Here is a 72,089-nt window from a genome sequence, read left to right on the forward strand (position 1 = left end):
GGAGGAAGGATGAGAAGGCAGGTGTGTTTCAGGAATGGGATCCTTCCTTACACAGTAAGGAAATAAACTCTTAATTATATATAGCCCCATCCATTATGAAGATGAATTTGACACATTTAGGGCTGATAAGACAGACTTTAACTGTAATGTAAGTGTTGTGGACCCAGAGATGAACAGGGGCCATAAGCTGTAAATTAATTTTGCATGCAGAATAGGGGTAAGAAAAATTGCACGAATTCTTGAAAATTTCATGAAAGTGCACAACTTTACTTGAAATTAACTTGGTGCCTCCTCACATGAAAAATGGGCACGACATCATATCTCACATTGAAAAGACATATGAGATCTCATCAAAGAAACAGGTTCAAGGGGAAAAGGTCTCCTGCAAGATATGTTCTGCTCCCGCAAGATATGTTTTACTCAAACCAGTCAATTCCAGGAAAATTGTGTGAAATTTAATACATGAGAAATTTAGCACATTTTGAAAAATTTCTGTAACTCGAATTTCACAAAAAATGTGCTCTCCATATTGCAGGTTTTTTCCCCCTTTTTCCTAAGCAGCAGAATACTTTTTATTATTAATTTATTTTTTCTTCTTAGCTTTTGCCTTAACAAAATACATTTTACAATATTGAAAAATAATTAAAAATACCAATTTACGGAAGGAAATGGCTGCGGCGTAGAGGAACTCCGGGGAAGCGTTAGCCTTCCAAGCCGATCCGTTTATTAATCCGCCTGAATATTGTGCCTGAAAGACTCTTGCTGGTGCAGGGATACGGGCGACGGCCACGGGAGGACTCCAGACTCGCACAAACATCGCGAATTGCAGACAGTGGAGGCCCGAGCTGCGGCGGCCTGCGGACCTTGTGGGAGCCGGGGACTTAATTGCCAAGGTACGCCCGCAGGAGTGGACCGAGGCGGAGGGGGCGCGGGGCCTGGTGGTGTGTGGCCCGGAGACAGACGGCAGTAGTGAGGCTTCCCGTGATTGCACCGGTAGCGGTGACGGACGCTGCCTCGGTGCCCCCCTCTAACGCCCCCTGCTGGGCCTTTTATCCTCCCCCCTCAAAGGGCTGAATATTAGCGCAATTGGAAGCAGCGCGCATGTTTGGTGCCAGGAGGACATGATTTCGACGGTACTGGCGGCAGGTGATGGGAATGACTCGGCTACACCCACATGAGTTCCACAGCGCATTTGCCCAAGTTTGAGGCCCAAACAACAAGGAGTATAAGATAGAGGGACAATGCTCTGCGGGGGTGCAGCAGGATCCTGATTGTTACTGTAGGCCAGAACGTGAGACGGTGGAGGGCTTTCCACAGACTTAGCCCATCAACCGGAGGGAGAACTCGTAGAGCAGGCGATTGCCCAGAAGAGCCCCCCCCTATATCGCCACTTGCACGATTGGCAGTGAAACGACGTTGATTGCTTGGCTGAATGTGACCTGCCGGTGTGCAGCTTCACCTCTTGCCTCAGATGCAGTAATACTTAGTTTCTCCAAGCTGATTTCCCAAAAATGACGGCTAGAGTTACGGAAGTAGAGCAGACCACCAAAACTCTTGTCAAGGACACATCAGCTTTGCAAAAAACAGTGTCCCAGCAGGAGGCAGAGAACAAAATAATGGCGGCAAAACTGGACGATCAGGAAGGGCGTTCCCACCGGAATGACGTCCGTATTATTGGTATTCCGGAAAGTGAAGGGAACCCGGCGATGGATCTGTATCTCGAGGATCTCATTAAAACAAGGCTCCAGCACAGGGTCCTGTCCACCTTTTTTTCAGTCGAAAGGGCACACAGAGTTCCTGGGGGAAAGCCTAAACCTGGGACCCCCCCAGACCTGTGCAGTCCCGCATCTTTAACTTTCGCGATAGGGACACCATATTACAAACCGCCAGAGTGGTTCTGCCTCTCCGAATCCAGAACTCGACAGTATCCTTCTTCCCGGACTACACAATGGCGTTCTCTAGACGCCAAAGGAGCTTTATGGAGGTTAAAAAGGAATTGAGAGCCAGGGAATTACCATACGAGCAGTAGCAGACGGAAAAACATGGTTCTTCGACACGCCGGAGGAGGCACGCGACTGGCTCGAGGGCTGGAGTCAGGTGAACAGGAACAAACGTAGGGAGAGGAACCAGCGGCGACGTGACACAGCGGGTGAGACAGAGGGCCAGGAACAACTGCAGGATGAGGGTGATCAATCGCAACAGGATGCAGTTGAAGAATGAAACTCAACAACGCCTGTGTTCCTACGTGCTGAACACTAACTGTGGGCATAGACCGGACATGGCCTACAGCGGACCTTGACATGAACACCAAGCAGTAGAAGTCTTTGGGGGAAGGGAAGGGCTGCGCCTGTCCTTTGGACTTCTTCCCCCGACACGCAAGTACTTTTTGGGGTTGGGATTGAGCACGCTGCTAAGTTGGGGAGGCGGGTAGTTCTGAGACCATCGGGTAGGGAGGCAGGGAGGCGGGGGGGGGGGAATGGGTTGGTATCTTCCTATTCTTTTGTCCTATGTTTCCTCTTCTATAGTGCAGTGGATGCTGGTTTGGGATGAAAGGGAAGTTTAATTTCCTTCACATTGTTTGCTATTTGTACTATTGTTTTGCAAAGTTTTTAGGTATAAGGTCTTGTTTTACCTTTTTCAGCACCTGAGGTACACAATGCACTCTGTATTCTGTCACACATATTCCGTCCACCATGCAACACAGGTTTCAGCCACCCCTGATCCTATAGGGCACCCCACAACTCAAGTGACTCCTCTATCAATGCTTACGTGCAATGTCCATGGTCTGGGGGACAAAATTAAGAGGGGCCTAGTCCTATAATGCCTGAAACGATATTCCTCAATGGTGGCCCTACTGCAGGAAACACACCTTACTGGCGCTGCGTGCAAAGCCAGGGACAGATGGGGGTTTAGAATGGTGGTTCACTCTGAGTTTTCGACTGGCTCCAGGGGGGTGGGTATTCTGATCAAAAAGCAATCCCCATTCATAGTGCTAAACACAAAATCGGACAAAAGCGGACACTTTGCGGCTGTTATGGGTCAGTGGGAAGGGCGATCCCTTAACATAGTCTCTGTATATGCTCCTCCTGCCCTACACGCAGTCACGTTCCCAGCACTCGGTAGGTTCCTACTTGACCTTCCAGACGGGGAACTAATGATTGGGGGGGACCTTAATGCGCTAGTAGATAACACCCTTGACCGCCACCCAGCGCTGGCGCATGTCCGGGGCGGGTCTCGTCTTGGGTGCTTTATGGAGGCAATGAGGCTCACAGATGTATGGAGATGGCACCACCCCGCAGCGCGGCAATTCACCTTTTACTCAGGGGCCCATAACAGCCTGTACCGCATTGACTATTTTTTAGCAACAGCGGGCTGCCTGCAGACGTTGACAGCATAGAAATAAAGCCCAGAGGTATCTCTGACCACTCCCCAGTAATGTTGACATACACCCATAGTCGCAGGATTCCGCGCCGCATTTATCCCATCTATCCGGGCTACTTGCAGGTCCCTAAAATTAAAAAAGAGATTCTTGCAGCAACAAAGCATTACTTTCAGGAGAATGAGGCGTCAGTTGATTCCCAGACTATTCTGTGGGAAGCATACCAAACGGTCCTTAGAGGACAATCCATTGTCTCGGTCACGGGGCACAGATAAAGAAGCAGCATGACCTTCATGAACTAGAGCTGGCGCTGATGGAGGCGGAGGCTCGTCACGCCAGTGATCCTACGGTAGCAACAGCACAGCTATTGAGGCTAGCGCAACACCAGCATAGGAAACACTTAGAAGTTCTGACGAGGTCACGTCTGACGGCCACACAGCATAAGATTTATGAGCTTGGTGATAAAGCCGGGAAGCTTCTGGCGTGGCTAGATAAACGGGAACAAAGTACCAGGTGGATAGCGTGGATTAGGGCTGAAGGGGAACTTACAACGGACCCGCAGATCATAGTGAAGGGACTTGCACATCATTTCAAACAGGTGTATACCTCCACCTCTGAGATGTCAGTAGAGGAAGCACTAACCTACATTCAAGATATTGACATGCCTGGGCTCCCTCCCGAGGCGGCTCTGGCGCTTGAGGCGGATATTACGGTGGAGGAAATACAGGGGGCAATAGGCGCAAGGCAGTCCGGCAAAGCAGCAGGTCCTAATGGTATCCCCATCGAGCTCTACAAAAAAACGTCGGGAATAGTTGCCCCCCACCTATTACATATATATAATGACTGTTATCAAAAGGGAGAGCTGCCATTGGATCAAAGAACAGCCACAATAGTGGCTATACTCAAACCGGGCAAACCTGCAGATGAATGTGCCTCATATCGCCCAATCTCCCCGATTAATGCGGAGGCCAAAATCCTAGCAAAACTATTGGCGATTAGACTCATGCCATACCTAACAACGCTGGTACACCCAGATCAATCCGGCTTCATGCCGGGCAGGAGCACAGCTTTAAACCTGCGAAGTTTGCATGGTGTGATGGCCCGAATATCGTATATTCAGGAGCCGGCGGTCATCCTCTCCCTTGACGCAAGAATGGCGTTTGACTTAGTGGAATGGCCATTTCTGTTTGCGGTCCTTCGCCATTTGGGCTTTGGTCCTAAATTCTGCACGTGGGTCCGTCTGCTATATACGAAGCATATAGCCCATGTGACAGTAAACGGGCATATTTCAGACGACTTCCCTTTGACTCGAGGCACCCGCCAGGGCTGTCCCCTGTCGCCGCTGCTTTTCCCCCTAGTCATCGAGCCCCTGGCAGCGTGGATCCGTTGGGATCCAATGATAAAGGGACTCAAGTGGACGGCAGAGTGGGAAGATCGCATTTCCTTATACGCAGACGACGTTTTATTGTATTTGACTGTTCCTAGGCGTTCTTTACTGGTCCTCCTGAATATCTGTGAACTCTTTGGGCGGGCATCGGGGTACACCATCAACTGGTCCAAATCTGTGCTGTACGTGCTGCACGGCCCGCCGCCGCAGCTCTCCCAGAACTGCCCACTTATGATCGTATATGATGGGTTCAAATATTTGGGGATCAATGTTACGGCCAACTCCGCAGACTTCTATAAGCATAGCCTGCAGCCCCCTCTGGAGCGCCTTAGACGAGACACTGCACACTGGGAGGCGTTACCGATCACGCTATTAGGGAAGGCGGCGCTCTTCAAAATGATGGCGCTTCCTTGTTTCTTATATGTGCTGGAAAATACACCATTCCCGGTGCCCCATAGCTACTTTAAGGCCATAGAAGCCCTGGTTTCCAGTTTACTCTGGGGACACAAACCGGCGCGCATTGCACAGACTAAGCTGGTACGTAGTTGGTATGATGGGGGGTGGCACTTCCGATCATACAGTTGTATTACTGGGCGGCACAATTGAAGATCATCAATCAATGGATTCATGCCCCCCAAGAAGACCCGGCGTTTACAGCAGACAGAGTGGCTCTGGGTGTGGGCGGGATACTGTTCCCCCTTTACGACAAAAAGCGTACCAAATCCCTCATTGGACCCACACAGCAGACAGTCACCTTATGGCATGAGGCGCAGAGGAAGCTATGTTGGCAGGGGACTATGACCCAACTCACCCCTCTCTGGGATGGGCCACAGCTGGGTCTGCTCAGGAATAGCAAGGGTTTTGCCCACTGGGATGCCATAGGAATCTCCACGGTGGGAGATGTTTGGCGCAAGGGGAAGGTTGTGTCATTTGAGCACCTGCAGCAACAATACTAGTTGGCGCCCACTGAACTCTTCCGCTACACACAAATAAAACACGCTCTGTTGACGGCCCTGCCTCCGGGCATTGAGGTCCAGGAAGCCTCGTCTTTGTAGTACAGACTCTTAACAGATTATATGCAGAAGCGGGCTACTTCATTTACATACCGAAAGCTAGTCAATAATCTCCCAGATCCCACAGTAGGACTCAGAGGGAAGTGGTGCTGTGATGTTGGAGACTTTGATGACTCTGATTAGAAGGAGGCACTTGCATCCCCGAAGGAGGTGGGCATACCCTCGCGCCTTAGACTGGTGCAACTTAAGATACTGCACCGAGTTTATTTCACTAGACTCACCCTACATAAAATTGGTAGAACATCACATCAATTTTGTTTACGGGGATGTGGGGAGGAGGGAACTTTCTACCATACCATATGGCAATGCCCGAAGATAATGGACTACTGGGTTTGAATAATGAGAACAATATCACAAGTGGGGAAGGTGTCACTTCTACCGGAACCCAAAAGATGTTTGTTGAATGTCTGGGAGCCGAATGATCTTAGTCACCTTATGCAGGATTGGGCCATTCTTGGGTTAATGGTAGCAAAGTGTAACATTGCGCAGAAGTGGGAGGCGGCGGAGGTGCCAAAATTGACTGCATGGTCCATAGACATGGATTTGGCCATGTTTGCAGAACAGACGGTATTTGTTAACCGTGGCTGCCCCGGAAAATGGAATAAGATCTGGGGGGTTTGGAATGAGTTCAGGGGAAATATATGTGAAGCGCCCAGAGTCCGGGGGGATGAGAGCTCAGAAGATGATTTTTAGGAGTGGGGAGGCGTGGGATGTTCGATGGGCTGGAAATTACTGTGGTGGAATGTACACTGTTTTAATAATGTATTGGGATTGTGGAGTGCTGATATTTTTGATGATATGTGATTATCTGGAAGTACTGTACCTTATTACTGCTGCCTATAATAAGAAAGAGTTTAAAAAATAAATAAATACCAATTGACCTAAATACCACCTGAATTACCACAATAATTACAACTCATCCTTAAAAATAAGGATTAAATATAAAAACAAACCATAGTGTCCTGCCACTTTCAGCTAACATACAATTTATTAATTTCCAAACCATAAAACTGCTAAATAATAGCTGCTACAATGGTACAAATTAAATCAGTTGGGGTACCCCTTCCTCTTCAACTTCCCACTCATAATCCCAGCACTCCAGAGGTACCTAGCAACTGCACAATTAATCACTGATCCGCCCTATAACAAAGGGTAAGCCATTTCCTACGAATGCCCAATACATTAGGGTAGAATAGCATAAAATAATATTTCCTTTGTTTCCACTAGAACACTCACACAACTCATCATTACGAACGGTGCTCCTCCAACTGACAACATATGCATTGAAAAGAAGAGTCCCCAGGCGGAATTTAACATATAGTAAACGTTGTACCTCAGGGAAAATATCATCTAGGGAGGACTCAAAACCAGCATGGGTTTTTGTAAAAATCCTTGTACTAAAGGCCGCCCATTCTTACTAGAATTATATACATTTCAATTTTTATACTGCCAATGTTATGTTATGTTGATTTGTGTAGCACACTGATCACCCAAGCGTGTATCCAGGTGCTTAGACGAGGTATCTAGGTGTATGGTCCCAAGGTGCTTATATGAAGAACCAGGTCTTTAGCTTCTTTTGGAACTCAATAAGTGAGGAGGAGACTCTAATGTTTTGCGGCAGGTTGTTCCATGTCATGGGTGTGATGCAGGAGAATAAGCAACCTCCAGTTTTGTTTTTGCGGATACAGGTCTTGTGTCTGAGTGAGAGTGAGGCAAAGCATAAGTGTCTGGTGGGTTGGTAAAAGTGTATGTTGCTGATCAAGTATTCCAGTCCTGTGTTATGTAGGGCTTTGAATGCACAAATGAGAAGTTTGAATTTGCTCCGCTTGTGAATGGGGAGCGAGTGAAGCTTCATGAGATGCAGTATGACGTGGTTGTGGCATGGTAGGTTTAGTGTGAGTCGCCCAGCTGTATTCTGGATGGTCAGGAGTCTGTGTCGGAGTTGTTTGGAGATTCAGACATAGAAAGTATTACCATAGTCCACCCTGCTGGTGAGGAGTGATCTTGTGATGGTCCATCTGGGGGCACCCATTTGCAGATCTTTTAGCAGCATGCATAGGATGGTGAAGAAGGAGGTGCGCACTGCGGTTACTTGTTCTGTCATTTTGAGCTTTTCTTTTAGGATGAGCCCTAGGTTTCTTGTGTGGTCTGTGGGTGTGGGATCTGCTCCTAGCTCCTCCGGCTACCAGGTGAAGTCCCATGTGGATGTCATGTTGCTGAAGATCAATACTTCAGTCTTGTCAGGGATAAGCTTAAGGCTACTGCCATGATCATGCAGTTGGTGAGGTTCGTTCTTGTGTTGTTTTCTTGTCCGTTAGAGAGAGGATGAGATTGGTGTAGGAGATGACTGTGATGACTTGTGATCAGATGATGTTGGTGAGTGGTGCCATGTATCTGTTGAAAAGAACGGGGCTGTGGTACGATCCCTATAGGACACTGCAAATCAGTTTGTTGGTGTCTGATGTGAAGGATGGCAGTTTGACCCTTTGGCGTGAGTAAAGGAACAGGTCCATTGAAGAGCAGATCCTAGTAATCCAATCTGGTGGAGTCTTCTGTTGAGGGTGTTGTGAAAGACAGTGTTGGAGGCCACAGACATGTGAAGCAGGGTGAGGGCCACTGCTTCCCCTCGGTCCAGAATGTTTTGAATGCTGTCGGTGGCTTTGATGGGTGCTGTTTTGGTTCTGTGGTTCTTTCTGAATCCTGATTCTGTGCTCTATTGGAAATGGTGAAGTTCGGGGTGGGTTGTGAGTTGTTTGTTAATGGACTTCTCAATCTGTTTGAGTCGTTAGGGGAGCAGGGAGATGGGAGATGGGTCGACAGTTGCTCAGTTGATTCGGGTTGGCTGTGGATTTCTTGCAGAGGGCGTAGATTGCTGCAAGATTTCATTTATCCAGGAACATTGCAGATGTGATGGAGGTGTTGATGGTGTGGGTTAGGGTGGTGCTGATTGGTGATGTTCCCAGCATGGATTCATTGTGGAACTTGGGTCAATGGTCCGCATGATTGCCGCTGTGTTATTACTAGTTTGGGCTGTCCTTGCTGGTCGAGAAGATATCCTTGCAGCTGTTGGAGCCTTTTCAATGAGGTCTGCTAGTGATTTTTTCTTGGTGTCTCTAATATGCTGGTGATAACGTCTGAGTGCAGCCTTGTAGGTATTTCTGTTCAAGGTGTCATGTCTGGCTCTCCATTTCCTTTCTAGCTGATTGCAGTGTCATTTGCTGTATCTGAGGTCTTCTGTGTACCAGCTGGCCTGCTTGTTCGAACTACTATGCTTGTTGGGTTTTATGGGTGAGAGGAAGTCTGTGCAGTTCTTTATCCAATTGTTGAAGTTGTTGTTGTCCATGTCGAGATTGTCTGTGGGGCTACGCTGGTCGGTGCTGAGAGAGCTGAGCCCGTCCGCTTCTGTGATTTTGCTCCAGCTGTGGTTTGGAGCGTTGAACCTGGTAGGGGTGTTGACTTGAGGTTTCTTCATTTGGAAATGGATGATGGAGTGTTCGGTCCTGTGTGACAGAGTTGCATTTAATGATGTAACTGGTTGTGAAGATGGGATCCAGTGTGTGTTCTGTGGTTTGTGCTGGTTGTGTGACAAGCTGTGTTTTTTCAATGTTGCTCAAACTTTCAAGGAGTGGTGTGGAGCAGGGGTCATTTTGGTGTTCAAGTGAAAGTTGAGGTCACAGAGACGAATATAGGCTCTTGCATCGATGCTGAGCAGAGCCACAAAGTCAGGCGGAACATCCTTTTCAACGCGGATGTTACCCCGCCGTGCTTTTACGACGCGTCCTTTACAACGCAAGTCGTAACCACGACTTGCGCTGGAGGGCGCTAAAGGATAAAGAATAGTATATTTACTATTCCAACACCTTCCCTACTATCCACGGGGACTGGTGTTAGAATAGTAAATTATACTATTCACTATCCAAGCCCTACAACGTAAGTCGTTGTAACGACTTGCGTTGTTAAAGACGCATTGTAAAGGCATGCGTTGAAACGGTACGCATTGTACCGTCATACATCCCAAAGTCAGTGATGATGCTGGTAGTGGTGGCTCGAGGTCTGAGTGGTCGGTAGGTGAGGGTTCCTTTTAGAGTGAATTTTTCAGAGATTTGCAGCTTGAAGTGCAGGTGCTCCATGAATAGGGTGGTGTTCTCTGTCGATGTTGTGCATTTGATAGATTCCATCTAGATGATAGCGAGTCCTTCTCCTGGTTTGTAAAGGTGGTCTTGTCTAGCTATCTTGTAGCCCACAGGGTTTGCTGTAGCAATGTCAAGAGCTGATGTGGGGTTAAGCCAGGTCTCTGTGATGAAGAGGATGTCGGGTGCGTTGAAGGGAAATTCAGTGATGTCTCTTCCAGTGCAGGTGGATGATGGGAGATCCAGTGATGTCACTTCCTGTGCTGATGGATGATGGAATATGAAGTCCTCTTGCTTGGTGTTTTCTTGGCAGGAAAACCAATAAAGTCACTTCTTGTCCAGATGGATGATGGGAAATTCAATGATATCACTTCCTGTGCAAGTGGATCATGGGAAATCCAGTGATGTCACAACATAAGCTTCCTTGATCTAAGTTGATATCTCCGTGTTAATTTCAGAAGGACCCTCATAAATGATATCAAGTGTTTGAAATGACCCTCTCTGAAGGGTCACCCTAAGCTGTTTGACTTCCTTCTCCTCTTTATTCTGAAATCTTTTTGTTGGCCTTAGGACTCTGAGCACTTTACCACTGCTGACCAGTTCTAAAGAGCCTGTGCTTCCCCTTAAAACATGGTAACATTGGTGTATACAAAAGTGGCATACAATATACACAGGGCCTGTAAATCAAATGCTACTTGTTGACCTGCAGCTCTGATTGTGCTACCCATACCAGTAGCCCCTTAAACATTTCTTGGGCCTGGTACTGCAGAGCCTGTATGTGCAGTTTACTGCCACTTTGACTGGCATTTAAGTGGCAAAAACACCACTTGCGATACCTTGTAAGAATGTACATGGATCTCAACTCCCTAGCAAACTACACTGGGAGCGGAAGGAGTTCTGCAAGGAGAACGGGCTGAAGGTAGGTAGGAAAGCTTCCAAAATAGACCTACAGATAGTCCTCCAAGCCTATAACAAAGTCAGGAGGCGGTAAGCATCAACAGAGGAGGAAACACCTGAGCTGAGTAGAGGATGCTCCAGATGTCCCCAGAAAGGGTATCAAGGCACCCAGAATGGGGCAGGCTGCAGTGCATCTACCAGGGGCCTGCCACATATGGAGTTGGACATCAACTACATTGAGAGCTACGGCATTATTGAGTTCAGGAAGTTCTGTAGAGAGAGAGGACTGAAAATCCCTAAGGGCAAACCAAAGTTTGAGTACTAGTTAACCCTTCGTGCCTGGGAGGAGTTCCGCTGAATGCAAACTGCACAACAGGTAGAGTCTGAAGAGAACTACTCCAGCAATCTTGAGACAACAGAAACATGTTTGTACCTGACCTCAGAATCAGGGCCCCAAGAATGCAGCCACCCAGAGAAGGGGGAGAGGAACACAGAAATGGCTGGGTAAGAAGAGAGTGTAGAATCCCCAGATGGAGAGGCCCCCACTGGATCCTATGCAGGAAGCAGTGTCTCCTCCCAAACCCTGTCCTCTGAGAAGCTCAAGTACATACAGGCTGAGAGGTACATGAAGCTGCAGATGTCCCACCTGGCTGTGGAGGAGAGAAAGGCGGAGGCTTAGAGGGCCTTGCGAAAAAAGGTCTTCCTGGCTCATGAACTGATCCTCGAGTAGCTGGAGTTGAAGGCCAAACAGCTGTTAGAGTCTAAGAAAAAGTGTTGCAGCAAAACTACTCTGACTAGTGCAGAACAAAACAGAGTCCAAATACCTAGAGACTCCAAGGAGCGCGATGACATAGACAAGTGGTTTCAGACATATTAAGTAGCTTTAGAAGAATACAGGATCCCTGAGGAGGATTTGGGAGCTGGCCTTTGGAATCATATGTCTGGTCATGGGAGGGACGCTCTCCTGGTCCTAGGGGAGGGGGACAGATTGAAATATCCCACCATGAAGGAGGCCCTTGTCAGGAAGTATGATTGCACTCCAGAAGAGGGCAGGTTGAAATTCCGGGTCAATCAGAAACTGTCTCACAGTCCTGGGAGGATTTTGTGGGCTATATTTGCAAGGCACTGTATAGTTGGGTGAAGGGTACTGAAGTAAGCAGTTATGAGTGGCAGTACAATTTGATGGCTTGAGAGTACATGTTCAGTCACTATTTTCCAGAGCTACGCCAACACCTGGTTGATTGAAAGTTCAAACCCCACGGAACATGCAAATGAGGCAGACCTCTGAGTGAGAACCAGAGTTTCTGAGGAGGCATTTGGGATTAACCCTAAGGGGGTTGCACAGGTTCACTTCAACAGAGTGAGGTAGAGGTTTACAGTAACCCAGATTGGTTCCAGTATATTGGGGAGGAAGGGTCCCATGCCCTTTTTAAGAGAATGTGGAGATGTGGGGTGGGTAAAGGCCCAGAGTGCCCTAGTTCCAGCCCCAGAGCTTGGATTGTTTCCACAGGGGGCACACGCCTGGTAACCTAGTCTGCAACGAGAGACCACCCTAAGCTGTTTGACTTCCTTCTCCTCTTTATTCTGAAATCTTTTTGTTGGCCTTCGGACTCTGAGCACTTTACCACTGCTGACCAGTTCTAAAGAGCCTGTGCTTCTCCTTAAAACATGGTAACACTGATGGGAGTTCCACAGTGCCAGGGGATCTGGGCAGGGTTGCGGCCACAAGCGCCCTACCAGCGCTATTTTCTAGGGGTACTACTCCACAGGAGAGGGTACAGAGGCCCAAATGGAGGGGCAAGAGGTGGAAACTGTCCACTGTGGGGGGGGCTAGTGGGTCAGGGGTTGCCAGCTCTGAGAACAGACTTTAAAAAATCCACATCTTTTTAGACAGTTTTGTTCTGGACAACGTGGTCTTTGTTTATCTGACAAGATCTGCTGCCATATATCTCTAAAGAGTGGAATTCAACGCAACTGGATTTTAAGAACAATTAATTTACTTCTTGTCCAATTGTATATTGTTGATTTATTCTCTTTTTTCTTCTTTTGAAGATATGAATGATGTACCCTGAATGATGATAGCTTTTACATAAAGTTCAATTTCTATGTACCTATTCCCCGTGTAGTATTATCTTTTCTGAAGAGTATTTACCATTGTGCCAAAAATTGAAGTGGCAAAATAAGTGTATAACAGGTTGTGATTTATTCAAGTTGATTTCAAGCTTAAAGATTAGTGCTGGTCAATTACCTGTAAATTATATATCAACGAATTCCCTTGTTGGCAAATATTTAAAACAGCTCTGAGAGCAGAGCACCCCAAAATTGACCTTGCTGAGGCCCCTTCTGGCTGAGGTGGGGGCTCCATGAACTGTCACAGGGACATAAGGCTGGGGACCTTCACCAGGCAGAGGCTTTCACAACACAATAAGAGTGTGGTACCCATGGGTGCTTAGTTGTATTTCCCTGGAAGTACAACTTGCTTGCCAGCTATATGTTCAGAATCTGGGTACAGACCAATTTCAGATACCAGTCTGGATTTGTATTGAGTATTCTTCCGCTGCTTTAGGCTGGAGGGGGGTTGTGTTGGAAAATGGGAATCTCTGAAGGGTCATCCCAAACCTTTTGACTTCCTCCTCCTCTTTTTGCTAAATTTGTTTTGTTGGCCTTAGGACTCTGAAGACTTTACCACTTATGACCAGTTCTAAAGTGTATGTGCTTCTTCCCTAAACATGGTAACATTGGTGTACACAATTGGCATATGTAATTTACTAGTAAGTCCCTTGCAAAGTGGTATACTATATTCCCAGGGCCTGTAAATTAAATGCTACTTGTAGGCCTCCAGCACTGATCGTGCCACAGACACAACTAGCCCTTTAACATGTCTCAGGCCTGCCACGTTGGGGCCTGTGGGTGCAGTTTTTCTGCCACTTCGACTTGGCATTTAAAACACTTTACCAAGCCTTAAACTCCTCTTTTATTACACATAAGTTACACCAAAGGTAGGCCATAGGTAGTCCATAAGGCAGGGTGCTGTGTAAGTAAAAGGTAGGTCATGTACATTTAAGTTATCCATGTACATTTAAGTTTTACATGTCCTGGTGATGAAACACACCTAAATTAATTTTTCACTGCTATGAGGCCTACTCCTCTTATAAGTTAACATTGAGAATTCCTTAATACACTTTAAATCTATCTGTAATTCCTGTTTAGAAAGGAGTAGCTGTGTCATGTTTTATATCTTTGGAAAGGTAATGGTAAATTATATTTACTTGGAAAGTTGGACTTAACATTACTATTCTAGAAATGCCACTTTTAGAAAGTGGACATTTATCTGCTTCTACAGCTCTGTATGCCTGCAGCCCATCTCTGATACTCTTCTTGGGTGGGTGACAGCTACACATTCCCTCTAAACAGCCACAAACACAGCAAGGTTAGGTGTTTCTGAGTGCCCATCTTTAGGAAGGGAGGAAGGAGCTGACACTGACACCTGAATAGACAGTGTCCTATCACCACACAAATGGTTGATTACCCACTACAGCTAGTAAGGAGCCAGGGCTGGAAAAAAGGCTCTGTGCACTGCAAACACCCTTATTTGAAGTCACCCACACTTCAAAGGCTAAACTGGGTATAAGTACTGTGTCTCTGACCCCACCAAAAAACATTTCTGAACCTGTAAAAAAGATCTTTCAGAAGAACTGCTGTGCTGCTATAAGAACTGTCAATCTGCTGGACTGATGATCTCGAAGACCTGCTTTTCTGTTGTGCTGCCCTGCTGCCTGCTGCTCTCTCACCATACTGAGGGAAATCTGGACTCTGTCTCGCAGCTGAAGTTATCTTCAAGGGTTTGTTGGCTAGCCATTTGTTGCTTGAGACTTAGGGTTATCAAAGTCTCTACCCCTGTCCCTGGTACACTGGAAGAGGACCCAGGTACTTCCACCAGAGAAATTAACGCATCTCCAGTCTTCTTGGAGTAGAACCGGTTCATCAACCCTGTTGCGGGAGTAGAATCAGCACATTGCACCCGGAACCAAGGCATCACCTCCGGACCCCAACGCATCAGGACCGCGCATTGCTGCCACAGCAGTGTCGAGAGATTGACACATCCCCTCGACTGCACAGAGAAACCTAATGCATCATACCAGAACCAGCGCCTCTTGGCTTTAGCGTTTCATCTATGGAACTGGCTAATCGCCACCTCTGCGGGATCAACATTGACGCCTCATTCCACTGTGCCCCGCATCTCGCTCTTGTGACCAGGATCAAGGCACTCTGTTCCTACGGGTCAGCGTGTCTTTTGTATCTGAACAGCACTTCATTACGGTCACCCTGAACTGTTGACTTTGTCCCGTTCCAGAGTGATCAGATAAGATCCGTAGGTGTTTTTTGCTTTTAGGCACTAGAAACACTTCCATTCTTTACAAATTCATATTTTGACTTCTGGATTTTTGTCATTGTAATCTTGATATATTTGTAAAATGATTTTCTATTTTTCTAAACCTTGTGTAGCCTTTTAGTTGGTGTTTTCAATGTGTTACAGTGTGTTTTGTTGTACAGATGCTTTACACATTGCCTCTTTTGATAACCCTGACTGCTCTGTGCCAGTCTACCAGAGGGAGAGCACAGGTTATATTTTAATGTGTATCTGTCATACCCAGACTAGGATTGTGGTTCCTGCTTGACAGGGTTACTACCTCTGTCAACAAGAAACCCAGGGGCATATTAACAAGGCCAGGCGATAATTATCGCTAAGCGCACTTAGCGCTAGGATAATTATCGCCGGCCAACTCTGAATGTTATTGCGGAGATAGCTTGCTATCAGCAACACTTATCTCCAAAGCGATAAAATTCAGAGCGCTAGCTGCCAATTGTGAGATTATCGCTGGAAATTCAGCGATAATCCCACAAGGTTTGGTGATAGCTTGCTGATAGAGATAGACATACTTAGCCATGATGTCCACCTTACATAGGATATCATGGCTAAGTCAGAAAAATACCAAAAAAGAAGCGTTAACCGTGGTTAGCGCTGCTTTTTTATCGCTAACAGGGTTAGCAATATCCTTGATAATAGGAGAAATGTCGCTAAGCGACATTTCTCCTATTAATTTACTCTGGAACGCCCCCTTTGCATCTCATTAGAAATGCAAAGGGAAGCGTAGAGTAAAAGGGTGCTAACATGTGAATTTGCGTGTTAGCACCCTGTTGCTGATAGGGTGCTAGTTTTATCTATGCTTTTTTGGCTTTTAAAGCCAGAAAAACAGAGATAAATCCCTTGTTGATATGCCCCCCCATTTCTTACATCAAATTTGAGCAAATTTCAGGTACTTCAAACATGATCCCACCAAGGCATCCCAAATGGCCCAGGATAATGGGCTACCTCACTTATGACATCTAAATAAATGCCAACATGGCAATTTCAGTGCAAAGAAATGCAGTAAGGTATCAAAGCAAGGGAAATAATGTCAGAGATGGGCTTAAATCCAATTTCCAGGTAAAGTGCAGCTAAGGATGTACCCTGGCAGAGCAACACAATTGTTCTTCGAAATCTAAATTCTCTGGAGTGCCGAAAAATCAATGGATTTCTGCTCTATAGATTGCTGCTGCTACAGCCCTAGTTCTATATACATGTTGCAACAAGATCAAGGAATGCCCCCCTATTCTTTGTTTGCATCTAAAAACTGCAGCTGCAGTCTGCTTTGGTGTTGCTGCTGCTTTTCCCCTGTGTTGTCTCCAAGTCAATTTTGTGTCAGATTGTTTACCAAGATAGTCAAAATAATTCACCTGCTCGAAAGCCTCACTGTTCACAGAGAAAGAGCCCTTAAGCTCAATCTTGGCCTCATTATTATAGATTTAGTTTTGGAAACATTGATGATTGAATGTTTCCTCAAACAATAATCACGAGATCCCTTCCTAAGATTATGCATTGAGAGCTGAGTAAGAGATAGCAGGACTTTGTTATCCGCAAATACTATCACGGAGACCCTGAATTACATAGCCTTGGGCAATCCAGCTTCAGGCTATCTAGGTGTGAGCCAATTTGGTTCAAGAATAGTGAGGAAAGCAGGGGAGCCAAAACACACCCTTGACACATTTCAGTGTTTATCGTAAAGCTTTTTGTGCATTTCCCCTAGGGTCCATACCACACCTGACCTGTTATGTTTTTATGAATATTCTGCAAGGCTATAATCAGATGCTGATGCAACCCCTGCACTTGTATCACCGGCCAAAGTAAGTCTCTATTTACTAAATCAAAAGCTGACTTCAAAGAAATAAATGTTAGATACAGGGGGACTTTCCTTTGCTTAACATACTTTATACATATAGAGTATAAGCAACATGGCCTGCTCCACCATTTCAATACCTCTTCTAGAGCCTGATTGATTGCAAATACTTTCCAGTCTTTAACCCAATCTTGCATTTGATTGGAAGCACCCACCCACACATCTTTCCCACGCCATCTAATAATGATATTGCGTGGTAGTTAGATGGATCTGTTCTAGCGCCTTTCTTAAATAATTGGACGATTGTTGCTCCACACTATGATTTAGGGGTGTTTCAGGATCTCAGCACAGCAGTCTGTGCAGGTAACAGTGGTGGGGCAGTGGGGCCGCATGGGGGGTATTTTGAGGGACAATGCAGAGGGAAAATTAATTATTTATTTAATTTTCCCTCTGCATCATTCCTCAAATCCCCCCCATGCAGCCCCACCGCTGTTACCTGCATGAACCACGGCTGCTCAGGACCCATAGTAGAAGATCAGCAAAACAAAAAACGGGCACAGGGTTTTATTTATTTTTGTTGTAAAATAGCCCCTTCAACCTCACATTTAAAAAATCCCACCCTCCCACTTCTAGGAGTGGCTGAATGAGCATAGTTGTAGCCTGCTGGGGACAATTCTCAGGCATATGAGCAGCAGGAAGATTGGCAAAATGTGTAACCCATTCCCGAACCCCTATACACATGATCTTCTCATCCTTGCACGGATTTGATAGAGCGCTTACAGCACTCTAAATTGTATGGGTGCATTATACTCATAGTCTAAATGTACTCACCTATTTGTTTCGTTTGCAGAGTATTCTTTTTATTAAATGGATTTATTTAGCATCCACAGCATTGAAAAGTAATGTGCACCTTTAATCAGAATTTATATGTTTTAGAGAAACAATCATTCCTGTAGGCATAATGTGCGGGACGATATTATATTCATATCAATGTAACTGTGCGTGTTTTAAGTTGTCTGCCCTGTAGGCCTAGAGCTGCAGATTGTTGACAATTTCAAAATCCTTGGCAGCTAAAAGAAATAATTAAAAGAATTGTTTGTGTGAACCAGAGCAGTACGCTCTCATCCCACTGCAGGTACAAGAATTCACCTTGGTATTCTTAGTTTAAGGAGAAAACCGGAATGTCTTTGAAGAGTCTGAGAAGCGGGAAGGGAGGATACCTTTTGTGCCTGGCCTATCTGAAACCCAAGGCCACTCAAAGAAAAGAAGAATTTAATTAAAGAAGCAATGGAAAATTACTGCAGACCTTTGAAAGTGAAATAAGTCATCATGTGATACATTTAGGGGGGATGACTTTTGTATTTTTGTATTATGCACAGGGACAGAAAATCAGACTTCTAGATTTTCGGAGGAGAAGGAGTATCCTAAGAGCGAGCTCCATAGCCTTAAGCTACCTTCACCCATTTTGACATGAGTACTTCTCAGGAAGTCTACACGTGCTGACACCTTTGGGAATTGAGATAGGGGGAAGCAGCCAGAAATATCATCAATGAGAGTAGTGTAGGGAAAGATAAACTATGCTTTCCTTCCTAATGAAAAAGGACTGAGATTCTGCCTCCATCTTGGGGTGTATCTTACTTCTGGAATTTATCACTTTGTGCCTTCTATGCCGAATTAATTAAATGTGAAGATTTGGCTATGTATTGATTTTTATGCACCTATATTCGCTAATCCTTACATGAGTGTATATCCAATTATTTTTGGCCTTATAATAAAATCCATAAACTAGAATTCAGAGTCTGTGCTCTTTTAAACATGACTAAATTGTAAGTATAATTTCTGAGTGTTTACTCCGCTCAACCACTTTCAGCAGGCAAATAAAAGACCATCAGTGCTAAATTTAGAAGGGAAGGCAAGAACTAAATTTGGCATTATCAGATTATACCCCCATGTAATAAGTGAGCAGAAGTTCCTGGAATTCTTCTCCCTAACTTCCCAGTTTTAGCTTCTCTAAAGAAATTTTTATTGAAGTAATATGAAATATTACAATAAATACAGAAATAGTGGATACAATCTCAATTGTATAATCTGTTAAATAATTTGAAAAAGAAAGAGGGGAAAAGAAGAAGAGGGATGAGAGGAAAAGGGAAGGGTAACGGTACTTATAAGATATTAGTTAAGTTATGTTATGTTATTCGGATTTATATAGCGCGCAGCTGCCCCAGCAAAGGGGCGTTCCGGCGCTGCCAGCATCAGAATTACAGACCAGGCACCAAGACAGGGAATGCAGAAAAAGAATGGAAGTGACAAAAAGCCTAGCAAGACGGAAAAAAGAAGGTTTTGATGGCTTTCCTAAATTCCAGCAAGCTTTCCATACTACGAATCTGAACAGGCGGGTAGTTCCATAATCTGGCCGCCAAATAGCGAAAGGACCGGCCCCCAGCGTGAAGACGTTTCACAAGGGGGACAGTAACCAGATGCTGCCCCTGAGAGCGAAGCTGGCGGGAGGGAGCTTAAGGGGTGAGTAGATTAACTAGTTAGCTAGGCGTGGCAAGCATCAAAATCTTAAAAGAAAGACACAGTGTCTTAAATTGAATGCATTCAGCCATGGGGAGTCAATGGAGTTTCCGGATGGCACCAGCTAAGGGGCAGGTCCTTGGTAGCCGCACCAAGGCTCTGGCTGCAACGTTTTAGACACGTTGCATCTGAGTTATTTCAACCTGATTAGCCCCTAATAGGATAGAGCAGGCATAGTCCAATCAGGATAGAATAGCTGACTGGACAATCAGCTGGCATGTTGGAGGGTCAAAAAACTTCAGAACGGGTTTAAGACCATGTAAGAGGCCAAAGCAAGTGCCGGCAACTTCTTTAGCTTGTTCTCGGGAGCTGAGGGAGGAATCCATCGATACCCCCAGGTTCTTAACCACTGCCTTAGGTTTAGGGGCAGTGCCCAAGACACTTGGCCACCATTGGTCAGTCCAGGCGCTCGAGTTCTACCCTACCAACAGAACATCAGTTTTGCTGGCATTCAACTGCAGGCAGTTAGTAGGCATCCATTCCGCAACGGCGGTCAGTCCGTCTCTGAACCTGGAGACATTCAGAGTGGAACCTTCAGTCAGGACCACCTTTAGCTGCGTATCATAGGAGACTATGGTCAGGTCCCACTGCCTGGCGACTGCTGTAAGAGGCTGAACGTACAGGTTAAATAGTGAAGAACTCAGCGCAGAGCCCTGGTCAATGGAGTAGGCCTGGGAGAGAAATGGGGGGGCTGGCACTCGAAAAGATCTATTGATCAGGAATGATTTGAACCATTCCAAGGCCAGGCCGGCCACACCAACTTCCTCCAGTCACTGTAACAAGATGTTGTCAAAGGCGGCACTCAGATCGAGCAAGATCAGTGCCGCCGTCTGACCCGAATCAAGAATGGTCCTCAGGGGGGGGAGGAGCTACGCAAGCAACCAAGATGGCCGCATAAGCTCCCGGCTCCGTCGGCCTCCATCGCTGGCGGACTTATCCTGAACTTCATCCTGACCTCCCGCCAGACTCCCGTGTGTCTGAATCGTTGCTGAGCCCAAGGGGGCAATCCCGGAGTTTTTCTTGCCTTTATTGACGGAGTTACACCGTCTTTCATTTTTGGGCCTACTCCAGTGTGTAAGCCGGGGCCTCAAGTACTGACCCAGCCGGGTTTCAGTTGAACAACATCGGCCGTGGGTACCCGGCAGAGTCCGGTCTCATCGGAGTGGAACATATTCCCTATCCTGGTGGTGGTCTTTGGTCCCTGCGAATACTGGACGAACGGTGATGAGACGTGGTTGCCGCGGTGGGCGGGGGGCCAGGTCCCGGGACCCTGCTGCAGCCCTCGGGGTCCGCGGGTGGGGCCCCCGCTCTCGGCAGTGGTGTAAAGGTTGCCAAGCCTGTGAGTCGTCAGTCGCTTCCGTCCACTCCGCGCCTGTTGGTTTCCCCGGAGTAGCCGGCCTCCGGGGTTGAAGATCTGCTTTGTTATCGTTCACGCGGAGATGGATCGGACGATGTGTGGACCGACCCTGGGGACCGTAATGGCCTCCATGGGGGCTCTTCGCCTGCAAATGGAGGCTGCTCTCCACAATTTGACTGCAAGCCTCGAGACTGTTTGTTTGAGACCGGACTCTAGCCTTGTGTCAGACCTGCAACATACGGTGACCCCCGCGAAGCTTGATCTACCTCGAGAGGAGAACCCCGAATATGATCAGAAACTGGTGCCAATTGTACCCGCACGATTACAGCGGCATGCTCCTGGAGCCCCCGACCACCTAGCAAGATCGGCAAAGTCATCGCCCGCACAGGACTCACTTCTTCCTTCTCTTCTAGAGACCTCCACTAATATTTTTTGGATTGACTTTCGTGTATCTGATAGACTTCGAGACTTAACCTTTTTGATTCTTTCAGGCTATATTGATCTCCTTCTTCAACAACGCTTTGACTCTTTTGCTACTATATTGGTTCTACTGGATGGGGTTTATGCAATGGATCGTAAGGGCCAGGGCTGAATTTGACTTGAATTCGGGGCAGTGACTTTCTTTTGGCTCTGCTGGGTTGTATCTGTGGGAGTGAGGGCCAGATGGAATTCTGATTGTCTGGGTTTGGTGTGACTGCTATGATCGAAAAGGGATTTGCTTCCTCTGTGGTGCTGGGGGCTGGCGGGACGGTCTTTTCTCTGTCGGTGGCTCCCCTATTGGTTTGCTTATTAGTCTGTTATAACTTGCTTAATACCACGGTAGGGGATGTCTGCTTTTGACGGGGGGGAGGGGAGTCCGGGAGCCCGTATCGTCTTGTAATACATCTCCTCCTCCATCTTTTCCCTTCCTTGGGGTGTAGTTTAGGGGGCGACAGGCACGCTGCTAGTGGGGTTAGGTCGTAGCCATCTGCAGGGGTGCAGGGTAGGGTGTTGAGGGGGGGGTCCATTTTTCCTTTATTTTGTTCTATGACCTTTCTATTTCCCTTTTCCCTTCTTCACAAGAGATGTGGCATATTCTCCTGATCTTTTTGTTCCTCGTATCCGGGTGTCGAATGTCCAATCTGCATATCCTGTATCCCCGGTGGGCGGGTTCTGATAAGGTTTGCTTATGGTTATCTGTATCGTATTGTTTTGCCTCAGCTCTAAGCTGGTATTGATATTTTTCAGATGCCTATAATTGTAATGTATTTCCTCAATTCATTTGCCCGTTCGCCGCTGTAATGTGTTCCACCAAATGACACCCGATATGTACATTTTTACTCTTGTGTTATAATCAATAAAAATATATATAAAAAAAAAAAGAATGGTCCGCAGATGTTTAGCCACAGCCAGAAGAGCCGTCTCTGTGCTGTGACCTGGGCGAAAAACATTTAGGATGAATCCAGGATGTTATTAGAGCTCAGAAAGTTTGTTAGTGTTAGTGCTTCCGCGATCTTAGCCACCTAGGGAAGGAGAAATATATCCGGAAATTTTCGAGCTTGGTCAGTTCAAGCGAAGGTTTCTTGAGAATGGGGGATACCCGTGCCTGTTTCCAAGTCACCGGGACCACCGCTGTGGAGAAGGAAGAGTTAACCAACTGACTTAACAGGGCTAGAAAAAGAGAGAATCTTCGCCTAATCACTTATATAAATAGTAGTAACTGTTAAAATACATAATTAAGAACAATAGAACTTAAAAAAGGAAAAATAAGTAACAGTAAAACATTTCATGGAGGTTTAGGAACTTCTTCAATGCGAGGATTGTGGGTTTGTGTTATGTTTGCAGAAGTAGCTAGAAAATGAGTAATAGGTGACCATAAACATTCTTGTTTTGTAGCAAGGGATATGGGATGAACATATGCTCTATCTAATCTCTGGTTGTAACAAACCCCATACCACCGAGAGATGTTAGCGGTGTTTTTCCATGCCCTAGTGATTTGTCGAAAAGCAACCGCAAAAAGTAGATCTATATTATGAAAAAGTGATTGGATATGATTCCTACGCAGAAAATACACTACCGAAAAATATGTTAACATAAGTGAAGGGTATCTGTGTATGAAAATTATTGTTAATTTGATTCCAAACTAGCATCCAGAAGCTATGAACAAGAGGGCAAGTGAATAGCTGAGATGTAACTCAGAATGGGATGTATTACAGGACCAACAAGATGGAGAGAGAGTATGATTTATTTTGTGCAAGGAAATAGGAGTGAGTAATAGTCTATTATAGATGTAAAATAAGGTTTGGGTAGTATTAGCAGCCCTAGAAGATTTCCTAATCTTAATCCAGATCTTGTTCCAGGTAGAAATAGATTGGGGTAATTTGAGATCAGTCTCCCACAAAATTTCTACCTCAGTTTTATCTCGAATACCTGGAGAGGAGGAGAGATGTTTGTAGACTTGGGAAGCAGCTGGAGAAAAAGACAAGACCGAAAGAATGGTGGGAGGGGAACGTGAAGAAGGAGTATTGAGCGATAAATTATTGTACATTGGCTGGATCAGGGTAATCAGTGAGGTATATTTAGACAAGTATGAACTAGTCACAGAAAAACGTGCTTGAGCAACTGAAAGAGATATACATGTATAATTCTGGAAATGTGGATGAAACCAGTGAAGACCTCTAATATGCCATTCTCTCCAAAAAATGATTCTTTGATTGATTTTAAGAAACCTATTATACCATAGGGAAGATTGCAGAAAACGTTCTCTAGGAGAGAGGTGATCAGTGAATAAAGGTTGAAGGATTTTGCAACTATTTTTGAAAATTGGAAGAGAAAGAGTAAAAGGACAATGAGTAATTGATCAAAATTCTTGGTAGGAGAAAGGATGAAGAAATTGTTTCTTGATAACAGTCCACAATGGTAATACCAAATCCTCGTTATCTTCTTGAAGTAAAAAAGAAGTTTGTTTAAGAGAAAATGCAGTATGATAGGCTTGAAAATCTGGGAAATAAACACCACCTAAATGTTTTGGTCTTTTAAGTTTGAGTAAAGACATATAAGGTTTCTTATTATTCCACAGAAACTTCGATAGAATGGAATACATTATTTTGAAATGTGTATTAGGAAGATTGGAAACATAGAAGAGTATTATAGGGACCAACATCATCATAATTGTGTCAAGTCGGCCCCACCAGGATAAAAATAAGGGATTCCACCTGGACGTGGCATTTTTCAATAATGCTTGTATTCCTTTAAATTTATTGCAATGGATTCTTTAATGGAAGATTTAAACCATAGACCTAAGAATTTAATTTTATCTGAGTTCCAACGAAAACCAGAAGAAATGTAATCTACAGAAAAACATTATTCATTTAATAGAAGGATTTCACATTTGTCGATTTTAAGTTTATAACCAGAAACAGAAGCAAAGGACTGAATCTCCGATAAGAAAGCTGGTAAAGAAGACTGAGGTTGTGATAATATCATCAGCATAGACAGAAAGCTTTAGTTAATTAGAGCCATATTTAAAGCCGGTAATGTTAGCATTTGAGCGGATCTTAATCAAAAAGGGTTCAAGAGCTAATATAAAAAGAAGAAGATGAAGAGGACCTCCCTGTCTTACCCCACGATATAAAGGAAAATAAGAAGATACAAGACTGTTAGCCAAAATGGAGGAAACAGGGGAGGAGTAAAGTAAGAAAACAATAATTTATAAATTTGTGACCAAAACCAAACCAGGAGAGAGTGGACGAAATAAAAGGCCAACCAACTCTATCAAAAGCTTTTTCAGCATGTAGAGATATAGCTGCTAAAGAGTCTGTACATAGTTTGGCCTTAGTAAGAACATTAAAAAAGATTCTAGTATTAACGGAGAGATGTCTTCCTTTAATATCACCACATTGTTCTCTTCCAATTAGTAGGGGTAAAAATGTCTCTAGACGAGAAGCTAACATTTTTGCAAAAATTTTATAAACCAAGTTAGTTAGAGAGATGGGCCTATAGTTTTCACAAAGATTATGATCTTTACCTTCTTTGGGAAGAAGACAAATCAAGGCTTGTTGAAATGGGCCACTGGACTTTTTGGAGGAATTAAAGAAGTGAAATAATAGATGTACTTTTGGAATAAGAAGGCGAGAAAAATAAGAATAAAATTAATTCCCAAAACCATCAGGTCCTGGGGCTTTACTTCTTTTAGTGGGTCGAATAGCAGAAAGAATGTCTGATTCCCGAATATCATCGTCTAACACAGAGAAATCCAGAACAGGAGTAGAAGGACGATTAATAGAGGATAAGTATTGAAGTATAAGGTCTTGGTACTCCGGGTTTTCAGAGGTATAAAGGGTTTGGAAAAAGTGGGTAAATTCTGATACAATATATTTGTTTTTGTAAGCTAAGTGATTGTTAGAGGACAGGATAGAACAAATTTTGGTGTGTTCTTTTTTAACTTTGAGATAATTGGCTAAAAGTCATCCCGCTTTGTTCTGACCCCCATAATATTTGGCTGAGGATTTGAGCAAAAATTAGTTAGCATTGTCAGTCAATATTTTGTTGAATTTAAACTTGGCTTTGATTAGTTGATCCAAGCAGGGTGTAGAACTTGTCTGGAAAAAAGAGTGTTCTAATTGCTTGATACGTGTCGTAAGTGATAGAAGAGTAAGTAAAGAGGATTTAATTTGTTGGGATAGTAAGGAAATAATAAAGTCTCTAGAGGCTGCTTTAAAAGCATCCCAAAAAATCTGTGGAGACATACCAGGAGTTTCATTTTCATGGAAAACAGTGGTGATAAAAGATTCAAATTGTTGGGTAAAATTGGAATCTTGTAGAAGGGAATTATTGAATCTTCAACTGCGAGTACCATAAAAAGAAGGGAGAAGATGAAGATCTAAAGAAAGAGGGGCATGGTCGGAAATCAATATTGAACCAATATCTGAATGAATAATACGTTGTGCGAGTGCTTTCAAGGTGAATAGATAATCTAAATGAGATTGGGAAGAGTTTACTGGAGAAAAGAAAGAATATTCTCGTAGTGTAGGGTTACATAACCGACAAGCCATCTACTAGAGATCTTTGTTGAATAGTGGATACGAGTAGAGAGTGCACAGGGGAGGGTATAAATCTAGAACAGGAGTTGCGGACAATAATAGGGTCCATAACCAAATTACAATCCCCACCAACGAACAAATACTCATCATGAAAAGTCATCAATTTAGATAATCTTGTAGGCCAAAAAGTAACATCTGGGGCAGTAGGTGCAGGGTAGTCAAGGGAATATTATTTAATAACAATGATAGAGAAGGAGCCAAGACGACATCCAAAATGGCGGCGTAGAAACCCGGCTCCGCCGTTCGCCCTCTCCCTCCCTGACATCCTGCCGCTGATCCTGTGTCCATGCCGTACCCTCATGCGTCTGAAGTGGCGCGGGGACCGATCGTGCAACTCTGGGCTCGCTATCTCCCCGGATGGCCGAGAAACACCGTCGCTAAGACCCAGGCCTGTGAGGGCTGTGAGCCGGGACCTCGGGTTGTGACGTGGCCGGGGTTGAACTGAACAACAGCGGCCGCGGTCGAGTGGTGATGACCGGTGACCCCTCCTCTTCCCCCCCCGGGGACCGCGACTCGAGTGATTTCGCTGGCTGACGCTAATGGAGTGCGGTGCGAGTGCTCGAAACCTCGCTGCACATATCTGGCCGCTTTTCTCCACGCCCAAGATTCCGAGTCCGGATGATAATTATACTGCCCGCATTGATCTTCTGCAGTGAGATCCCCGGAGCCACCTGACACTCGGTGAGAAAGTCCACCGGCAGCGGCTAATATCGGGCTGTGGTCACCCCAGGAAGGCGGGGTCGAGGTTGGTGCTGCTATATTTTTGTCGAGTCTCAATAACTTCACCCCGACCCCAACACAGACTACCTGGTGATACTGTACTCCGGCTGCCTGATCCTATGTTTGTTGACTCGCCTGGAGAGTCCTCGGGGGCGAGAAACATGGTAGCCGACGAGGTTGAAGACGGGGCGTACACACTGGGGGATGTTCTCTTGGCTCTCCAGGATCTCCATTCCTCCCTGGATCGTATGTTGATGCCCCTCCACGAATCGCTACTTTCAATTGTTCCCAATACCGGGCTCTGGGGCACGGGCGAGAGTGTGGAGGATCGGACACTTGTCGAGGCTCAGTTGTTTATTGCTACGTACCCCCCTGGGCATATAGGTTTGTTACTCGAGGACGGCGAGCCCACCGACCGGATTTGCGTTACCGACACTCACTTTGGGACTTTGACAAATGTGCTCGCAACCGTGGGACATGGCCGCACCCCCTCACTATTGGACTTTGTCGCGGATTGTTTGCCATCGCTGGACTCCTGGGTTGTTCCTGAGTGGAGGGCTGGCTCGCTGGAATCGCCTGCCTGTGGACTCGCTGGACTAGATTGTTTGCCTTTTTTTGCTCGGACTGGCCAGGGGTGAACACCGTGTAATTGTTTTCTGGGCCTGATGATACTGGTGATGGCGCATGACTTTGCTTATTATTGTGATGGTGGGGGTAGGTGATGGACATACGATGATAGTTGCCTCCTTTTTCGAGGAGCCTCCATTTTTCTTGGGATGCGGAGGGGTGGGGGAGGGGTAGCCGGGGTCGGGTGCAGGGGTCCTCCTCCTCACTTTCTTTTCGTAACTGGGGTTTCTTGGGTGGGACGACAGGCATGCCTATAGGGGGGGGTTGGCCGTAGCCTTCTGCTGGTATGCGGGGTGGGGGATGGGGGATGGGGTTTGTTTTCCTTTCTTTGTTCTATGGCCCTTATTCTTTTTCTATTCTCGCTCTTTCTTCTCCTTTTTCTCACTTCTATTTGCATGGGGGGATCTGGTCTTGTCCTTCTCTGGGGCTGGGATTTTACTAGGTGTATTACATTCCTTTTGTAATGTTCTTTATCACGTGAGTAGACATCGAGCCGGCGTGTAGGGATTGTCAGCTGATGCCTTCTGGGTAGTACGTTTTGATGGCGACCTTGCTTTCCTGTTCGTATTGACAGCTTTTATCCCAATCCGCGAATGGCTTTAACTGTATTCTGTGTAATCGCATGCTCAGATCCTTCTTCCCTATTATAAAATGGAACCCTCTTCTATCCTGATATGGTATGAACGCGCTTCTGGGCTAATTCGACTTTATTGATTTATTGTGGCCCCAAACCGGGAGACGCGCGATTGTGTTATTTTGCTATGTATTGGTTTTGCTCTATCTCGGCCGGCCTGAAGGTTGTAGGCCCACACCTGTATTGTTTGATGCAATATGTCTGAGGTTTTCCAAATAAAAATTGTATAAAAAAAAAAACCAATGATAGAGAAACCCATCTACCCGCATCATCAGAATCCTGTGAAAGAATTTTTAAGTCAAGACGTTTATGACATAAAATGACTACACCATTACGATTACCTGTACCTGGAGAAGCAAAGATCTGGCCAACCCATTGTCGTTTAAGTTTAGCTATATCTTTTTCTAAAACATGAACTTCCTGTAAAAACGATATTTCACACTTTAAATTAGATACATGAGAGAGTACCCGTTGACGTTTTATAGGAGAACCCAAACCTTTAACATGCCATGAAGAAAATCTTAAAGTAATCTACAATAAACAATGGAATATCAAATTAAATGAAACAATTAAAATGTAACAATAAGATATATGTGATAATGGTCAGCATAAAATTTGCAATATCACATTGACCGAGATGAGAAGCATTAAGGGGGAAATAAGTGGTAAGAAGGAGATATATAAAAATGAAAATATGATAGAGAAAACATTAGCAAAGAAAAAGAGGTGACTGAAAACGGATAGGTAAGATAATGAAAGGGAGAAAAATGAAATGTAATAAATAAAAAATATACATTATAAATTTTAGAAATATAACAGACTATTGCAAAAAATATGAGCAAGATGAAGGTGAAGAAGTCACTTAAGAAGGATGGTAAAAGTAACCAGGTAAAAAGATGAAAAATATAGAGGAAGAGGTAAATAATTGTGAAAATCAAGAGAATAAGGGAAAATGACATAAGCTGGAAAAATTGAAATAGTATAGAGAAAGAAAAGGAGCTTACAATTGAGAAAGAGAGATAAACTGAAAAAGGATAAGAAGAGTAAAGAAAGGAAAAGACAAAAACAACAAATAAAAAATATATACCATAAAATCCGACAACATGATGATCAATGACAGAGAACATGAACAAGAGGAGAGTGGTGAAGCCACACTTTGAAAACAGCACGGTAACCAGGGAACTCAGGGCGGACCGGGGAGGGAGGACATCATCGAACTGGACCAGGGATAAACAGAGAATATGCAAACAGGAAATGCCGCACTTAATAATAGAGGAAACTACAACAAGTGAGTACAACATGCGTACAAAGTATGGGGAAACAAGAAACTACAGTATATGAGTACATAGCAACATTGCTTGTAACAACAGAGCATATCAAGTGAACAACAGCGTAAAATCAAACATTAGCTTGTGGGGACAGTTCCATCTCCTCTTCTTCACATTGTTCCAAGAACCGTTGTAGGAATGCATGATCTTCATAGTTCGTGGTCTTGTTCATATATGTCACTTAAAGACATGGGTGGAAGAGACCAAATCAAGCATTAAGATTACGTTGTGCTGGTCTCATATCCAGGAACTTCTTCCTTTGATCTGCTGTTTCTTTAGCGTAATCTTGAGCAAAAAAGAGATTGGAGCTTTGCCACGAAATGCAGCCTTTAAGCTTAGCTGCCTGCAAAACCTTCAATAAATCGGTATACTCCAAAAAGTATATGATTACTCCTCTAGGTTTGGCTGAAGAAGCCACCATGGTTGGAATGGGGCCTAAACGGTGTGCTCTATGGATGTTTAGGGCAGGAAATTAAGGAAGACGAAGCACTTGTGGAAGAAAAAATTGGAAAAATGAAATGGCATTTGAGCCTTCCAAGCCCTCTGCCAGACCATAAATGCGTGAATAATTATGCCTGTTATGATTTTCCAAATTTTCCACGTGCTTTTTGAGAAGTAATATCTCGGGTTTCATTGAAGAAAATTGGTTTATCACAGCCCAAACAAATTACGATTGATGTGCAATCTGCGCAACCCTACTCTCCATAGTGGACCATTTATCATCTAGAGCCTGGTGCCTTTTATTTGTTTCCTCCATGTAAGGTCGAAGGACTCGTATCTCTTCAAGCAATACATCCATAGTAGTTGGTGGAGGAGATGTAGTAGGAGAAGCAGGGTCTTTTGTAATACATTTTCCAGAAGTCAATATTGATGAAGTGGTTGTTTTAGGAGTCAATTTGTTGGTGGAGAGCGGAATATTAGTTGTTGTTCCCAACAGAGTAAGGATGAGGACGGTAAAGAAGTCAGTGAGTCGACGAGCAGATTTTGTTCTCCCCATTTAATACTGAGCAGGGTGTCAGGATATCGAAAAACCAGAGCAGCAAAACAAAAACAGTAAGCAAAAACACAAGGGGATATAGTTGTAGCAATCAATGGAAAAAATCTCTGTTGAAGTGACAATAACAAATTTTCTGGAGAATAGACACTTCAAGTCCAGCAAAATTAAGAAAATCTGTGAATTCTATTAAGAATGAACCACACTATTGTCTAATCCATTTGACCAAGGACTGCAGCAAAATTTATGAGAACCATCAAAGTCAATTGGGCACCAAAATGACATCAGAGGACATTTGAGAATGGTGACAAATATAATCTTCCAAAAGCAGTGGTAAAATTATTTTCCCGATCCGCGCCACTTCCTCAGAGAAATCTCTCAACCGTGATAAATTCTTCACTTACTCATCCTCTGGTATATTATGCGGATGAAAAAATGTACCTCACTTATAATTTCTGAAAATTATATCTTACCGCTCTTCCTTACATCAGGGCTTTGTTTGTGGTCCAAGCGGTCTAAGCGGTGAGAAGCACTGTTGTTATTTTCTGCCTAGAGGCATTTATGATGCATAAATAAACAATTTAAATGCAGCGTCTACTTTCCACAGATGTTAAAAAAGGAGAGAGCAACCCCAGAGTCTGTGGCCACCAAGACATGCCATGTGATTAATTTGTCACAATGGGTTACAAGAGTAACGGCTAAAAAATTATTTTCATATTGCTCAGTAATAAACATTAGCAAAACGCGGGCCGCCTCTATGAATATAAACAAAATGGCGGTTGCGACTCCCATGAGGGAGACGCTCCAGCCGTTATAAAAGGGGGAGAGACGCCCACCCAGACAACGAAAATGGCCAGGAAAGCAGCCAGAGTCCTTCGTCATACGAAGCCATCTATCGGCAAGTAGAGAAACAACGGGGATCCGCCGAAAAAGCCGTCGCTCCGGAGCTCCGTCAGTCAGCAGCCATCTTCTAACAGCGTCAAGCCACGCTCCTCTCTTATCGAAAATCTTGAGGTGCCTCTCAAGATTCTTTCCTTGAATCATTTCTTTATACTCTCATCTAAATCTAATTAAAATCCAGTATCATGGTGCCTTGCCATGGCATAAAACAGCTCCTACTTCCTAATCCAGCATTCACAATCTAACCAATTGGCAATTTGGTTATTATAGCTCACATGATAACACGCTTAGTAGTTGTCAAAAAGGGGAAATCTCCATAATGGAATGCTCAAATAGGACGAGTTCCCTTTTATCATCAGCCTCTTCAACCCCTGTCATCAACAATTTCCTTATACTAGGCTGGATTAAATTTCTCAGGTCCTGTGCAAAGTGCTTATATTTTTCATAGTTCCATCTGATAGCCCTTCTTATGCCTTGCTGGAAATTGAAGGTGCTATCTTCCTCAAATGCTCCTTTAAGATTAGAAGCTTCCAGTTTAATTCCAACACAGAGGTTTGCAACAAGTAGATTATGGTCACTAGTTGGATGTGGTATATTGCAAAGTATTCCCGAGTCCTGGGCACCCCCATGTTTTATTTTGCTGACAGGTACTGGGGGTAACTGACTGTCCCTGAGCTCTGTTTAACTGTGCCCAGGGCCAGTGCTATGCTAAAAAGAGACTTAGAATACAGTGAAATCACCTACACTGGGGTACACTCTGAGTTAGGGTACCCCTATGATTGGCATGACCTCCCCTACAGGGCCCTAGTACATAATAGGGCACGGGTATTAGAACTACCTTTAAGTCCCTAGTATATAGTAAAGCATGGCAGTTTAAAGGCCAGCAGCCCTTTCTGCGCTTGCATGTATGCACTGCTGATAGCCTAAGGTTATTTTAAAAGCAGCCCTGGGTTGCAGGACTGCATTTAAATGTAAATTTTGACCAAACTCGACTTTGGTGCTACGGGCATTTACAAATTGATAAACTATAATATTGTGGCATATTAGGTACCCCATGGGTCTCCCCTATGTGTCACACGGGCAGGTACTTATAAGGAGGACCCTTATAAAAGAAGTTGTATATGCCGCGATGATAGAGAAATTGCACATTTCACTTCCTTCATTGTAGTAAAATGCTTCCCAAAATCGACTTTGTGCAAGGAGCGCTCTGGAGTGAGGATCTACAATATATTTACATATTCAGTACCCCTAAAGTCTCCCCTAGGTTTTCCAGGGCTAGGGGTTCTCTAGATAAGACAGGGTCCTTATGAAAGATATTTTATAAACCTTGGTGATGGAGAAAGGCTCAGTTCGTTTTTGCACAGTGTAGATCCCCAGCCACATAGGTTAACATGGCAATAAGTTATTAATTAATAACTAACGCTAGGGATTTTAAAAAAATGACATATAGGACTTAGGAGAATGGTATGTTTGAAAATTAGTAATTTTGTTAACATTTTGCGTTTTAGTATTAGAGCGGGTTGTGGTATTGATAAATCCAAACAATATGCTGTTGTTGGACATATCCCAACATGTACAGAAGCTAAGTTATAAGAGGAGAGGGTGCTGCTACACAGGATTGTCAAAGCAAGGGGGAAGGGTCGTAAACCATGAGCTTCAAAGGAAGAAGGGTAGAGGCAGAAGAGGCCATGTCCATCTATACTTATCCCCTATAGGTTGGCTAAGCTAGTTCTTGCCTCTCTGCTGGAACTTCACCCATATTGAATTTTGAAACAGTAGTGCTTTCTAGCAAACCATTGTGCCACACTTTGTAGGAAATGGTCATGCTCTGGGGTGTTGCCCTGCACCTCATTGGACAGGAGTGCCCTCCTGATTGGCCCCAGAGAACACTGAATAAGTATCTGAGAGGGGAAGAGACTCTCAGATCTGCTGCTTGAAACAACAGAAGAAGAAGTGTCCATGTTGGAAGTTTGATTTGCACCAACCAGGCCCTGCACTCTGACTGACCATGCCTGCTGGAAAATCTGGAACTTCAGCCCTGTGGATCTAGCTGGATTCAAGTGGAATAAAGAGTGGACTCCCTACAAGCTACAGGTTAACAGAGCTCACCTGGACCATCACCACCAAGAATCCCCAGCCCGGAGTGACTCCAGTGGATTTGTAAGGGGTTTGTCCATGTGGATTGTGGGAACTGAAGTCCCAAAATTTTAAGGCTTATTTTGGAGCTTCCAGACCATTGGACTAAGTTTTGTACACTTTGAGACCCTCAGAGGAAGAAGTTTCAGAAGGTTGGAAAAGTTTGGAGCAACTTTGGAAAAGAGCTCCATAAGTGGACTGACTCGATCTGGCCAGCCAAGCCAGTGACCGGCTTGTCCTCCAGGTTCATCTTGCTGAAAAGCCCTGGTGGTCTGACTTCCATAGTTTGACCGGGAGCTTGTCGAAAGGCAAGCGGCTGACTGGTAGAGAGGATCGACGGACCCTGGCAGAAAAAGCTCCAGGAAAGTCTCTAAGTCAGTAAGGTAAAAACTAGGACTGAGGCCTACTGCAAGGGGGAGCCACGCAGGGCTCTATATCGGCTGGCCTGAAACTTTGACTTTGTCCTGGTCTAGTGCGACCAGATGTCCCAATATGTGCTATAGGCTTCTATTTGCTATATAGTGCAAATCTTTGAAAATGTATATCTCCGGTTCCCTACGTTGGATATTTGTCATTTTGGTGTCATTTTAAAGGTAAAAATATTTCCTATTTTTCTAGATTAGGGCTGGATTTTTTATTGTGGGTTGTGTCTTAAATATTTACTGTTTTCAAAAGGGGGTGGTGATGGACAGGGTAGTCAGACAAAATATCGAAATTAAAATATCGATATACAATAATATCGATGTTTTAATATCGATGGTATAGTATATCGATGTGCCATAATATCGACAGACAGAATATCGAGATTAAGGTATGTATGTTAGTAATATCGAAATTGTGTTGTTTAGTGTTATGTATTTTATTTTGTTGTTTATATGTTTGCTACATATGTTTAGAAATGTATGTTTGAAAATTAGTAATTTTGTTAACATTTTGCGTTTTAGTATTAGAGCGGGTTGTGGGTTTATAGGGGAATAAGGTGGGAAGTAATTTAATAATGATTAATTAATTAATATATGTTTGTAAATATTTTCAATTAATAATTAATTGGTAATTAATTAATATTAATTAGTTAATTAATTAATATAATTTTGTACATATTTTTAATTAATAATTAATTGGTAATTAATTAATATTAATTAGTTAATTAATTAATATAATGTTGTACATATGTTTAATTAATAATTAATTGGTAATTAATTAATATTAATTAGTTAATTACATTAATTAGAGTAATTTTTTAATATATCTAATTTTTTGTTATTGTTAATGAATTATTTGGGAAAAATTAATATTAATTAGTAAATGAAATTTTTTATAGCTAATGTGCTAATATATTTACTTTATTGTTATTGTTAATTAATAATTAATTGGTAATTAAATAATGTTAATTAATTTTGGGTAAAGGAGTATTTTTAGGGTTCAGGGTCAGTTTTCAGTTCTTGGGTAAAGGGGTATTTTTGGGGTTCAGGGTCAGTTTTCAGTTTTTGGGTAAAGGGGTATTTTTAGGGTTCAGGGTCAGTTTTCAGTTTTTGGGTAAAGGGGTATTTTTAGCGTTCAGGGTCAGTTTTCAGTTTTTGGGTAAAGGGGTATTTTTAGGGTTCAGGGTCAGTTTTCAGTTTTTGGGTAACGGGGTATTTTTAGGGTTCAGGGTCAGTTTTCAGTTTTTGGGTAAAGGGGTATTTTTAGGGTTCAGGGTCAGTTTTCAGTTTTTGGGTAAAGGGGTATTTTTAGGGTTCAGGGTCAGTTTTCAGTTTTTGGGTAAAGGGGTATTTTTGGGGTTCAGGGTCAGTTTTCAGTTTTTGGGTAAAGGGGTATTTTTAGCGTTCAGGGTCAGTTTTCAGTTTTTGGGTAAAGGGGTATTTTTAGGGTTCAGGGTCAGTTTTCAGTTTTTGGGTAAAGGGGTATTTTTAGGGTTCAGGGTCAGTTTTCAGTTTTTGGGTAAAGGGGTATTTTTAGGGTTCAGGGTCAGTTTTCAGTTTTTGGGTAAAGGGGTATTTTTAGGGTTCAGGGTCAGTTTTCAGTTTTTGGGTAAAGGGGTATTTTTAGGGTTCAGGGTCAGTTTTCAGTTCTTGGGTAAAGGGGTATTTTTAGGGTTCAGGGTCCATTTTCAGTTTTTGGGTAAAGGGGTATTTTTAGGGTTCAGGGTCAGTTTTGGGTTTTTGGGGTACAGGGGTATTTTTAGGGTTCAGGGTCAGTTGTAGGTTTTTGGGGTACAGGCGTACAGGGTAAAAATAAAATAAATTTAAATTTAATTTAAATCACTTAAATGAAATAAAAAAAAAATTACATTAAATTATTAAGTTTTTAATTTATTTTAAATGTATATGTATTACTTTTAATTTTTTAATTATGTTTTAATGTTTTTATTTAATATTTGTTAAATTATATGTATTTTGACATTATTTTTACATTATTAATACATTTAAAAAAACGATATTTTTAATTTCGATATTTTTGTACTACGATATTAATTTTTCGATATTTTTGTACTTACCTTTATGAAGATATGACTCCGATATTTTTGATTTCGATATTTTTGTGTCGATATTTTTGTATGTAGATATTCTGTCTGTCGATATTATGTCATACATTCGATGGACAGAGTATCTGAGTTAATCAGAACACTCCTACCCAGTCAACAGATCAGGGCTTGATCCATCACCGTTTTTTTAGCTCACTGCACCATCCCAGTTCAGAACCTGGCTATATGCAAATTAGTCTGTCCCTGGCCCAGTGCATCATGGGAACAGGGCAGACCAAACTACCAAGCCAATTCTTCACTGGAAAGGAAACAAGCTTCCGGGGACCGGTTTCTGGCATTACAGCCGTCTTCGGCCCGGCTTGCTTGAATCCTGATGGTGCAGTGAGCATTGCACCATCAGGATTCAAGCAAGCCGGGCCGACGACGGCTGAAATGCCAGAAACCGGTCCCTGGAAGCTTGTTTCCTTCCCATTGTAAGAATTGGCTTGGTAGTTTGGTTTGCCCTGTTCCCATCATGCACTGGGACAGGAACAGACTAATTTGCATATAGCCAGGTTCTGAACTGGGATGGTGCAGTGAGCTAAAAAACGGTGTTGGATCTAGCCCTGATCTCTTGACTGGGTGAGAGTATTCTGCTTAATTCAGAAACTCTGTCCATCACCACCCCTTGTTGTAAATATTAAATATTTACTGGATTGGTGTTTTTAAATGCTTTACATACCTGTCTCTGAAGTTAAGCCTGGCTGCTGGCAGCGAAGTTCCAGAAGGTGGAGCATGGGAATAATTGTCTGAGGCCTATTCTGAGCCCTTGAGTGTGTTAGTGGCCTCATTACCAGCGGTAGATATATATTTACCACTACTAATAATCCACATTCCAACATGGTACTACACACATATCCCCCACCACTGACCAGGCTTTAATATGGACTAAGATAGTATATATAAAAAATGAAGCCCTGTTGTTTTGAAAGGTCACATTTGCAGGAATGTCAAAGGGAGTGCGGCCATTGATGTGTTTAGTCGACCTGAACCCTTCCCCTCAGCTCACCTTCTTGCTGACATAGAGTAAGGGACATTAGTCCCACGACCCTCCAGGTATGTCCGCCTCCCCTGAGACAGGAGGCCAATACACCCGATCGGGGACAACTGTGCAATTTATTAGTACTCTATAACCATGAATTCAGAAGGTTCAAAACATAAGAGGGAATCACAAAATGCTGCTAGTCAAACTAACAAACCTGTGCTCCTGATACATTTGAAATGATAAAATCAGGAATGGTGGGAGTAAAAGAGTGAGTTCAGTCATCTCAGGCCTCCAAGGGGGCATTCTGCGCCAGCCGCCAAACCCGGGTACTATTTTCAGCCGATAAGTGGCAGTGGCCGGTTTTATGTTCTACTTCCCTACACTGGTAGTTTGCCCCAAAACCATGCTTGATTTGGTTTATTTAGATGGAAATATATCCCGACTGAAAGTTTGTATTTTTCAAGCTGTATTTGTTATCGATTTAGGTTGGCTACTGATGTACTTCAGTGACACAAGCACATTTATCACTGTCTCGCTTGGCGGGAGTTTCGTAGCACAAATATTAGACAAAAAGATGAAAAAAATGGAGAAAAGAGATGGGTGGTTGTGACAAGCTATATCAAATTTGTTTGCGGTTTTGGTGCAATTCGTACACTTGCAGACCCTTGATAAGCTGGACGCATTGAGCGCATCAGTGAGACCCTAGGGCATGAAGGACAGAGAAGCACTGCTGGGCGAACACACACAGGTGGCCCCAGATAGCAAGGCCATGGCGTGGCATGGCTCGGCCTGCGGGGATCTCTGATTTGAGCTTGGTGTCCACAAGAATAGAGCTGTGTCTGCTGAAAGGGAACTACGTTGTCCTGGTGAGAGAAAGAAAGATTCATTCACAAGCAGTGGGAGAAAGGGCAAAGGCACGTGCAGCGCTGAATCAAGATATGAAAGCGGCCGCAGCAGCAACAGAGTGAAATAACAAGCATTTGCAATGCAATCAGACTCGCATTTATGCAAGACCTATTGCATTGAAAATGGAAGTGCCAGCTGGCAAGTATACACGAACGGGAGTGGGGGGGTGAGAAGTCACAGACTGAGGGAGGAGGCGGGGGGGATACAGGGAAGAAAATAGTGTTAGGAGTAAAGAGGCCAATAGCCGTGGTAGTATACAAATTAGGAGGCACTAACAAGCCTAAAACCAATCGGAAGGCAGCATTTAAGGCAAAAGTCAATGCGCAGAGAGAGGGCGGAGCTTCCATGAAGCTTCCATACTACAGTATATACTTCATGCCTCGCAAAGCGATGGCAGCGCATTCGCGCTGCAAAGCTAGGTGCAACCTAAAAAGATAAGAGGAGAGAGGACACCTTTGACGAACACCCCTACCTAAAGTGAAGTAAGATGAGATAAGGCCATTAGCACAAATAGCTGCTTTTGGTGATGTATAAAGAAAAAGAAATAAAGGATATAGGGGCATATTACCAACAACTAGCGATAATTATCGCTATGTTGGTTTAGCGGCGATATTTTTATCGCCGAGCTGCGGCGATTTTTATCGCTTAGGAACCTTGCTATTATCAAGGTATATCTCCTAAGCGATAAAAATCGGCCGAAATGCATGAATATCGCTGAAAAGTCAGCGATATTCATGCATTACCGAGCTAATGCTCTTAGCCATGTTATCCACCTATAACCATGGATAACATGGCTAAGAACTGCTCAGGGGCAGGTGTTAACTTTTGGAGATATTCGCGCTTAGCGCGAAAATCTCCAAAAGTTGGTAATAGGAGATAGCAATGTTAGCGACTGTTTCCAGTCGCTAACATCTTGGCACGCCCACTTTGCATGTCATTAGTGGTAAATATCCCAGATACCCAGGGATACCCAGATGGTCGCTATCTCCTACTAGCTGTCGCTAATTGGTGTTAGCGACAGCTAGGTAATAGGGAGATAATTTTATCTCCGCTTTCTTGGCTTTTGAAGCAAAAAAAGCCGAGATAAACCCCCTTGATAATATGCCCCATAGTTCTTGGGGCAAAACAAAACCATTTAAGAATATCAAATATAAAGGGTCAATAAACTCGATTAAATGCTTTTTCTGCCTCTAAGGCAATTACTGCAATAGATTCCGACTTATGGGATGAATATCAAAGAATAGACGAGTAATATCAGAAATATGACGTCCCTTAACAAAACCTGACTGTTTCTTGCCAAGCAAGTGAGGAAGGTATGAATCAAGTCGCAAAGCTAAAGCTTTTGAAAATATTTTATAATCAACATTGAGTAGTGAAATAGGCCTGTAATTTTTACAGTAAAATGGGTCCTTTCCTTCTTTGGGGATATGGCAAAATAAAGCATTAAAAAAGGATCCAGAAGAGTTGCAAGAGTGAGATAAGGAAGTCATTAGAGCTCGCAATTTGGGGAGAATGAACTTAGCAAAATATGAATAAAATCCAACAATAAACCCCTTCGGGTCGGGAGCTTTATTTCTTTTAGGTGTGTTCAGTGCAGTATGTAACTCAGTATGTGATATATCAATTTCCAACAATGAAAGGTCAATGCAATTATCAGTAGGTTTGAGAATAGTAGAGAGATGGTGAGAAATATCTGAGTCACAAAATGTGTCATCTGGCGTATATAAAGATTTATAAAACTGTACAAATTCATCTAAACTTTTGGAATCCCTATATTTCGGTGTTTGATGTGCATCAATAATTGATTCAATGTTAAATTCATTATTCTTGACTTTAAGATAGTTTGCTAACAATGTGACCGACTTATTCTGACCACCAAAAACCATTGCACTGGATTTTAACAAATATAATGAAGCATTGTCTGTAGATTCCTTATGACATGTAAGTTTAGTATGGATAAGTTCTGATAAACAATCTTTTGATTTAAAAGTATAAAAGGAATGCTCCAGTCTCTTTATCTTTGCCAGAAGTTCATCAGCATGAATAAGTGATTATCTCAGTTTTTTATAAACGTATGTGATAATAAAATCATGGGCAGCTGCCTTGAAAGCATCCCAAATGACTTGAAAAGACATATTATCTGTTTGATTGAGGTGAAAATATTCATGAAAAAAAAACTCAAAGGAGGAGGCAAAAGTGGGGTTAAGAAGGAGCGAATTGTTAAAACGCCATTTTTGAGGAATTTGGGATTGAATAGGAAAATCTATATGAAGGGAAATAGGGGCATGATCAGATATTAGAAATGAACCAATGTCAGCAGAGCATAGGGATTGTAAAACATTGTACGATATAAAAAAGTAGTCAATTCACGACTGGGTCTGATGTGCAGGGGAGAAATAAGTATACTCACTAAGGTAGGATTACAAAGCTTCCAGGCATCTATTAATTTCCATTGCTTTATAGTCTGGACGAAGACTTTGTGAGCTTTATCTATACTACTATAATAAAGTAAGAACTTTCAGGCTTTGAGGCGGGTAAACTCAGGAACCACAGCGCCAATCTACACACCCGATACACCGTTGAAATCGTCTGGGTGTGTAGATGGTTATAGGCTATATAAATTTAAAAAATAAACGTTATTTACAATATTTATATATTTTTTAAAAGTAGTCCCTCCAAAGTAGCGCCGGCCGCGATGTGCGTGCTCACGTCAGGAGCACGGGGAGGAGCGGCGTACGAGGAGAGGCGGACATGGCTCGGGGGAGGAGCGGCGGCGGCGGACAGGCGGTGAGGAGCAGAGCGGCGAGGACCGGTAAACTGAGGAGCGGCGGCTGAGGTAAGGCTCCGGGGACAATGTCGGGGTAGGCGGGTGTCGGGCCAGGCGGGGGACGGGGAGTATCCCTGCAGTCTCGAACTGAGGAGTAAAACGTATTAGAAAGGAGAGGCAGACTGGAGGTATGTTTGAAGGGCTGGTGGCAGGCCAAAGGTGGACTGGAGTTAGACTGGAAGCGGGAGGTGACTGAAGGTGGGCTACAGGCTGCTGTGGGCAAGGCTATTCGCCAGTGAACGCTGTCGGACATGCAGAAGTAAGCGCACTTGAGGAGAAAGACGATTCCTCTCATCAGCATGGTAACGAGGCAGGTCACGCTGAAGGGAAATAAAGGGGCGCAAACCAGCGGTCGGCTTTACTAAAGCTGGAAAGGTATTGAAAGTAGGTGCTGGGCAGAAAGGAATAGACCTCCGTTGGACAATGTCGAGCTAGGCGGGGGACGGGGCGGCCGGGGGCCCGGGCTGCTGGGCAATGTCGGGGCAGGCGGGGGTCAGGGAACCCTGATTGCTCCCAGACAAGGTCGGGATGGGCTGCTAGTTTGGTATAGTTACTATCAATAAAGGGTTCTACAATCTGATTACAGTCACCGCCAGGATAACATTATCTTCAGGATACTTTGCAAGTAATTGAGTCAGGCAAGACCAAAAATTGGATTCATTATTTGTGGGAGCGTAAACATTTAACAAAGAGACTGGAACCTTCCCAATCAACAACTTAGTAAAGAGCCATCTACCCACATCATCAAAACCCTGGGAGATCAACTGAGCACAAAGCCATTTATGACATAAAGTAATACCCCATTCCTTCTACCATCCCCTGGGGAAAAATACTTCACCCGCCCACCCTCTCTTGAGTTTTAAGGACTCCTGTTCTGTAAGGTGTGACTCTTGAATTAAGGCTATACTGGCACCAAGCTGAGATAAATGAGATAAGACACGCTGTTTCTTAATGGGAGAGTTTAAACCTCAGACATTCCAAGAAATGATTTTCAAAGACATAAACAAAATTCAAGAAAAAGAAAACAAAACATCTTACACCAAACAAAGAAAAAATAAAATGCAGTCCATAAAATGACTAGTATAAACCAAATAACTGTAAAAAATAAGAAAGGGAGAATAAGAAGTAGAAAATAAACAAGAAGTGAGTGGCTTTTACCTTGAGTAGGCTTTGTTAATATTTGTTCTGAAATGCGTTATAATGTGTTACATATTTGTTGTGTTTGAGGGTCAGATTAGAATTTTGGAAATAATTGGTTGTTGCGATTATCAATTCCTTGCTGAAGGACATTTTATGGAAACACAGTTTGAGAACTGATTACATTTTCCTTGGTATCTGATCATATTCAGAGATTGTTGAGGTGGGATGGGTGTTGATTTTTATCATTTGAAAAAGTGCCTTTGGTTTCATTAGCATGGATTGAATGAATAATCTACTGTAGATTGGTGCCTTTTACCGTGATGATAATATTCTTGTACACTTTTCAATTTCCTCTAAGGGCAGATGAACTCTATGGGCTCCATTATGAGTGCCCCAGGTTTTAGGTGAGGAGATACTGTGTCTAGAATTACTGATTCCAGCTGTTGGCTCCTCACTTAAATCTCCATATTACGAATGTTAGTCATCAGAAAAACGCTCTGTGCTCTTTATGGTTTGGTTTTATTGTTTGGTCGCATCGAGTCTCTAATCTTAATTCAGGAGAATATTGAATGGGATGATAAAGTGGTCTGACCATTCTGCTTCAATACATTTGCCTCATTCAATGTCCATGAATTTGGTGGTTCGTACTTCCTAGGTCAAGGTTTCTGCTTTTAATGTGTGCAGGGTAAATAGAAAGCTGCTTACAGTAAACTAAGGTTTAGTTGTGTTCTTCTGGTTAATATTAAAGTTCTTCACACATATATTTCTTTGATAGAGGGTTTGTTGAGAGGTGATTTAGTTGTTTAATTTCTCAACCTCTTTGTTCCTCTTGCGAGGCTAGGGGAAATAAATGGCAAGTAAGTTGATGGTTTCAATGTGAGATATGGCAAACTATTTCTAGAGTTTCAAAAGAATATTATGGTTGGCTTTTCATCATTTTGTAGACAAGTGTGTTGTGATGGAATTGTTGTTCCATCTTGTTCTAGTGCGAAACAGTAGATGCAGGCTACATTGAAAAGTGGGTGTCGAATATCAAGGTGTGGGGGTTCGGTTTGCTGATCTGAAGGTTTGTTATAAATGCATTATTGTGCGTTTCATTTTTGGACCCAGATTTATTAAGGTTTTCCCAGGTGCTGGTGTAACACAAAGTACAATGTCTATTTACTTTCCATTTTAAAGGCTTTCATACACTGTGCTAAATAGTGTTGTAAGTGTCGGTCTTTGGAGATGTACATGAAGTTGCTGTGCTGTCTTCCCCATTGCCGTGTGGTTGAGATTAATTGAATAGACTGTTACTGCTTATACAGAAACGTTTTGTATTTTTGAATAGATAGATAATTACCATTTGTGAAGAGAGCCAGGTTTCTCAGCATTGTCAAAGAGCACTGTCTCACGGCTCATATTGGAGGTCAAGGATATCAGGGGGCACATTTAACAAATATTCACACAGTGCAGCAAGCCACCTTGTTGCACTGTGATGCGCTGTGTGTAAGGGAGAGGGCAGGAATGCACCGTACATAACATTACCCAGCTCACTCCTGCTCCCTGGCTGTGCTGGCCATGTAGGCAGGATTGCTTTTCTGCATGAAGGGTCACCTTCCTGCACAATATCTATTCTCAGAGGCATATTCTTCTTTCTATGTCTGCTGCAGAATGCGCCCATGGAACGACTCCTTTGGGCGGAGAAATGCAAGGCAGCGATATGCCCTGCATTCTGTTACTCCAAATATATCAAGCCATGCAGGGCTAAGCAAGGTGTCCTTGCATAGCTTGATAAATCTCACTTAGATTTTGTGCCACCCTAGCACCCCCTGGGGTGATACATGGTGGCGCAGGCATGAAGTCCTGTTTTCTGCAAAAAAGTGCATGAGAATGGCACAAGTACTGCAGGTAGAGGTCAAATTATAGTCATATAAGTTTCTTTGTTTGAATCTTGCCAGTATGTCAGTGTGAGGTACTAAGGTGTCAAGAAGCTTGACAGGGTAGAGAATGAAGGCTCTTCAATGTTAGCAGGAGGGGGAACCCGGAACCAGCTCATTACTGCTTGGCCACCGTGCATATTTGACTAATGGAGTTAGTGCAACATTATTTTAATCCTACGAAAGAGGGGTCGCTTGCTGGAAAATATTTGTTTATTTCCCCGATATTGCAGTGCTACAGCATGGTTATTGTTACAAATATTAATGAGATGCTCAGGCCTGAACTGGGAAACCAAAAGCAGCTTTGGCAAAAATGCTCAAACCGGCCCTCTCCTTTCCTCTGGCAACTCTTTCTAACCATCCATCCTTGCATTTTCTCTCTCTCCTTCTCTGCTCACTCTCTCTGCTGAAGCCCATGATGTGACTGTTGCAAGTATCTTTAGGGAGCAGTGGAAAGTGACAAGGGTACCAGCAGGGGCCCTGGGCTTTTAAAACTGTCCTCCAGTGGCATCAGTCCACTGGAGAAATGTCTCATTTCATTTCTCCAGTTGGCTGGAGGCCAGTCCTGCACTGGATGTGCTGTGAAGCAGAGTAACTCAGCGAGATGGGCGTTTTGTCGGATGCTGGGCCAGTCGGTCAACTTTGGATAAATGAATGCCACTCATCATTTACCAGATTACCAATAATCTGTGATCACATTATAAAATGCCCATGGTGAAAGCCACCTTGTCCACCTTTTTCTAAAACTCAACAACCATGCTCCTGCATTAAGCTGTGCTTTCATGTGCCCTTATCAGCATAGTTACAACTCAAGTTATCCCCCTACCATCTTCGCCAAACATCATATATCATTACTTCCTATTTTCTTAATTAACTATTTACATGTTGCTATTGAATAATATGTTTTAATCTGTTGAATATTCTATATTACATCTTGCTGAGGTTTATTAACATATACGTACTTGGCTGACTCGGTCATTTTAACAGGAGTTAACTATTTCTAAAAAGAAATTCCACTGTTACGTACCACAATGTTTTTAGCCTGTATTTATTTCAATCCACCCCACAAAACTATGGCTTTTAATTAGTAAAGAATTCTAATTTCCCATACTTCTAATAGCCTACAATGTCACATCACGTGCCATTGGCCATTTGTACAGCTGTAAGAAATTGGGTTGTTGGTTGACTTGGGTGTTATACCTGGTCAAGCAGCAACCACAGTCCTTGTCAGAGTTAGACACAAGCCAACCCTAAATTAACCTGTGCTCATCAACTCTCCGGCAACTTGGCACAGAGCTGTCAGGGTTAAATTAGAGGCAATGTGCAACACTTCAAACAGTAATAAAGTGAATAACACTACACAAACAAGGTTCCCACACAATGTTAGAAAAATAGAACAGATTTTATTAATTGAAACAAGACCAAAACAACAAACATCCAGTCAGTAGAACCGGAGATATGCAATTGTAATGTTTTAATTCAAATAGCACCAAAAAGCACACAGTGACATCTGTAAATATTTAGTTGTGCCAGACCGGGACAAAGTGAAAAGTTCAGGTCAACCACTTTGGAGCACGGGCCGCCTACAGTTGCCCTGCTGAACAAGAATATCTTGAATCCTGTTTTGCAGAGAGTTTGGAGGTTCTGTGTCAAAACCAAAGTGATGTGTCAGTTCCAACGTGCAGCAAGGCTGTGTTGTGAGTGCTTGTGATGGCCTGAAAATGTTGCCACTAATCAGGACATACAAACATATCCCTTCTTGGGACCCAAAAGGACACAACACTCCACAATACTTACCCAAGAAAGGAATGATAACACTATCTAGAAAATGGCCATTGCCGAGAAGCTCGCAAGCAACAACAACCCATCATCAAAAATACCACTGGCAACAACAACGCAAGCAAAGTACCCCAGGGTACAACAATGCAAACCAAGAGCCACGAGGTAGAACAACGCAAACAAACCTACCCAGGTAGGGCTACATATATTAAACGCATGCTTCTCCTAACAAGGCTTGGGGTGGAAGAATTAGTCAGTCAGTCAGTCAAAAACACTTCATTCGATTACTTAAAATCATAAAAGCAAATATAAACAGTTCATACCTCAAAATCCATACAATCATAGGTCCAAATTTTTCATACATTATACACAAAGTAGTAAAATTCCATGATAAAAAGTTAAATACTATCTTAAAAAGATAAAAATCAGACAGGGAGATTACGAGCCGCTGTTCTTTTACCATTATTCCGTACAGCGGCCACCAAGAAACTAGCAACCCCGAAAATTACACGAGTACTACTTAACAGTTGTAGATAGATGAGAGCGGGCCTAACTTGTAAAAACCCTGCCTCTCTTAATAATGGTACTAAAAACGGTTTCCTAATGTCGGCGTAGTGCTCACAAAACATAATAAAGTGCATTGTGTCTTGGATAGAGAAATTATCACAACTACAGGGGATGGAAGTTTCAGGTTTGCCCCAAACTGGAAAATAACCCAAAGAAAAATTAATTATATTGAACCTAAATTTAATTAAGAGATGGCGATGAAAAGGGATTGTAACAATTTTTAGGTATGGCTCAAGGAGCAATGAAATTAACAGAACATAATTAGCTCTGACGCAAGGTTTCTTCAGCTCCAGTTCCTCCCGTTCCAGTGATAACATACTCAAAAAGTTTTTCTTAGTCCAGCTCAAATCCTCCTTTTTAATAAGATCAGGTGACAAATACATTTCTGGGCGTCCCAGTTTTGAAAACATTTCTTTGATATAAACTAACCAGGGTACCCTATCAACCTTCTCCAATGACATACTATCTCTTAAAATAAGGTGATTCAGTGTAGTTGATCAGTAACATAACCCTACCCCAGTTCGCAGTGCAAAGAAAATGTAGGGGTAGATTGGGGAACCACCAGTAGGGATCTTAAAAATTTGTTTTCTGCAACCTGTATCTTTTCTTGGGGTAAAAATCCCCACAATGAGGCACCATACGAGGCTATAGTCAGACATTTGGATTTATAAACCTTTAAAAGTGCCTCCATAGGTCTCGACCCCAACCGCTTCGCAAAGCCTAATAACGCTGCAGATGACCTAGCTACGGCGTTAAACGTAGTCTTCTGCTGAGGTCCCCATGTACCTTTTTCGTCAAAGAGGACCCCAAGATATGTGAAGACAGGTACCCTTGATACCTCCGCGCCGTTGCATAAAAAGCATTTTAATTTTAGGCCCCTGGGGCATCTGCCAACAACCAAGACGTGTGACTTTTTGTTGTTAATCTGCAGATCTAAGGATCCCATAAAATGCCCAAAGGAATCCCACAACCTCAGGAGACCCAAACCAGTTTGGGCCAATAACACTGCGTAATCCGCGTAAAGGAGGACTGGAATTACTGAATCTCCTACATGCGAAACATCTAAAGATGCCCCAATAAAAACTACAAAATCCTGCGCACTCTAAGTAAATTACAACATCAATGTGTCAATTAATTTAATTAGCACAAAAAAGAGAAGAAAAGAAATTCTTGTCCAGCGATGTTTTCTTTGGAGGTTCGTGTGTCTCTCCTTTTATTCGGTCATCAAATAGAAAAATTTATATACAGCCAGCCGACACGTGTTTCGTTATAGCACTGTATATAAACAGACACTACAACTCCTCAGGGCTTGAAAGTTGAGAAATCAATACCTAGGCCTAATTCCGGTGACAATTCCAACCCGGAAGGGTAACTTTATGTGATATGATCACGAAATTGTTTGCCACCGATAATCTTAAATCCTAGATCTCCAAGGGCCACTATTTGCTCCTGTCGCTCCAAATTATCAATCAAATCCATATAAATCCAATGGAAATGATATTTTCCTGATCAACACAAGGCGTAACCACGAGTGCGTGTGTTACATAATCCTTCGACTGAATCGCCCTCGTGCTACTGACGTCCACAACCCGGATGTGCTAGAGCGCCTATAGAACCCGTGCACTTAAAACCCTCTTTGTTGATATCATCTAATGATGCCCCCTCTAAAGAGGGGGCGCTAGGATGCAACCCTGCCTAACACCCAACTTAGAGTTAAAGTGACTAGTGCATCCCCCCTCCCTAGTAACCCTGACTGTTGCTAAAAGCCCCTGGTGAAGAGCAGCTAAAATATTTACTAAAGATGGGTCAATCTCTATACTCAGTAAAATTTCCCACAGCTTTGCCCGGTTAACCAGGTCAAATCCCATGTAGAGCAACCCTTCCTTTGCCTGAGGATATTTACTTATTAAAAGATGCTAATTTAAGCATTGATCTAGGGTGCTTATTTTCTCCCTTAACCCGTATTGGAGATTAGAGAGGACACGTCTCTCCTCCAGCCAATCTCTAAGCTTATGCAGAATGACTCTGCCCAAGATTTTAACAGCGGAGTCTATCAAAGAGATAGGTCTGTAGCAGGAGGGGTCACTCCTCAGGCCTGGGATTATTATTGAAGTAGCCCAAGATGCCGGGAACCCGTCAATACTAGACGCATTAAAAACGTTAGTTAAAATGCGTAGGGGAGAGGAGTTGGCCTAACGGCTAGGGTGCTCGACCTCGGACCTGGAGGAACTGGGTTCGAGTCTCGGTAACGACGCCAAAAACTTCCTGTGATTCTGGGCAAATCACTTAATCTCCCCGTGCCTAAAATGAAAGTAACTGGAAAACGTAAAAATGTAACGTAACTGGAAAAATATGTAAAGCGCTCTGATACCTGATTCGGTTCGGGTCTAGTTCGCGCTATATAAAACTCTGCAAAAAAAATAAAATAAAATAAATTGCCCAAAATTTGGGTAAGGTCCCATATAGGTCCGCAGGGATGCCATCCGGGCCTGGGGCTTTATTTTTGGACTTCTCCAAGATCGCTCTTTGAACCTCGTCCTCAATAAATTTGAGAGGTGGAGCTGGTTGCGTGGGCATGTGAACAAAATCTTGGGAGGCGCTACCCTCACTGCCATAAATCTCACTAAAGTGTGAGAGACATTTTTCATCTGGGATCACACAGTCTAGAATTGAGTTATCCTGGCCTGAGAAGAAGGGTTGGTTGATGGTTGCCCAAAATTTGCTGCTGTCCCTTAGAACATCTGATGACAAAAGAGTGTTCCAGGCCTCAGATTTAATATCCTTTTTCCGGTTAGCAATTACCAATGTATATGTCTTCCTTAAATTGGCAACAAGCTCTCTATCTCTAGGTTTTTGTTTTAGTGCTTGAAGGAGCGCCCCGTGCGCTTTGGTGCAACTACCATCTGACCATCTAAATTGATTATTAAATTTCCCTTTAGATTTTACCTTTAGGTCCTTTCCAATCTGAGTGCAAATGGCGACATAAGCACCAATAATTTCCCTACTTGGGGCAGAACTGTCTAGACATACAGCCAGATTTGCACCAGCCTTAATTAAAAGGTCCTCCATAAAGGCATCTGGGACCACCCTAACCCAATTGAGCCTCCTACCTTGTTCTTTTGGGGTTAAGTTGTTAGTATCCATAGAAATCCTATTCCTGCTATCATTAACCTCCCCAAGATCTAATTCCAAGGTTACTGGGTTATGATTACTATACACAGAGGCAATTACTTCATAGAGGGTTGCCCTTGCTAACACATCAGACGAAACAAAAATATAATCAATGCCAGTTTCGGATTCTTTACCCTTGAATGTAGGAACCCTCTCCTCCCCGAGATCACATGCTACCTCGAAGAGGTTCATGTTGGCTAGGAGGTCCTCCAGGCACTCGCCCTGCTTACTATGTTCGAAATGCGGGACCACAGAGCCTGGGGGCCCTTGATGGCTATCTAGAAAACAATGCCAGCTACAGGGATGGATATTAAAATCACCCATGATGATGATTTTGAATAAAGTGCCATGTGTTGATTTATAATCAGTCAAAAAACCCGCCAGGGAACCTAAATGTTGATTCCTCAAATCCTTCTCACTGGCGTTATAAAAATTAATTAATAAAATAGTAGGGAGATCAGGGCCAGTCCACTCAAGAATTAATATATTATTGGAACCAGACTCCAGCATTTTCAGGGGACCACTACATTTTAAAGATATAAGCAAAAGTAAGCCTCCTTTTGGTCTACCCCCTAATCCAGGAGTTCTTCCCACAACAAAGCTAGAATACCCATCCAGACTAAAGCTTTTAGATATATCCCATGCTTCTTGTAGGGCAATAATATCATACTGTTTTAGAAAATCAACCCAGATGTCGTCAATGCGTTTATGTCTAATTCCAGCCACATTCCAGCTAAGAATTGTACAAGTAGGAATGCGGCCTTGCACCCTGATGGGTTCCACAGAGTGTTGATTTGTATCCTGTAGTCAATAATTATCATCCATCTATACTACTATTATAAAGCAAGAACTTTGGACCTTTGAGGCGGGTAAACTCGGGAACCACATCGCCAATCCACACACCCGATACATCATTGTAATCGTCAGGGTGTGCAGATGGACATAGGCTATATAAATTAAAAAAATATACGTTATTTAAAAAATTGCCGATAAAAAAAAGTAGTCCCTTGCAAGTAGCGCCGGCCGCGACCTGCGTGGTGACATCAGGAGCGCGAGGAGAAGCGGCGTGCAGGAGCGGAAGAGGAGCGGCGGACATCAGCGCGGGGAGGAGCGGCGGACAGGCTGGAAGGAGCAGTGAGGAGCGGCGGACAGGCGGGGAGGAGCGGTGAGGAGCGGCAGACAGGCGGTGAGGAGCGGCGAGGAGTGGTGGGGAGGAGCGGTGAGAGGCAGATGAGGTAGGTTATTTATTTAATTGGGGTAGAGTCAGTGCGGGTGTGGCAGAGTCAGCGCAGGTGTGGCAGAGCCAGCTAATAGTAGTATAGATTTATTAAGGAGCGGGGAGCGGCGAATGAGAACATGAGAATATTACAAGTGAGCAAAAAACAAAAGCAAACGTTACTTTAAATGGAGCAAGCGGATGAGGTAGGTTATTTATTTATTTATTTATTAAGGAGCGGGGAGCGGCAGATGAGAACATGAGAACATTACAAGTGAGCAAAAAACAAAAGCAAACGTTACATTAAATGAAGCAAGCGGATGAGGTTGGTTATTTATAAGCATGGGCGTAAAATCCGTTCCGCTCGCGGATTTTTCGGATTTTCGGCAAATCCGCAATCCGCGAACTCTCGCGGATGTGGCGAAAATACGCAAATCCGTGCGAAGCGGATTTTTTGCTTGTGTTCGCACTGCTCGCGGTCCGCGGCGCGGGCAGCAACAATCTCGCACTCGCGAAAGTACAAAAATTACAATTGGGGAGGGGTGAAGGAAGTGGCCCAGTCTCCAACTTCCTGTTCCTGTCCAGCAAGCTCCTCCCATAGGGGTGGGGTGAAGGAAGTGCCCCAGTCTCCAACTTCCTGTTCCTGTCCAGCAAGCTCCTCCCATTGCTTAGTCCATTTCCTGGCCACTTTGATTTCGATCTTGACTGGGAAGGATTACTTTTTGTGGATGCTGCTGGATATTTGGATTTGAGGCCTTTTGGATTACTTTTGGATTCGAAATTTTATTTCACAAGGAAGTAAGTTGATGTTGTTTGTTTGTGGTGATTTTTGTGTGTGTTGCTTGTTTTTCGACTTTTTGGGGGGGAAAATCTGCAAGTTCGCGAGCTGAGGATTTTTTTGCTTGTGTTCGCACTGCTCGCGTCCCGCGCAGCAACAATCTCGCACTCGCGAAATTGTAAAAATTACAATTCTGCACATGAATTGAAAACCACCAGGCTTAGTTATGGGTGCATGCATGATACAACTGTTTTGTTGAAATGTATTTTTAACATGATTCTGGCCAGGGCATGGATGGCATTGGATTGTGGTGATTTTTGTGTGTTTTACGACTTTTTGGGGTGGTGTTGGGGGCTTGTTATGTGGGTGGGGGCCATTTTATTGCCTGGTCCCGTGTGGGTGGGGGTCTATGGGCCATTTTTAAGCCAGTTTGTGTGCTTTGTGCCATAGGCCTGCACCCAGTGTGCTCTGATTTCATCCATTATGGCCAGGGGGCCCAGAATCGGTCTGTTCGCGGATTTTGCTGCTTTTTTCGGCACGTTCGCGCCGTGAAGCAACAATCTCGCACTCGCGAAATTGTAAAAATTGCAATTTTGCACCAGAAAACCACCAGCAGGCAGCATAAGCCTTCTGAAACTTCATGGATGGCATTGGATTGTGGTGATTTGATTTGTGTTGTGTTTTTTGACTTTTTGGAGTAGGGGTTGGGGGCTGGCTATGTTGGTGGTGGCCATTTTGAGGCATGGTCCTGGCCATGTGGATGGGGGTCAAGCGGCCATTTTGAAGGCAGGCAGTGAGCTATGTGCCATAGGCCTGCACCCATTTTGCCTTGCTTTCACCCATTGTGCCCAGGGGGAGTCAGTGGTACATGAAACTATAACCCTCTCTGTGTGTGCTCTCTTGGATCAATGTTAAATTCCTGTTTCCCAAAAATTTAGCAATTCTTAATTTTGAAATTTCCATATTGTGTGGTGTGCACGAGTGTATTCATAAATGCCTACTTGCAAACTATTTATTGAAGTGCTACATATGCAACATATATTTACTGATGTTCCTCTGTCTTCGTTTGCTTGTAGGTGCATAAAGTCATTAAATCCGCATCATCGTTGAGCATCAGTGCCAGGAAGAAGTCCTGCTGCGGCCTGTTGTTCCGACATCTGAAGAAGATGGCTCCAAAAAGAGGTGCCCGTAGGTCCTCTAGCAAGAAAGATGTCTCTACTAAGGAGAAGAAGAAGCAAGTGGCACCACTTACCAAGGAGACTGGTGGCACCACCACTAAATTTTTGTGGGGAAAACAAAGGCCCACCATGAGTGCTGCACAGGTAGCCTGTTTAGTGGTTACATCACCAACGACCAGTGATGTTGGCTCATCGCAAGAAAGTAGCAGCACACCATCAACACAGGTTGTAACTCATCTCACAAGTACTATTCAACAACCAAAGCCGCAACAACAACTGTATGGGTTACTAGTACAAGCACAAGTACATGCGCAAGGAGCTGTCCGAGAAGGAGCTGTCCGAGAAGGAGCTGTCCGAGAAGGAGCTGTCCGAGAAGGAGCTGTCCGAGAAGGAGCTGGCCGAGAAGGAGCTGGCCGAGAAGGAGAAGGCCGAGAAGGAGAAGGCCGAGAAGGAGAGGTCCATGGAGAGATGCAAATAGCGATCAGTGAAGAGGCCCATGTAGCGGCGCATGGAGCGGTGCAAGTGCCCACAATGGTTGTTCTTCCAGAAGTAGGGGCACAGGAGGAAATTGACTTTGGAGCCGGGGTATCATGTCAGGAAGACGAAGGCACTCCTCCTGATGATTCATTTTCTCCCAGCTCCCCACCAAAGAAAATATCAAGGAGTGTGTGTAGAAGTTCCTGTTCAAGCCCCGCTCCATCAGATGATGATCTGGATCTAGATTGGCACCCATCTCCAACGTCTGAGAGGGAGGCACACCATGAGCTGCGAAAGGTATCAAATGTTAAAAGGAAGGGCCCCGGAAAGCTCATACTTATGGATCCGAACGTCGGACTTGATGAAGTGGTTCATTCTGATGTTGATGAACAGGATGACAGCAATGACCTAGTCATCACACACGTCATTCCAGCCACACCGGCCATGCAGCAGACAGACATTTATACCCTATCCCGACGTCAGGCTGAGCGTGACCCTGGCGACGTGCCACTGGTAGCACCACCAATGCAGTCAAGTAGTACAACAAGTTCAACAAAACCTACAGCTCCCATATTTTCTCCCCAGAGGGGGACTCCATCCAGCTCGACTCCCTCAAGTAGGGTTGCTGAAATAATTGCACAACCCAGTAGATGTCTGCAAGGCTCATCCACCACTGCTTCATCTGGCATTGGCAGTATCATCTCGTGCGCCAAAACCAGAGGTTTCAAGTCCCCAGTTTGGAACTTTTTTAGTGTCCATGCAAAGTATGATAACATAGCCGTTTGTTGCATTTGTAAGACTAGCGTTAGCCGTGGTAAGACTGGTACCAACTATGGAACCGGAGGCCAGATAGGTCATCTTGAAAGAAGGCACGCTGTCGAATGGTTTGCGCACCTAGCAAACATCAAGGGAAAGCAATCCCAAAGGGCAAGTGGCCAAAATATACCCATACTAGGTGTTTCATCTGAAGATGACGGGGAGGTAGAAGAAGCGTCAGACATGTGTCCGGTTGCACCCAGTACCCCTGGCAGCACCACACCCTCCGGAACACATAGGAGGCACACTGAGAGTCTGGGAGACACACCAATGCGGAAAATGTCAACACTGATCAGAAGTAGGTCGAAGAAGGCATCAGCATCATCCCGTAAATTTGTCCAGCACACCATTTCAGCCATGTTCTCCTCAGATGTGCAATTTCAACGCAACCACCCAATTGTACGCCTGTATAACACTAAGCTGGCTAAAATGCTAGCGGTGGACCTTCTCCCTTTTTCGTTTGTCGAAGGTGTGGGTTTCCTTGAACTCGTGGCAACACTGGCCCCTGAATGGAAGGTTCCTAGCCGGTTCTATTTTGCCAGGGTTGCTGTTCCAGCACTATATAAAGAGGTGCTTGAGTTAGTTGGGGCTGCTTTGCAGAAGAGTGCTGTTCACACTATACACCTGACAACAGACATGTGGACCAGTTGCCAAGCCCTTGATTACATGTGCATCACTGCACACTGGGTCTCTTTTTCAGGGGTTGCACAACAGATAAATGCAGGTGGTGACTTGGTCGAGATTTTTAAGGGTGCTCGTAAACATGCAACATTAGCCATGTTTGGCATGGAGAAAAGTCATACTGCAGCCAACATTTTGGATGACTTTAACAAAAAGGTCTTGCAATGGCTGCCCCCAAGAAAATGCAAGGTTGGTTATGTTTCTACTGATAATGGCAGCAATGTAGTTAGGGCCATGGAGGGCGGTTTCTATTTCAGAGTGCCGTGTTTGGCGCACTGTATGAACCTTGTCGTGCAAAAGTTCTTGAAAAAAGAACTTGCAGTCGACAAAATACTGACCATCTGCAGAAGAATATGCACACATTTTAACCATTCGTTTAAGGCCCGGAAGGAGCTGAGGCGCAAGCAAAATGAACGTAGTATGCCAGTGAAAGCACTTATCCAGGAGGTGGCAACACGTTGGAACTCAACCTTCTACATGCTTGAGCGTCTGCATGAGCTGTTTCCAGTAGTCAATGAGTATTTCTACAACCTGGGTGGTGATACGACAGAAATGATGCTAGCGGTGGAGCAATGGCAGCTAGTTAAAAGCCTGACAGACATGCTTCGTCCTTTTGAGGTCTTCATGCGTGACGTCAGCAGGGAGGACTGTTCTTTGAGCAAAGCTATCCCATTGTTGCTGAAGCTCGAGCACCAAGTCAAGGTGGTGTCTTCACAATTAAAAGATGCTGAAAGAATGAAGCATATGAGTTGGCGCAGAGATTATTACAACGCCTAGTTAGCAATAAACGGCTTGTAAATATCAAGAAACAACAGCACTACATTTGTGCTACTATTCTGGATCCACGTTACAAAAAGCCATTGTTTGGCAAAGTAATAATTCCTTTTGAAACATCAGATGTTACAGAGTACAAAGGTTGGCTAGCTCAGTCAGCCATTCGTTTTGAAAGAGAGCGGAAGGAAACTGTACGAGAACACAGTACTACTAGTGAATCAGCAGGCCATCAGGCGTCCCAAAAAAGCACTTCTGCATCTGTGCCTCTGGCAGAAGTGAGTGACTTTTCCACTAAGCCGTTAACCACACCAGCAACCGTATCATCTGCACCAGGCCCAGGCGATATGTCTGAAGCGGATTGGCTAAGTGAGCTAGGGTTTCCTTGTCCCAGAAAGGACACAGAAGTGCAAAGTACAGGAATGCGGGAGGACATTCTTTCAATGGTGCAGGCCTATCTGGATGACTCCACAGCGGTCAATATTACTGAGGACCCATTGGCGTATTGGCATGGGAAAAGAAAAATATGGCGAGAGCTCACCAACCTGGCTATCAATTACTTGTCTTGCCCACTCGCAAGCCTGTCTTCAGAACGTGTTTTTAGTTCTGCTGGTGTCATTGTGACTTGCAAAAGGTCCCGCCTCTTGCCCGCAAATGTGGAGCGGCTCACCGTGATAAAGATGAACCAGCACTTCATACCACCAGATTACAAAGTACGAGAATGCACGCAGGAAGAAGAGGACACCGACCTACCTGAGGAAAGTTCTCCTCAGTTACCAGAAGTACAACCGACTGATGAATTAGCAGAGTATGAGGACGAGTTCTGCTTCCCTGACAGCGAGTTCTGAAAATGAGTCAATGACTCATTAACTGTAAATTTAGTCCTCCTTATTCACTTTTATTCCTGTGTGTCTGTCTTTCTTTGTTTAGCAAGTGCTTCATCACATTCACAACAAAACTGTAATCACCCCATCACAAGCAACAACAAGCCCATCAGCAGAACTGTCTTGATTTTGATGCCGCAGCATTCCTCATGTTCACAACAGTTAGTTGACAAGAACTCAGTCCTGGTCGTCTATCCTCCTCCTCCACTCCTCCTATCCATTTCCCGTAATGCTGATGCCTGGATTCTGCACAATGAAGAAACTTACGTTGAGTCCCCTAAAGAGGGACTGGAAGTAGTGAGTCCTCATTTAAATACATTTTGCTAAGTGTGACTTTTTTTCCCCGATTTGCATTTTTGGCTGTTCGGGGGTGTCAAACTTGTTTGCGCTTGGGTTTACGGGTCTTGGCTGGGCCATTGCTGGCAAGGTCTATTAAGGGATGAAATTGGCCAGTTGTGGCCCTGCTGCAGAACGCTTTAGGACTCTGTGAATTCCAGGTGGAGCCAGCCCTCAAACACAAATTACAGGTAAGATAAGCGTTTGGATGATAGGTAGTATAATGGAGTGTTCGGAGAGGCGAGAGAGTGACTGTGGTACTAGTTGTAAAGTCCTAGGGCTCTTGAATTAACAAACTCTGTGACAGGCATTTACTTTGGAAAACATTTGGCCTATTGCACGTGAACGTTTAGGCGTTATTATTGCTCGCTTGCCTGTCTTAGGGGTGCTGTCTGTGGGGCTTCTAGGTTTTTGTGGTGTGTGAGCACCGCTGCCACATTTCTAATGTTGATTGCTTTTGTTTTGCAGAAAATCCACGCCGGGAAACTCCAGTTGTGGCCCTGCTGCAGAACGCTTTAGGACTCTGTGAATTCCAGGTGGAGCCAGACCTCAAACACAAATTACAGGTAAGATAAGCGTTTGGATGGGAGGTAGTATAATGGAGTGTTCGGAGAGGCGAGAGAGTGACAGTGGTACTAGTAGTAAAGTCCTAGGGCTCTTGAATTAACAAACTCTGTGACAGGCATTTACTTTGGAAAACATTTGGCCTTTTGCACGTGAACCAACACGATGACAGTGTTCAGTTAAATGAACTTACTGCAAAACCACCACCCACCAAGCTCAAAAGTAGTAAAAAAAAGGTATGCTCAGATAAAGTTTGAAAAAGTATATTTATATCCCTAACAAAATAATCTCCCGCAAGACCCTCCCTAACCCCAACAAATAAATAGTCCTTCAAAAGTCCCCAAAAAACCCAACTCCCAATTCCCACCCCCCAAAAGTCTCTAAAAAAGGGGCAAGGGACACTCTAGGGATGCAAGGTGTTGAGTTTGGCCTCCAGGGCATCATGCCTTAGGGCCAGGGCATCATACTTCTCCTGGAGGGTGGCGTGATCTAAGCGGAGGCCCTCCACCACATTCTGATACTTGTTCCATTTCTGGACCTCCGCCTCTAGGTCGGACACTCTGCGGAGTGCACGGCGCAAGCGAGCCTTAACAGTACTGTGAGGTGCAGCCTTTGCTGCTCGGCGGTGGCGTCTTCCAGCACGGCTCCGGTTCGCTGGAGCACTGCGCTTACCGGCAGAACATGGGGTCACGGAGGAGGATGTAGATGTTAGATTTGATGCACTGGAGTGCGTGTCGTCCCCCTCCAGTTCCACCAGCCGCCGATATTCGGCAACAGTTGCTTCCAGCCTCCGTTGCCGGGCCAGTACAGCCAGCATACTCCTCGTCGGTTTTGAGGTTTTAGTATTGCCAACTATATGAAGAAAGAAAGACATAATATGTAACCAATGCTCTTTAAGAATATGATTAACACAAAATAATTCAGCAGGAAGTTGTGTCACAGTACAACTAGCAACTAGCCAGCGCAGTACAAAACTATTCAGGCCAGTATCATGGGCGTCCGCAGGGAGGGGCAAGGGGGGGCGCTTGAATCACCATTTCCCTTCCCACAACTCACTTGTATCCTTGATTTGATGCTCTTTCATATGAAAGAGATCTGGCAGAAGCCCAGGCGATATGTCTGTTTCCCTCTCTCTCTCTCTCTCTCTCTGTCTCCCTCTTTATGTCTCCCTGTGTCTCCCTCTACCTCGCTGTCTCTCTCTCTCTCTGTCTCCCTCCCTCACCCTCCCTCTGGCTCCCTCCCTCTCTCTCTCTCCTTCTGTCTTCCTCTCTCTCTGTCTCTGCCTCTATCTGTCTGTCGGTCCCAGCCTGCTGTAATTACCATATTGTAATTTGTCACTGGGCCACCACTGGATACACATCATATCCTATCTAAGAGTCAGATAGTACCATGATCCAGCTTACCTGTACTCGCCACCGCCACTGTCTCCTTCCTCACAGTCTGTACTTCTTGGTCCGACTCCTCTAGCGCCGCCTCCTCCCCAGATTGATCCTCGGACTCAGAGTCAATGATCACCACCACATCCGAGCTGGCCCCGCTACCAGATGTTCCACCTACAAAGTAGATTTAAGAATGTTAGATTACACCACTCACTAGTATTTGGTCTATGAATGAAAAAATGTGAAAACAACAGAAAAATTAATTGACTGTCTACTCTAGTCTAAAGTAAAAATGTCCCTCCTTCCAGGGAAGGCTGTTGTCTTGCTTCACTTTTTTGTCACAATTGTTGAATGCTTGCTTAATTGTAACACACACCATTTTTCTCTGAACAGACAGAAACTGGACTTCTAAGGACAAGAGCAACATCAACTTCAAACCAGGTGAAAGCTCGGCTCGACCACAAGAAATGTGTTCCATTACTCATCAACTCAGCACCAAGCACTTTTCCATTTCCAACTAACTTTATTTTAATATATGTGTTTACTTAAACTTTTAATAAAGCTTTTAAACTTGAATAGACTCTGTGGTTTTTGGTCCTCCAGACTAGAGTGACTGAGCGAAAAGTTTTGCAATTTTTGCAAGGAGGAGTCCGTGCCGCTGACACTACCAGGTTTATACAGTGTGCCAAACACGCCACTCTGAAATATTATTACTCTGGTCTTTGGTGTCCATAGTTCGGTTTGTGGAGAATTGTCCCTGCAACAGTAGGATTATTGATTTTGCTCCTATCTAAACACTATTTCGAAACAATTAAATTAGGAACGCTTGGACAACAATAGGTCCTCTATATTTAAATGAAAACTTACTGGGGCCAGCAAAGGAGCACTCGCCGCCCTGGCCTGCATCCTCCTCCTTTGGAGCCACTGCATCCGATTTTTCGGTCCGCTTGCCCCAGGGCGGAACTGACGTACAACATGAAAGAATGAACAGAAAACATTGATGATTGCTGCTTGCCGATGTCCTTGTCAACCAAATCAGATGCGCCGCAATTACAATGCGGCAAACCCTGGCGCAAGGTTAGGCAGATGCGTGACGCATCTCGTGACGAAAGAGAGGCGCATCCCTAGAGTCGCGTCGCAGGCGCGATGCAACTATAGCAATGCTCAGGGCTGCCCAATACTCACCATACCGCATCAGTCCTTACGCCTGCTTCAAGCAAGCAGGCATAAAGAATTGACGTAGCAGCGTCGCGGAAGTGCCTGCGTTAAATCTTGTAGATTTCACGCAGGCACTTTTGCGAGGCGCACAGCTGCCTGACTGCCACCCCCCACCCCCCACCCCACCCCCTGCGTGGGAACGCACCCATTGTGGCGCAGGCCCAGGCCTTAACGTGGCGCATCTCCTTAGATGCATCACGTTGTACATGACTCGCAGGGATGCGCCACGTTTACGTCGCTGTGCGTCAGGTAAGGCAGCGTAAACGTGGCACAAGGGGCTTGTAAATCTGCCCCTTTGTGTCTAGCATTACGCAGTTCTGTAAAATACACTCATACATTACTCAGCCCAATTAAATGAACACAAAATAGAAAACAAATAAGCAGTGGCACCGCCACAGAGAAGGAGAACAGTGCACCTGAAATGCACAGAAGATTTTGAAATATTAATTTACCTCTGTTATCAATGTAATCAGCAGCATTATTGCTCTTTGTAAAAAAGTTAAAGCAAACATTTGCAATATAACACAGTCACACAGAGCAGGAGAAAAAACAGAGTAGTGAGTGATGAAAAAATTGCTACTACTACTCACCAAGCCCGGGGACCTCCACTCCCAGCACGTCTAGCAGGTCGCGCTCTCGGTCCAGGATATCGGTCCAGCGGTGGGTTACTTGATTGTAGGTGCGCTGGACCCCCGTGATCTTAAAAAGGGCCCGGCACACCTGCCCCCACCGCTTCCGTCGCTCCTGGCTGTTGGTGTAACCAGCAGCGATCCTGCCGCCTGCCGCGATGGTCCTGGGGAGACGGCGCTGCACATAAAAAACGAGTGCGCCCACCTCCTCAGGGCTGAAGATCTCCCGGGGCACCACCATTTCCGCCCTCAAGCGGCCACACTGGAGCCGGGCACGGGCTGCGGTGCCCGTCTTGGGCAGCTTGACAGCTGTCTTCACCATGTTCTGGGCAGGTGTTAGTAGTAAGGAGACAAAATGAAAAAGAATAAGAGTAGGGAAGAAGGAAATAAAAGTTTAAAAAAGTAGTTGAAAAGTAAACAAAAGTAGCCTAAAACACAAAAATATAGACCTAGAAAAATAGAGGGATAGAAAATAAGTTAAATAGATCAAAAAAATATTAAAACAAGCAAAGGATGGCAGAGATATACAGAGGATAGAAACACCATGCCCAGACACATAGGAATGAATGAAAAACAAGATGGCGGCCCGATCACGTGCGCGTAAGTAAGTTCGCACGCGATTTCTCTCGCGAACTCGTGCGAACTTGCATTCGCAATGCGCTCATTGCGCGAGATTACACATAGCGGGCGGAAACGGAAATACGTCACGCAAACAAAATGGCGGCGCCCATACTCAACCTTGGGGTAACTCGCACGAGTTCGTGGCTTCCACGGTCGAGTTCGCACGACGCCGCGCCTCGCGAATAGGGCGAAATTACCGAAAAACGAGTTTTACAAAAGCAAAACCAACGAGCAGGTGGAAAAGTTCGAGCTCATCATTTGTAACCATTTTACCTGTAGTGCTTCCTGAAGGGGCCCTCCAGAATCCGGTTGCCTACTTGCAACTATTGTGTGACCCTGCTCTGACAGTCACAGAATAGTTACAAGTATGCCATTGCATCCTGTTATTGCAACAAAAAGGAAAGGGAGCAGACAAGCAGGTGCCAGCCTTCATTAATGTCAGTTGGGGCAGGGCAGGTGTTGTTGTTTGCAAAACTTAGTGCAGGTGTGCTTGGCTTTGCCACAATAATGTACACTCACTAGTCAATCAGAGGGTGCTGTGATGACACCGAGGGTGGCATGGGTGTGCCAGCCAGAGGGTGGCATGGGTGAACCAGAGTGCCAGTGTTGACAGAGGATGGCAGTGCTTTGCTTTGCCCCAATAATGTACACTGGTGAACCAGAGGGTGCTGTGATGACACAGAGGGTGACATGGGTGAGCTAGAGGGTGGCATGGGTGACCAAAGAGAGTGCCAGTGGTGACAGAGGGTGGCAGTGATGAAGAAAGCCTTGCAAACAGGCTGGGCACGTAGAAACAACAAGTTCGCAAAACTGGCGACCCGACAAGTAAGTTCGCAATTTGCGAAATTGTACAAAACTCTCGCGAACTTGCAGAAACCCGTGCGAACACACACCCCAAAAAAAATACGCAAATCCGCGAGAATTCGCGGATTTTGCGGATTTTCGCAATACGCAAATCCGCAAATCCGCAAATTCGCGGATTGCGAATCCGCAAAATCCGCCCATGCTTAGTTATTTATTTATTTATTAAGGAGCAGGGAGCGGCGGATGAGAACATGAGAACATTACAAGTGAGCAAAAAACAAAAGCAAACGTTACATTAAATGAAGCAAAAGCAAAAATGACAATCGTGAGCCAAAAATATACAAGAGCTAGCAAACGGTGCATTACAAAAGTGACAATCGTGAGCGTAGCAAACGGTGCATTACAGGAGGAAAAAGTGACGTGTGCAGGTTACAAAAGCATACAAAGTAAACATAGAGGTATAATACTGCAATATATGGAGGAAGGCTCCGGGGGATCCACGGACGTCGGGGCGGCGGGGGGCCTGAAGCCTAATTGCTCCCAGACAAAGTCGGGACGGGCTGCTAGTATTGCATAATGGGGAAAAGTGATTTACCAGAGCTATGTCTGTACCCCATTCTGCTAGTGGATTACCAGAAAGACTAGGAGAAGTCGATACTAGTCCCTCGTCTCTCTGGGTGGGCCCTCTTGCTAGGTTACTTTGGGAGACAGTGTAAGGCTGAATCAGCCGAGGGGCTTGTTTTTCTTTGCAACAATGATAGTTGTGTATTGGCTACCGGTGGATAGAAGTAGCCCAATGGGAGTGGCCTGATACCAGAGCCACCAAAAACTGAGGCATCCCAAAACAATCTATTCGCAACATTGCAATTATTGAAATTGCCCACCACACAGTCCCCCAATATGGTCTTGTTACGCTTCCCAACCCACCCGACCCGTCGCGCCATGATAATATGGGATGAGATATCTAAACCACCACTACTAAGTGGGGTACACCAGGTTTTTGACTTCTCAAAAGGATCTTGCGTGGACTCTACCATGTCGTTACTTAAAGGGGACACCCCAGTTAAAACAGCCACTAAGGGAGCAGCTTCTGGAGGGAGATCTAATGTACATCCCCTAGAGGGAATAGGCCTATTACTGCTAAGGCGTGTCCTGGGAGGTTCCACCCTCACAGTAACCATAGTCCTTGCTTAAGCCATAATATTTTGGGTGCATGCTTCCCTTTGTGATATTAGTAACCCCCGACCTCTCGCAATTAAATGCAGTTATAGGGCGCACTTCGGGAAGGGTGATTTCAGTAGGAGCCTGATGCCTTCTCATAGGCCCAATACAATCAAGCTCCTCACATGGTTGTTTGGCCAGACGTTGTCGCTCCCTATACTCTTTCATAAAATGATCGATATGTTCACATTTCTTTAATAAACTAGCAACGCAAGTGTTAAGTGTGTCCACAATGTCTTTGGCTATGCCTGTGAGAACAGGCTCCAGCCGTGATTCAAACATTTCTTCCACGAGCGCCGCCAGTTGGACAGGGAGACTTGAGTCAATGGTTTGTGGGATGGCTTCTGCTTTTGGCTTTTTAGTGGTCTTCTTAGGCTGCCTTTGTTTCCCCTCAATGCCCGATGGTACTTGGCCGGAGGGTTCCCCCCCTTTGTCACTAATCAGGCCTTCGTTTGCAGCTATACCACTATTAGACACATGTGATGGATTCTTAATCACCACTACAGGGTCAAGAGGGATAATAGATACCGGAACCGGTACAGGCATGTTAGATGAGTCCTCAGGTATAGTGGCGGGGATATCCAGACCAAGTTCCTTCTCAGCGTTAGCAATTTCAACAATTAGAACCCCCACCGCCGATGTTAAATACGAGATAATGGACTCAGATTTCCTCGGGGCTTTGGCCTTCTTACCTTCCCCTTCACCATTGCTGTCCTGCTTACGCTTCCCCATCACTGAAACCAAGGGGGGTGGCCCGTCCCGGCCCTTCTGGCCCCTGATGGCCCCAGATGGCCGGCCCTTTGCCCGGGCATTGCCCGGCGCCCGCCCACGTGCGTCCCGCGCGGCAGGAGGAGCTAGCTGTTTAAATCCCCACCGGTAGAAGGGGGAGGGGCCGGCAGCCCGGTCGTGGCCCCCGCTGGGAGGTGTAGGCCGTCTGTGTCCCCCTGCGCTGGCTCTCCTCTCCGTGAGAAGCACACCGGCGATGCATCTCCCACGGAGCGGGAGACGCGAGCAGTTAATAAGGCACCCGGTGGAAGGGGGAGGGGCCGGCAGCCCGGTCGTGGCCCCCGCTGGCAGCTGGGAGGTGTAGGCGGTCTGTGTCCCCCTGCGCTGGCTCTCCTCTCTGTGAGAAGCACACCGGCGATGTGTCTCCCCAGGGTACAACAATGCAAACCAAGTGCCACGAGGTACAACACCGCAAACAAACCTACCCAGGTAGGACTACATTTATTCAATGCATGCGTCTCCTAACAAGGCTTGGGGTGGAAGAATTAGAATTTACACTTCCCTGGTTGGGAGTGAAACAACTTTCTCCTTTTTTACAATTACCTGCAAGAAAGGAAACTTGTCATTCTTCGGTGCGACAGCACTTGGACAAGAAAAGTCCTAACCTCCCATCCCAAGGAATACAGACAAATAATTATATACTCTGGTTTTTTTTTTTATAACACAATGATGGGATAAAAATAGATCACTAAGTCAGGATAGGCCTTCTTCACATTAGCACCTAAGCAATTGCTAAACGCAATCAGTAAAACATATATAGAGCTTACATGTATATAAATGTATAGAACCTGAAAACAGAAGTTAATAGTTAAGCAAGAACAGTAGGAATATAAGAATTAGTGGAACACCTCACCAAGTATCTACACATCCCGCTTCCACTTCGCCAGAGGGGAGTCCGTTTCTCCAGCCAAATCAGGATTATCTGCTCCACCGTCACAGCTACACGTCTCTACTGTGATGAACTTCCTGTGGTCGAGACTCAGACACACCCTTTAGTACATGTGGAGACGTAGGTCGAGGCTCCTGTGAGCCGCACCCCCTTTTTCCATCAGATTCCGTACCACTCTGCACCAAGGCCACAGCTTAAACTGGCCAAGTGTCTGTTATGACTCCGAGGCAGAGTGAGCACATTCCTCCGACAAGAACCGGTTTCTACCAGCATACGAGTTGCAGAAAACAAGTGAAAAGCATTACATGGCTTCTCATCTAGAAAATGGAGTCGCTTAAGCATAGGCCACTACTCCCATAAACAAGCAAATTAGTATGCAAGACGGCATAAGAGTATGCCAAAGCCAATAGGCAAGCACTGCCATGAAGTAAGATAAAGTCGTAAACAGAAAAGGCATAATCGAGCCCTACTTAGTAGCTTATTCATACTATGCAAGCCTACACATCACTATAATAGATCAGAATATACTGAGATGGTGGTGGGCAACGGTCATAATTGGGCCATTCAACCATCTAAATGGCACATTCACTACAGTGTTGCATCATCATGGAAGATTCTGTTATTGAGGCTTGCAATGTGAAGTCCAGGGTAGAGGATCCATTGCACAGTTGAGGCAATGTATCAGTTATGAGGAGTTGCAAGGCTGAGATACGATATCCGGCCTCATAGCTGAGGCTGCCGGCGACATGGGATCAGGCCCGGACTGGCTATAGTGGGCACCGGGCAATCCCCCGATGCGCAGCACGGGTGGGGGCCGGTTTTGGGCCCCTGGGGGCCGTTTTTGTTACAGGGCCGTTTTTGCAGCATAGCTGCAAAATCGGCCCTGTACCAAAATCGGCCGAAAACCGGCCCCGTCAAAGAGCTAGGCAGCACCTACAACCCCCTCCCCCCTACCCCCCCCAGTGGGGAGGGGGGGCCGGCCGATCACTTTTGTTTCCCAGTCCGGCCCTGCATGGGATGCAAGGCCCTGCACTGAGGATGTGTTGCACAGTGGCTGTTCCGAAGGGACATCAGAGGCGATGTGGGTCTTTGCGACGGGTCCAATCCATGCAGCAGCGGCAATGCATCAGTTCTGCTTGGGGTTGGTCCGCACAGCAGAGGAGATGCATCCATTCTACTCGATTCAAAGAGGCTAGCAGAGCACCTTAAGCCAATTTTCAAGGGTCCAGGACTGGGGTGGAACCACTTGGCAGGGTGTTCTCACAGATGGCAGAGTCCAGGTACGAAGCTTGTTGGAAGCCTGTTGTGTCTATGAGGCTTCAGATCAGGATGCTAGGAAACAAGCACTTGGAGTTACACTGGGGTTCTGGGTTCAAGTGATGCAGGTCCAGTCCTTCTCACCTAGGCAAGAGGGCAGCAGGCAGCAGATCAGCACAGCAGAGTGGCAGTCCTACAGAGCATCAGTCCAGGAGAGTGACAGTCCTTACAGAAGCACAGCAGTCCTTCTTCCTGGCGAGTATCCACAGGTCCAGACGTGTACTAAAGAATTGGAGTCTGAGGTCCTCATTACAGTTCCAGAGACACTAAACATGAACTGGATACCTGCTCCCATTTGGAAATTATAACTTATTAATTGTACGAAGGTAACTCCAATGCTATCATATGGCAGATGTAGACCTTGCAGTAGTGAAAAACAAATGTAAGAGTTTTTCACTACCAGTACAAGTAAGGACATGCCCTACTTTTTAAATACATTGCACCCTGCACACTGGACTGTCCAGGACCTACCGTAGGGGTGACATATGTGATAAAAATGGAGATTTGGGCTTTGCAAAAAAGGTTATTTTGCCAGGTCAAAATGACAGTTTAAAACCACAGAGACTCAGGCTGCAATGGCAGGCCTGAGACATGTTTAAAGTGCTACTAAAGTGGGTGCCACAATCAGTGCTGCAGGCCCACTACTAGCATTTAATTGACAGGCTCGGAGCACAGGTTGTGCAGGTAATGCCACTTTACTAGGGACTAACAAGTACATTAAATATGACAATTTGGTATAAGCCAATATTGCCATGTGTTAAGGAGAGAGCATAAGCAGTTTTGCATTGGTTAGCAGTGGTAAAGTGCGCTGAGTCACAAGGCCAGCACAAATAAAGTCAGGAAAATAGGAGGTCTGAAGTCAAAAGGTTGGGGGGCAACCACACCAAGGATGCCAGGTCTAATAACAGCGAGATAGAAGCTGCAGATAAATCAATTTTGCCAGGGTCTAAATAACCCTCTTATGGCCTGTCCATGAGTGATTATTATCACCCCTGGTTAAATTCGAGGTGATAGGAATTTAATCAGCCACCTGCATTCACGCTCATATTGATTTACCGCATGAGACAATTTTAGTTTGGCCAATATTTTATGAATATTATTTATCCTCAGAATGTATTATTCAGTGCGGGTAATCGCCTTACAAAATCCAGCAGAGACCATCACAGTTCATTTCGAATGTAGTAATTCAAGAAAAAATGAATGAAAGATATGCTCTGGTTGTACAGCTCGTTTAGTTTAAATTTAGCATACGGAAGTAGATATTTTGCCTTCTATTTCATGATGCGCTGTATCTTCTGATACTGTGCTAGCATTTTTGCTGGAATTTTTATTTTCAAAGCCTATTGTAGGCACATCCAGGGCAAACATATTTCTCCCTATGTGTGAAAGAATATGACTGATATCTCACCTCCAGAGCTTCAGCATAATGTGCCTCTTCTATTATATCTGCTCTTTAAGTGACTAGTCTCATCTCAGAATCACTTACATCGAAATCAGACTCCATCTTATGCGCTGGATGAGTGCTTGAGGCATCCTGGAATCTTAAGAGTGGGTGTCTGAAGACAGTTCAGCAGGTGCATCCTCTCATTGTAGAGACAGATTTGGGTTTAACGAGAGAGTCAATGGTTTGAATCGCTTAGCGTGAAAGCCACATGTTTTCTTCTTAGGGCATCCAAGAGGGGCTGTGTGACAGTAGCACTTTTTTAACACCATAATATCGTCGTGTTTGGCTGTGCAATATAAATAATCACTATTATTAAATGCAAGAAAGAGGATTACTATTTAAAAGGTGAAACAACTGCCTAGCAAAACGATAATAAAAAGCAAGAATTCCTAAATCTGGCATACTTGTAAATCAGTCTGGAGAGAACATGGATGGGACAGTTGATTACACTCTCTGATTCCACCATTAATAGATTGCAAGACGTCTGATCAGAGCCATTACCCATTTTTCGATCATTTCATAGGATAGTCACAGAGCATACAGTGAGTGCCTTGGAAAGTGCTCTCATTTGTAAAACACTGTGAAGATGTCTCACATTTCCATAGCGGAAATAAAAGGTAGTTAGAGACCCGCTAATGCAGCCTTTAATCACCACATTTCGTATGGCAACAGTGGGACCTGATTTAGTGTCACTAATAAACACAAGTGTTTCTGCACTGACGGATGCTGCTTGTGTCCATTAGCCTTACACTGAGAAGGAATAATATAGTAGCTGACATCTCTTCCTGTCCCAGAAGCCCTTGAGACCCCGTAAATACTCCTACAGAATAAAGGAAAGACAGACAAGATGGAAACTTGAAAATGAAGTGCACCCATCGAAGCATGTATTTATACATAAATGCTTTAACCTAGAAACGCATACCCAATTTGCTACAACTGCAGTGAAATGAAAGCATAGACAAAATTCAGCATGCCACACAGTTTATCACCAAATGCACAAAACACTCGAGTAATATCTATTACATGCTTTGACATCCCCAATTTTTTTTTCTTCTGTTGTTTGAAAGTCTTGCTTTCTGCGTAGACAAAGGACAGCAATAAACTGTTGATAATCTTTGGTTGAGCTGAGCAGTAAGACAATAAGGAATATATATGTTAATGAAAGCAAAGTTTTTGAATAAGTTTTATTGAATGACATCATTCAAACAAATCAAATGTATTTTATCTGGATTAAACAGAAAGTCATAGGGGCATATGTACAAGAACAGGCGAAAAATAATGCTAATGTTAGTTAGAGACAAAAATGTTATCTCCGCGCACCGCCGCAAACTATCGCCACATTAGCGGCGTATGAAGCTACGTGGCGATAGTGTCTCATCTCAGCGGAAATTGTCAATGTTATCAACAACGTCATGGCGAAAAAAATCTTGACGCTAAAGTGAAAAAAGGGGCGGCAGGCCAGTCATGTTCATTAGATCCCTGTGTACACCAAGTGAGAAAGCATGGAGTGAGTCTGCATCCCATGACCACATGCATTGTCACAACATAGTGATCATGCAGCCTACTGTCCAAAAGTTCAGCAAAGTTGAGTCAAAATGTCATGTCATCCCATAAGCAGAGGGACATGCCTTCAACAGTACAGTGCATGGACTACACATATCAGGAATGTGTCACCATAATGTTTTACTATGTGTCTTGCCTGTGTACCATGCTCACAGAAGTAAAAGAGTCCCTGTAAAGAAGTATGATATGTCAAGAATGACACCAAGCAAGAATAGCAATTGAGCAGCTACAATTCTCAAATAGAGAAATGGCACCATCACCCCTTAGCTCAAAAAGCACTCCTATACTCTCAAGTGCACATATGTGCCATACCTGTTACTGTACCATACATTAGTCCTGTTGTGGCGTGCCTATCACACATTGATGTGCATGGAAACAAGTATTTTTAGAAAGTCAACAGTGTCAGTGAACAAATATACAGTCAGGACTGTCATCATCTGCACACAAACACTGGCAGCATAAATTCCAAGATAGTACAGCAAGTATCATCCATGTCAGCATCTGCATGCAATATTCACAAACACCGATCACCCTGCCAACCGCACATGATGTGATGTGGAGGCAGGGTGGTAGGGCCTGAGCAGCACCAAGGAGCATTTTTGAATACACAGCCCTGAATCCAGGCCCACTTACACACTACACGTGGTGTCAACGTTGAGGGTAACAGGTGTTGTAACTGTCTGTTCAGCTGGCAACAACAATAGAAAGTCAAGCTGCACCAGTCTCACAACAGTTAAGCCAACAGGAGGGCAGCAGGCAATGCATGCATGGAAACACATGCATGACTCCATGAACACATGAGAAATCACAAGACCCAAAGCTAGTTGTATGTACATGTGCACTGCATTGAGCAGCACAAATGGAAAAAGCAAATGTGATACAAAATGATGCATTTCTCCTTGGTTTGTCATCCCAAGAACAGTTTATACATGGTCTTAATCTTTTACAAGGCCTCCCATGTACGCCACCCTTGTACATGGTGGTCAGCCTAAACATTAATTGGGGTTGCGGTGAAACTGAGACTGCAACACCCACTGCTCACCCCTTTCACGCTAAGCATAACGTGAATGGGGGCGCTATGTACAAGGCAAAGTTAAGACACGTAAAGTGGCTCAATGCTGCCTTGTACATAAGGCGCAGCCCCAATTGTCACCACAAAGTCAATATAGGTGATGTTGTTGTGGCAATAGGGCCTTGTACATATGCACCTATGAATGTACATTGTCATGCTATCTGCTAGTACACCAACCCAATGCATGATCATACTATAAACACACATACAAACGCATCTCCTCTTTATGTTGCAGAGGGAGAAACATCACCTCCTGTACAGCAGCCTGTCCCACTCTTCAATGATGAAGAGGAAGACCTAGCAACCATCGACGGGGACACATCCAACATCTGTGCGACTTAATTAGGACCTCATATCCGGAAGCAGGGCCATCCAGCAGTGTTTTGGAAACCACAGCCCCTTCACAAACAACCCATTAGCAAGCACCAACCACCACAGCTGCTTCCCAGGACCTTGAGGACCTACTTCTGGCATTTCAACATTATGCGGTAGAGGCCCAGCAGGAGATTTCTGGTCAGGTGCGGGTGGGGTTTGACAACCTGCCTGTCAGATTAGATGGGTTACGTGGGTGTCTCAGTCCCATTGGGGACCACCCACAGACCATCACAGACACCCACAGTCCATGCTGACATTGCTGGAGTACTAACTCAGAGACAAGAACAACTGTCCCTCTGAGTAGCTCTAGCGATGTCAGCAAGGAGTTGCATCACATGCCAATGAGCATGGAGAATATGGAGTGGATGCAAGCCTCGCTAATGGCAGCCATGGTTGAACACCACAGACACATGACACATTGCTGGAATCTTTCATTCCCTGCAGCTGCTCGTCACAGCAGCGCTGCATCAAGGTTAGGCACAGATGAATGCTGATGCTGTTTCAACATCCACATCTCCGCCCCTGATGTGTCAGTGCCTTACAGTTCCGCTGACAATCTACCACCACGCACACTGGAGGCACATGGCACATCAGAGGATGAAGATATTGATGATTCCGCAACATTGTTAAGAAGAAAGCGGTAGAATTAATCAAATCCAAATGCTCAGTTTTGCCTTGGATCTGTGTTTAGCATCATGCCGCGGAATATCATCCGCCAATGTCCTCTGCTACACACTGTGACACTCAACTTGGACCTCAGTATGTACAGCCATAATTTGTGTTGTGCCCAAAAACACTGGAATCAGCCTGCTGACTGAACTCTGCCTCTTCCACTGGACATGTTCCACAAAAAGGACTCTGTCAGGTCCTCAATTGGGCAGCTATGAAATGTGGCAGTTGTTTGCCCAAGTACTGTGGCAGACTTCATCAAAGCCAATGCACATGCTAATTAAAACCTAAAATTTACACAGATGTGTAAACAGAAGTCTCCAATAATGTTTGAGCAGTCAATCCATTGAAATGTACACCGACTGACTCATGATAAATGCTTATGTTAATCACAGATAGCTAATGAGAAGACTGGGCATGTGAGATCTAGCCATGCCCTCATTGATCAAATATGACCTACTAGCAATATCCTATCATTGCCCTACGTACATGATGGCAATAAGCATGTGTTTTCGATAGGTCCAAGTCTGTTGCATGACACAAGTAGTGTCTCCATTTAGCATTGATAACAAGCCTCACTTGGCAGATCTACTCACACTCTACAGGGTGGACAACGTTTGTTGTGATGAGAGTCATTGCATGTCACATCCCAAGATAGCGATACAAGAGGGGTCAGACTGATTTGCATATAGCCATGTCTGAACTGGGGTGGCCGAGTGAGCTAAAGAATGGTGATAGAATAAACCCAGATCAGTTGACTGGGGGTGAGTGTTTGATTTGCTCAAATGCTCCGTCCATCATTCCCTTTTGTATCGCTTTGCTCGCCCTAAGTGTGGCAGGGTATGCTCAGACGTGAGTCCCTTGCTCACTTGGCCACTGGATTCAAGATAGCCTGGCTGATGAGGATTATGAATCCGAAACCGGTCCCAGGATGCTTGTTTCCGGTCCAGGGAAGACATGGCTTGGCAGTTCGGGCTGGACTGTTCCCATGAGGCACAGGGTCAGACTGATTTGCATATAGCCATGTCTGAACTGGGGTGGCCGAGTGAGCTAAAGAATGGTGATGGATTAAACCCAGATCAGTTGACTGGGGGTGAGTGTTTGATTTGCTCAAACGCTCCGTCCATCATTCCCTTTTGTATCGC

This window comes from Lissotriton helveticus, chromosome 3_2 (assembly GCF_964261635.1).
Source record: "Lissotriton helveticus chromosome 3_2, aLisHel1.1, whole genome shotgun sequence".
Classification (NCBI taxonomy): Eukaryota; Metazoa; Chordata; class Amphibia; order Caudata; family Salamandridae; genus Lissotriton; species Lissotriton helveticus.